The sequence below is a fragment of the Panicum virgatum genome, chromosome 4K, assembly GCF_016808335.1.
Source record: "Panicum virgatum strain AP13 chromosome 4K, P.virgatum_v5, whole genome shotgun sequence".
Classification (NCBI taxonomy): Eukaryota; Viridiplantae; Streptophyta; class Magnoliopsida; order Poales; family Poaceae; genus Panicum; species Panicum virgatum.
Genome location: NC_053139.1, coordinates 4,425,610 through 4,490,347, shown reverse-complemented (window position 1 = coordinate 4,490,347; position 64,738 = coordinate 4,425,610). Strand labels below are relative to the sequence as shown.

Below are 64,738 nucleotides of genomic sequence, written 5' to 3'. Positions count from 1 at the left end.
CAAAAAATCAGGAAGACTTGTGTTGTGGAGGGGGAGTGGAGTCCATGAATCTTGTGATGGAAAAAAATAATAAATAATTTTATGTATAGAAACTATTATTACATATTTTGCATTGTTAAATATAATTTCTTGTGATTGAGTCTTTGAAGCTTAAGACTCAACCAGTAGAGTCTGCATTGGAACTACCCACCCACCCTGAATAGCGATGGAACTAGCGCTAACTCCACTGTCAAGTCTCCGACGATCAGAATCTCAACGCAAACCGACACAGCCTTCTGACCTTCTCCGTTCTTAAAAAAAAAGGAGAGTCGATGTGTGCCTAGGTAACGGGCCGGGAGCAAGAAGCGTCGCGTTGGGCACGTCGGTGTTTCGGCCGGAGGTTTCAAGTCGTAATCAAATGCTCAGGAATCCAACTTCTACAGGACTCTTCTTCTTTATCAATACAATAGGCAGCTTTTCTGCTTGTTCGTTTCAAAAAAAAAACTGCTACAAGGCTACAGTTAGCAGCAATACGCCCAAAACGAACCCCCAGCAGAGGTCTTGATTGAGCGTGATTCCGACCGATTGGTGTAACCGACAGCGGTCTGCGCAGCTGGTACTCGGCTAATCAAGCCTTTTCTTTTGTACTGCGTGCACTTGTTGTTCAGATCATCAGCTGGAAGTTATTGTTGCCTCCAATCATGGCGACAGCGACGCAACCGCCATGTCCAAATCAGATCAGAAAACGGATTGGGGAGCTTTAAAATTCGAAGATACTTGCACGAGAGCAGTCATGGGACAGTAGGATTAGGAAGCGATCGCCAGTTCGATGTACACGGAGTGACAGGCCAGCATGAGCTAGTTAGTACGCGTGATTAAAAAGGATACATGAATGAATACATACTGACTGCCGTATGAATCATAGGCAATCTTCGCCCAATAAAAAAGGTGCAAATTGAAAATCGGTGGCAGTATGTGGCGGTTGAGTACAAGATTCTCAAATAATAATGTGACGGTTGAGGAGACTAGGCTGGGTACAGATTTTGTCGGCCATCTTTTCTTTTCAAGTAGCTGCCGGCTGTGGTTGACTGTCCCTTAATTGTCAGTGTTTATCGTAGAGCTGCGTTCTTGTTAGGCCGTAGCTTTGCCTTCTTTTTTGAGGGGAACTATTTAATCACACACAAGTGAGCAAGCCTAGTGAAGCCTGTAGCCAGATAACTTGTTGGGCCGACGGCCCATATGGCAAAATGCTGCTCCCTATTCTATACGTACGGGGAAAAGAATCTATTTTCCTCCCTCAAGTATCAAAAAAGTCTGATTTTCATCTCTTAATTATAAAACTGGGTATTTGTCTTCCCCAAGTATCAAAATCATTTGTTTTACCTCTCTCAGTGGTTTCACAATCGAATTTCATAATTTTTCCACATATTTTCTTTCTTACTCCTCTTTAGCCACTCAATTGAGGTAGCTTTTGATGACCAAAATTAACATGACTGGGCGTACCGGTCTGACCGGTATGCATAGATCGGTCAGATCGGTCAAGGTGACTTTGCCAAAATTCAGGTTTGACTTCACCATTGCGTAGCTCTCGTCGAGACGATCAAAATGCATATATGAAACGTCCAATTTGGACTTCGGATGAGAGAGTTATTGCTTCGGGAAGAATTGATTCAGACCGGTTGACAGGGGCGGTCAGACCGGTCCGGACAGCCCAGTCCGAGTTAGGAATTGTATTTTGACACGAAATTAATTAGGATTTCGACTCCTAATGGGATAAGACCATCACTCCCTATAAATATAAAGGGTTACGGCCGATTGAGGGTATCCAATCGCATCTATCAAACACATTTTATCTTTTTACCTTTTCTTTACCCTAATCTTTTCCCCATGTTGTTCTTTCTACGTCTCCATGGCGTTTGAAGACGCCCTAGCCGGCCTGCCGAGCCTAGGGCAACCCAAGGTGCGCTTGCCCTGACGGGGTCTCTCCCGGACGAGCGTTTGTTGGATCTTCGTCGGGCTCCCCGGCGAACCGGTCTGACCGGCCACCAAACCGGTCTGACCGGATCTCGCGGAGGTGCTGCAAGGAGCGTCGCAGCGTGCTACACGTTCGAGTGCAATCGTGTCTTGGCCCCGAATCGGTGTCAACAGTAGCAAATGTGGATAAAAAATTATGAAATCGGTATAGTGGTAGAGAAGAGTATAGAGAACCCAATTTCACAACTTTTTAAGTTGAAACTCAAAAAAACTTGAAATTTGAAATTTTGAAGAAAGAAAGATTTCAAGTTTCATTGAATTTTGAAAGCATCAAGATGAGCTCCATCTTTGACAAAAATTTAAACTGTGTGATACATATTAGAGGTGTATCATTATAGAATTTTCGGGTGTTCAGATCCTATAGCAAAATTATAAATTTATTAGGAAGGGTCAAATTTGAGCCAAATTTGATTCTTTTTTATTTATTTTATAGGATTTAAAATCTACTCAAGCATTTGAATATTTTGATTTATAAATATGCAAATTCTTGAGTAGATTTTAAATTGTATAAAAATAAATAAAAAAGATAAAAACTGGCTCAAATTTGAGCCTTCGTAATAAACTTAAAATTTTAATATAAAACTTATACTCACAAAAAATCTCTAACAATATACCTATAATATCTGTAACACGCTTAAATTTTTTTTAAAGATGAAGCTCATCTTAATGCCTTAAAAATTCAATGAAGTTTGAATTCTTTCTTTCCTTAAAATTTAAGTTTCAAATTGTTTAGATGTAAACTTCAAAAATCTAAAAATTGGATTCTCTGTATTCTCCTCTTTATACCAATTTTTATGATTTTTTTGGACCACGTTTGCTACTCAATTGAATGAAAAAAGAGAAAAGGGAGAAAATTTTATGGAAAAATAATGTAAAATCACTTGTAAAACTGCCGAGGGAGGTAATAAAACAAACCGTTCTAATAGTTGGGGGAGACTCTGGGCCTGTTTGTTTCCGCTTTTCTGGACTTCGCTTTTCTGAGAATCAGGATTCTGAGATAAGCGAGCTGTCTGGAGAATCGGCTGTCTGAATAAGCTGGGTGTTTAGCAATCCTGATTATTTTGAGCCGATTCTCTGAGCTGAGTGGTATAAAGTCTGAAATACCCTTGAGGCTGATGATATCTCATTTGTTTGCTAAATACGAGCAGAATTCAATAATTCTTATAATTTTTTACAAACTTGACTACATAATTATATTACTATTAGATCAAATAGATTAATATCACAATTAGCCCAAGAGATGTACCAGCACTAATTTCTAAACATTGAGTACATAAGTGATGGATACAACTAATTTATAAACTAAATCACGAAACCATAGCGGTAGCGATCGCATCACGAAATGCATTCATATCGACATCATCTCCAGTACCACCATATGTACAACCAACTACTGTCCAATCCACATGCTGTTTAGAAAGTAAACTAAGGCCATGCGATGCAGGCCGGATGTGGCTGTGGGGAGGCTGGGCACATCCTGAAACCAATCATCAGACCCTAAAAGTTGAAGAGTATGCAATCTACCACTATCACCAGCTCCTAACAATAAGTTTTTTGGCAAATGCAATCGCAACAAAGCAGTAGGTTCGTACAAGAACACGTATTAAAATTGTCATCCATCAATCAACCGGCTGACCGGAAAATCGAATCTTTCAGATAACGATGTGGAATTAGAAATTTAACAATACAGCCTGCTTTGCCATGCCATCTTGGTGACAAATGAAATGACATCAGAAATTTATGAACCAAACACTAGACGCATCATCGAACTAATAGTATACAAGCCACAAAGCCACTTGGCAGTACCCTTATTTGTTAGTTTTATCTGCCCAACAGGCTCAAGACCAAAAATCTAACAGCTATCCAGTCTTATGGACTCTTCACTGATCCTTGTTATTCATCTTATAAGTGCAAACTTATCCATTACGAATCGGAGGTTCATCATGAGATATAGCTGGGGAGCATTACAAAGAACAAGAGTAACCAAGGGTATTTGTAAGAAGTTGCAGCTTTGATTAATAGGTAAGCAGAAAGTATGTACAACTCCTCAAAAACTTTACAGCCTCTTGACGACCAGACCTAAGCCGCCTCCTAACAAAAGACTAAACAAAAACTGAGGCCGTATACCTCAATCACCTATATGTTAGCCATGCTGGTTAGAAAGTAAGCTAAGGCCATGTTAAATAACTGCATGGTTGCCTAATCAAAATTCCAACTAACAATTCATGTTCCTGAAGATATACCCATATTGCAGAAAATAACGAACATAACTGGAATCCCATACAAATCTTTGCATCTCATGCTACCCCAGAGGTCATAGAATGCCAGCATAAATAGCTCAAAAATAAACTATGCATGTGTCCAATCCACATTCCAGCAACAAGGGGCGGCAGCGTACCTTGGAGGCGGCGGTGGCGCACGGCAGGGGTGGCGGCGGCGCACTGCAGGGGTGGGCGGCGTAGATCCGGCGTCAGTCAGTGTCGCCGGCGCTACTCCAATCGTGGATTGAAAGGCCGTCAGTCATGGGCCGGCGGTGCTCCTCCAGGAGGGAAAACAAGTGCGGCGACGTACCTGGGCAGGGAGGGCCAGGGGCCAGGGGCGACGGAGGGGGAAGGCAGGAGCTGCGGCAGTTGCAGCGGGAGAGGCAAGGGCAGCGGCGGGAGACTGCAGGGCGGCGCGGGGGGAGGTCAGGGGCGGCGGCGCAGCTCCGATTGGGGGGAGGGCACAGACGGCGGCGCAGCAGCAGGGGAGGGTGGGCGGAGTCACGCCGGAGCCCGTGAAGGAGAGGGTCGGCGCGATTCCGGGCGTCGGCGGCGCGGATCTTGGAGGCAGCGGGCCGAGGAGCATTGCGCGGATCTGCGAGGCGGTGGGCGCAGATCAGGAGGAGTGCGCGGATCCGGGCTCAGGTCCCCGCGCGGGAGGCGCACCGTCTCCCGAGGGCGGCGAGCGGCGCAGGAGGGAGGGGGCGGCGGTAGAGGGGCGGCGGCGGTATCTCGGGGGAGGAGGGGTCGAACAGGGGAAGGGGTATCGGGAGACGGGGTGGAGGGGGGGCAGTCAGTGGAAATCCACTCGCTTTTCCCGTGCGCGAGTTCTGAGTCGCGGTGGGAGGAATCACGATTCACATTGTTTTGGCGCTTCCGTGGGAATCGGCGGCCGATAGAATCGAAAATTAAGCGCACCGTTTGGATGTGATGTTTGATTTTTTCCATCTAGAATCGGATTTTAAGCTGAAACAAACACGCCCTCTGTGGTGCATACGTGCATTGCATCCGCTGCTTAGTGCTTGATCGTCGAATTGTCCTTTTCCGGCTAGGACACGACCATTTTATGCCCATCCAAGAGATTGAATCTTCCACATGCAGATGCAGCGGCCAGTCCAGCAGATTCAGAGTACTACATGGCAGCAGCTACTATCTATTGATAATTCTATTTTGATAGCCTATTGCTCTTGATAAATCTAAACTTTAATTTTAAAGAGAACTTTGATTGCACATAGGGAGTAGTACGTGACTTTGGAGACTCTGGGCCCACATTGCCTGCTGTGGAGTGTGGACCCCACGCATCAGAAACATAGGATCCATGCATGCATACTGATTGGTCGTACACGTCTGGACAAAATCGGTTTTCCAGGCACAATGTTCTCCGAAATGGACAAATTCAGTTGAATGCACTTAGAACGTATGTAGCAGCTGCTGAAAACGGTAGTTGAATTCAGTTGCTGTTCCAGTGAAACAAGTTGTGTGATATTTTTCATTCTGTTTAGTTTTTTTTTACTTGAGAACTTGGCTTCATCTAAAATAATTACGTAGACTCGGTTGCCTTGCTTCGGTAACTCCAAACTTAAGCAAAATTCTAGCCTAAACATCTACATCCTCTCTACATAGATAGATAGAATAGGTATTTCAAACGCGTATCTCACTTATATGTGATGATACTTTGGTAGTTTGGTGCCTAAATACATGAACCTGGATAGGCATATCCCATGCATGTATGTGGAAAATCCAGGCTGTTCAACCACCAATGAGTTAGCTAAATCCAACTCGATATGTATTAAATCTAAAGCAGAAGATGCTCTTAGAATTATAAGCAGACTCTACATCATTCAGGTTTTCCAACCTTTGACCAAAAATAAAATGCATTTCGCTTCGATCCACTCATTGTATTACTATATATTCAATATTCATCCTACAGGGTCATTCCAAAAGTACAAGGCACGTATATATTTCATTAAGAGAAAGAGAAATTACGACGTAACCATTACGAAGCATACATATACGCTTAGGAGTGGTACGGTAATTGGCCATGGTCCTAGTGGTCTCTTTATAGTCCAACATGATTCTTAAATTTTTTAGCTCAAAATTATATAAAATTAGAGCACAACCCTATAGAGCCCGGACCTTAGATTTTTTAGCAAAATTTAGAGCCCTTTACCAATTACCACCCCTATATACGCTAGCATGCTCGCGAAATGGACTTTTCATTTCACACTAGGCGAAATTGTTAGAAATTAGCCCTCCGCGGCGGCGAGCCGCGCGCACGCTAATCTCCACGCAGCGGAACGACGATTGAATCTACCGAGACGAACTTGCAAGATCACAGACGACACCGGAGGCACGATCTTTGTTGACGAGGTTCGGCCAAAGCCTACATCCCCGGGGCATGACTACGGGCGCTCCTCTCCAATACCGCAACACCGGCCGCTTTAGGGTCCGACAGCATCGTGTCGCCTCCCTCCTGCGAGCCTGTCGCTATGTCGCCATGGTTACAACAGCAGCCCTCCTCATATTTATGAGGAGGTCCGGGTTACAGAGTTTGACACGAACTCTACCCTATACTGCTAAATGCAACTCAAGTCCCATCGTAACCGGACTCGTACAAATATTCGACACATATTCAACAAACTCCACCTTGACAAATATTCTGCCACCTTGAAGTCATGTGCGAACCTCCATGTACACCAGACTTGAGTTGTTGCCTTTGGCGCTCTATCAAGAGCTGCCCGAAGAAACATTGCTATCCCTGCAATTCCCAATTCCGTGACTCCACCTGCAGCAGTGCATCCTTCTCCTCTATCATCGCAATCTCTCTCAGGCAAAACTAGATTCTGCTACTAACTGAATCTAGCACCATGCTCTAACTGATTGCCTGATACGGAGAACCTCACTGTCGCTATCCGAGTCACATAAAAATTGCCGCATTAGCATTGCTCTTCCGTTTCCGCTGACATACTACGCTTGACGTCTTACACCGTAGTCTCCTGCAGCCCTGTCCAACCAGATTACTCCACTTGCAAGTACAGACATCTGTAGTCTATACTTCCTTCCAGTTCAGCCCTTGAAGCTTCTTCGCGCCCTTTGATCCATGCTTCAGAACCCCGCACGTGCAACTCAAATCGATCCGCGCTCTTGCTGATTTGGAAGCATGCAAACTCCTACCATGCAAACCTGCATACCGAGCTCGCACCACGTGTCACCACGCCACAGAGAATAACAACCCCATCAGCCGCCACGCTCCTATCTCGTCATCGCTGATCCTGTTGTTGTCTCTAACCACAGTCCAACTAGCCTGTTGCCACCAGTCTCTCTGCCACGCACCACGGTATGTTCACCCACAAAGTGAACTGCCCGCCAGCCATCCTGGACTGCCCGCTATGTGCCCCGCGAACTGTCCGGCCCAGTCTATCCATCACAGGTAGACCACCAGCGAGCGAGCTGCTCAACATCTCGACCGTGCCAGCTTGCCGCCTGACTCTGTCGTTCCCAAGTGCCCACTGAAAACCGTTGTTGAACCCCTATCAGTCGCCATGTGCACCACGACCGAACACCATCAACAGCTTCCGCTCGTCGCCAACGAGCCACAACACCAGCTTGAAGGTCTGGTCTGCCAAACGCTACCTCTCCTCCTTCGCCTGTTGCAATTTTTCATCAGCTTCCGCGACGTCCTACCGTATCATGTAGCTTTGTTGTGCGCACAACCCTGCCACATCTTCCATACGACACACCTCATCGCAGAATGTCTGTCCGGGTTTCTGTGACAGAACCACCAAGTTAAACGGCTTAATTAAGCGTAATGACTATCATTTGAACGCATCAGACACATTAACTTAATTAAGTGTAACCTTAGTTAATTAAGTGTAACCTGACAGTCTATTTCCAATCCACAGGCCGATCGAAACACACCAGAAGTCTCGCGCGACGGCGAGCACAGACGGTACCAGCATAATATAATTTCACAAAAATAGATAATAACATAAATATTTACAAAACAGATTTAAATTTAGAATTTACATAAAATAAATGACAGCAGCGGAAGAGAATATGACCTGGAAGAAGGAAATTTGATTGAGAACCAATAAAACAAAATGATAACTATGAACACGTGAGGACGTCACATCGAGCCCACTGATGCGAATCCTGGTTAGCTTCTGTACCTGAAACAGGGTAAACAACAAACCCTGAGTATACTAATACTCAGCAAGACTTACCCGACTATGGGTATACATAGCCCATTATCTAGACATGCAAGGCTTTCTGGCTGTGGATTATTTGCAGAACAGGTGGATCATTACTTTCAATATTTTAGCTCACATTCTATATAAATTAATATCCTCTAGGCATTTGCAGAACCCTTTCTAAAACAAACATAATAGAAGATCAATTAGTAATCTCAACATTCCCTTCAACATATACATTAATATTCCATCTCATTACTACGATGCGGTGCTGTGATAAAGGTGCTCATATCCGAGAGCGATTGTCGGCGAATCGATCCGATTTAACCTTGCAATGTGGACCTAACCAACACGGCATGTATTTGCCCCGTCGGACAATACAAACCAACCATTCCCCTCCCCGCCTCGAACTACAGAAACGCCCCACCTGCATATAGTCAACTGAGCCCTACGAGAGACCACCAAAAGTAAACATATGCATCCCAATTCTCCGCGGCCACTCGACTGCCCTAAGGGGTGGGTAGAAGTTCTGTACTTTCGAAACAAGGCAGTACTCGGCTTACCGGTTTCGACTACCTCCTACTCCCGGCATGCGGCTAGTACAATTCAAACTCGATCACAGGGCCAGACAACGAACGGTCCTTAACCGACACAGACGGGGCTAGCCTTTCCCTGCCCGGTCTCCATTTTCTTTTCCTTCTCCAACTTATTCCAATATTCCATATACTCAAAATAACGAGATATCCTATATCTCGCGAGTGGCCAGAAATCACTCGACTTCTACCGAGATCTTATTAAGCATAGCATTTCTATCATCCTATGCATACTAGTATAACTCCAGGGAACCTAGGGATCATGCAACTAGAGTTCCAAATAATTCCTAAACCTAATGCACAAGTAATAGAAACATATATAGGTGTCATAAATTTGAAATAATAGGATGTGCACCGGGGCTTGCCTGGGATTAACACTAAGTCAGTGTTAGTTAGATAATACTCGCTTGGCGAGCATCTTTCTTTGGTCATGCACATCAGGTTCCATCCATCCGTCTTCAGGATATGTCCACCAACATCGTCTTCGGGTTCGGCTCCAATAGCACGTCCTTCATATGGTTCATCTATCGTAACTAAATGAGATGCGACAATACATATGTATGAATGCATGGAAGTGTAACGCGCAAGGCATTCATAAAAGTACAACATACTAGCATAAGCACCTAGTGCTATTTAATTTAACCATCACTCAAGCCTCTCATAGAAGATAACAACCACATCAAGCATGCCACACAAATTAACTTAAATTAAACCACTGCAAGCATCCACCATTCAGGAAATTAGCCAAACCTTCTAACCAACAAAATTTAACATGATTCACCCAAAAACGACATACTTGATGTATCAAACCATGCAGAAAAGAATGGCTTAGCAATACTTTTGGAAAGTGAAAGATATAACTAGAAACTAAACAAATGCAAAAACTTAACTTGAGGACATGATCTAGCAACCAAAATTTACCAGCATGATGAGCTATTGATAAATCATGCAAAAATATTTTTCCAATATTTATTGACAACAGAAAATATTTAATTTAGCCCTAGCAAAACAAACAGAACAAAAATAGATTTACAAACATGCACATAGCTTCTGGTTCTGAAATTTTTACAGTGAACTAAACATGCAAATAGTAAGCTACTTCATAAATTTCATAAATTTTGAACATCCAAAACGGCAGATATTAAATAGACAAGCGTAAACATGCATTAACCATAATTAAATCAATACATCATGAAAACATTAAACAAACAGTAGGTTAAATATTTTTTCTAAGTTCTACATGCCAAATCAAAGCTAATCCAATTGGTTTTACATTTTTACCATTTTTCTACTATTTACTATGCATTTTCAAAGCTTGCAACCACTTAAACTATCATTTAAACTAGAGCAAAAAATATTTAGAAACTGAAGATCAACCTGTAAGGAAAGTTGTAGATCTTAGGACAAGAAATCCAACAAATTTTAGTTTGTATTTTTCTGATTTTTTTATAATTTACTATGATTTTTCAAAGTTTCAGCCAATTATTGCAAAACAACCATTCGCGGCACTATTCATTTGAGTCTATGGCTGTGCAGAAAACCCCCTGAACTTGTTTAAATTGCTGCACGAAGTCCCTAGTCGCGAGTTGAAGCAGAGCAGCAAGAGGAAACGACGATTCCGGCGATGGGGATGCTTCCCGGCGACGAGGGAGGGGTGGGGGAGTATGAGGGACACGAGAGATACCTCTGGGTGGTCTCAGTTGATGCCGAGGTGGCCGGAGGAGGGCCGGCGACGGGAGCAGCAGCACGAGCGGCAATGGCGGCAGCACCCTCGCCTGCGGCGAGACAGGTTGGTGATGGGGCGGCCATGGGAGGGTTCAGCAGGGCCGGGCGGAGTGGAGGCGCTCGGCGGCGCGGCACAGAGGCGCGTGCGCGCGGCTCGCGGCGAGCAACAGCATGCCGGCGGTGGCATGGCTCGGGAACGAGCGCGGAAACTCGCGGAACGCGCTGGAACGAGGAGAGCACGAGCATCAATGAGTCGAGGAAAGTCGATTTTAGCCTTTGGTTGTCGGAGATGATGACCGGAAGTGGGAGTTCACCGCCGAGCGGATCTCGGTGGCCATGGCAGGCTGCGGTGACGAGCTCAAGCGTGAGCAGGAAGGCTGGCGTGGTCTGAGGAGGAGAGGAGGGATGGGCACGTGCAGAAGGAGGAAGGGCAGCACAGCGTAGAGAAGAGGAGTGTCGCGGCGTCACGCACGGACGGTGCCGTGGCAAAGTTGGGCACGGGAGCGAGCTGGCCGGTTCGAGCGGCTTCGAGAGCGAGGATAGGCACGGGAGGAGGAAGAGGAGATGACAACTGGGACCACAACTAGGTAAAATATCTGGGTTCTTACAGTTTCTATCAGAACCCGCCTATCATCATCGAAGCACCACGTGTGAATCCATTTGCTCACGCCATTGTCTGCCCGACCTTCCATGCATGAATCGAGCACTTGTTCACGTCCAGTCATCTAGCATCTATGCTGCCCTCGGGAATCCTTTGATGAGTACCGATACTTGCTCTTCGATCCATGTAAGCGTATGATCGATCTGCTTTTCTCTACTCTTGGCTCCCCACCTTTTTTTATTATTTCCGTGCTTCTCCCATATCCAAAACTCAATCAATCAAGAAGCCTCACGTGCGTGTCCACTTCAAGAGTCCTGACCAAGTTGGAAAATAAAGCAATATGAACAAAATAAAAAACTAAAGGTAGCCTGTAATGCTTTCGGACTACACCACGTGAATCTCCTAGAGACCCTCTTTGACTCCATGCATGCTGGGCCTGCTCTGTTTCACAAGTGACTATGAATCCTTGACTTCCTCCATGCATACGCAGCCGCCGCCGCCGCCGCCGCCGCCTATAAACAAACAGAGCATGACCAATACAATTGGGATGACTTCCTGATCGGCCACGACACCACCAAGCTAGCGCCTCTGCACGAACCACCAACAGTCTCATGGCACCTGCCCGAGCTCCCGTGACGACCACCTCTTGTGTCCTCGATGATAATACTGAAGCGATCATGACGCTTCATCGACCTGCCGCAGCTGTACGCGGACAACCCCCGCGCTCCTACGGCCACAACCATGCTCCACCTTATGCCGTATCCGCTCTGTACCGACCGCACAAAGCACGACCCTTGTAGATGCATAATTCTCGAATCTCCATGTGATCTTCCACAAAATCTCTGGATCCAATCCAAACCATAGCTCTTGATATCAATTGTTAGAAATTAGCCCTCCGTGGCGACGAGCCGCACGTCAATCTCCACGCAGCGGAATGACGATTGAATCTACCGAGACGAACTTGCAAGATCACAGATGACACCAGAGGCACGATCTTTGTTGACGAGGTTCGGCCAAAACCTACATCCCCGGGGCATGACTACGGGTGCTCCTCCCCAATACCGCAACACCGGTCGCTTTTAGGGTCCGACAGCATCGTGCCGCCTCCCTCCTGCGAGCCTGTCGCTATATCGCCATGGTTACAACAGCAGTCCTCTCATATTTATGAGGAGGTCCGGGTTACAGAGTTTGACACGAACTCTACCCTATACTGCTAAATACAACTCAAGTCCCATCGTAACCGGACTCGTGCAAATATTCGACACATATTCAACAGAAATAAAACTCACGCTGCTACTTGGATGTTTTAGGATCGGGTCGTGGCTCAACACATTTGTCTTGTTTCGAAAAAAAACACATTTATGTCTTGGTGAAGAGCTGGCCCGTGAAAATTTTTATTTCCAAAAAAACAAACTTGAATGGAAGATTACACGAGTTCCGATCAAGGTTAACAATTTCGTTTTTACTGTTCGGAATTTCGTTTGTTTGACCAAAATTTGACTTTTATATTTTTGAATTTGGAATTCAAATATACAATTTTCCGGACCGAAATTTATGACCCGGTGAGTAGCGAAAACGGAAAAAATGACCGAAATTTCGGTAATTCCGACCGAAATTGTTAACCCTGGTTCCGATACGCATGTGCGAGCAGAGGCTATAGCCTCCTCTTTGTTTGTTCTGCCATAAACCCGCCCATACCCCGCGGCCACGTCGCGCGTGTGATGGTACAAATGCACAATGCCACTGGCGGCTCGCTAGACGCCAGCGCTCCCACTTACTGCCGCGGCATGGTTCCTTCCGGCGCCGTCGCGTTCCGCGGCGACCCACCCGGCCCAGCGGCGGGCCGCCGGGACGACGGCGGCTACGAGAACCGGGTCCTCATCCCGCTGTTCCTCGCCTCCGCCCTGCTCTTCTTCGTGACCTACCAGCTCTTCGGCCTCGCCGCGGCCGGCGGCGTCTTGGCGCTCTTCGTCGGCCTCGCGCTCGCCGCCCACCGCGTCAGGCTCTCCCGCGGCTTCCCCTTCCTGCACCTGTCCTGGGACGTGGTCCCCGGCGGCGGCGGCGGCGGCGGAAGCCTGCTGTTCCGCCCTCGCGCGGCCGCCGGGATGGACGCGGCGGCGATCTCGGCGCTCCCGGCGGCGTTCGGGTACAAGCGGGACGAGCACGCCGCGGCGACGGGGTGGGCGCAGTGCGCGATATGCCTGGACCTGGTGCGCGCCGGCGAGGCCGTGCGGCGGCTGCCGGCGTGCGGGCACCTGTTCCACGCCGGGTGCGTCGACAAGTGGCTGCGCGCGCACGCGACGTGCCCGCTGTGCCGCACCGCCGTCGCGGCGCAGGAGCTGCCCATCTAGCGCCGGCGTGGTGTTTCTTGGGAGGATTCTCTTCATTAGTGCTGAGCTTATCAGAATTCTGACGACAATGAATCATGAAACCATTTCCGTGTGTAGTGAAATACTATTATTAGCTGAGTTATATTAATCCGAGACATGGTGCGCGAAATGTGCGTGGAAATTGTTCGAGAACATTATTGGGGGCGGGGGCTGATGACCCTGATCATAGTTAGAGGTGGTAATGGGTCATGTCATGACTCTAGTGGGCCTCTTCATATCCCAACAATGTCATTAAATTATTTAGTTCAAAATTATATAAGATTAGAGCCCGATTCTTTTAGGATCCGACTCTTAGATTTTCTAGTTCAAAATTTTAGACTTTTTACCACCCTTAATCATAGTTAGCTATCCGAATGCTGGCACGTCGCGGTACCAAACTACCAATCACATCAATCTGTGCGGTTGTCCGCGCCTCCACGGGACTGGGACACGCTGGAGTCACTTCAAAGTCCGCGAACTGATCGTAGCCACAGACCTTCACGAGCAACATCGTAGCCAAAGGTGTCGTTTGGAACGGAGAAGATACGGCGGTAGAGCATCTCCTTCTCGACTGAAAAGGGAGAAAAGTATACTATGTTGTTTCGTCGTCGTCGCTAGTCTAGTGGTTGTGGATGTAGTACTAGAGAACACAGCATTGCAACCGTTAAGGAAGCACGGTACAAACCGTTAATCGACCAAGTGGATTTCTCAGCCCTTGTGTGCGATTGAAAATTTAACCTTTTCATTTGACGATGCCACTCTAGATAACTGTTGATTTCCATTTCCATGATGCTATTCTGTCGAAGACTGTTAGCTATAACTTCCGTTAGATATTATCGTGCTGTCGCTTTTCTTACGAAATGGTCAAGGTCTTTCAAGAAATGGAGGAAAAAGAAGAAGAAAAAGCCCGTATTGCTGGCTCCTCTGCTCACGCCAGACTGTCGCTACGAGTCCGTCCAGTCTTTGCATGCACCCGCTGGCCAGCTGCCGCAACCCGCAAGCGATTCTCACCACGCGTGTCCTCCAGCCATTCCTTGGCGCAAGTACTGCTGCGCCTCGCCTCAGCCTTTTCTCGACTGATCATAACCGTTAAGGCATGGAATGTGCACATCCTAAAAAAAATGGGTACTTGTACAAAAGCACAGTTTCCGTGCCAAATATAGGAGTTTTAATATACCACCGGCGGCCGGCAACATGGAAAAAAAGGGAGTGAATTTCCGTATTTACAGTGTCTGCGACATCAACAGCCACATTTTTTGTAGGCAGAAGTCTGCCTGGACCTAAAAGAATCCAATTTCTTTCCCCCAAAGAAACAAAAGAAGAGATAAAATTAGCCAAGCTCTGGCTTTAAACCTGCAGATTTACCCCACTATTCACAACAACCACGACCAGTTCTTCAAGGCTGGACGTGTTCCCAATCTAATCCTGTGTTTTATGTGGCAAAAGGATCTCTAGGGACAAAACACACACAACTGAAAGAATAAATAAAGGGAGTGAAAGAGACTACCAGCAAATGCTACCGCCAAGCTAAGCCCGGAGAATTTGCCCTAGCACGGGCGTCCACCAACGAAAGAGCCATGGCCAGCATCATCTGTTCCTCAAAGCTATCGGGAACACTGCTAGGTGCAATGATAGATCCAACTGAGGTGGCTGAATTGGCAGCAACAGCCTCCACTGTAACATCAGATCCAGCATGACTAGTACCAGCCTCAGTGATCTCAGACCACCGATCATTAGAACACTCCGTACCCGATATTGTCCGGTGTGTTCTGCTGCTTGATGGTTCCTCGACCCTGGAGTCTGAAGAACTGCTTCCAACTATGCTCAGATCCTCCATAGAGGATCTGTCTGATCTGCTGAGGACATCAAACCTTGTTGTCTGGCAAGTGGGTGTGCTAGAAGACTCTCCGTGCATATGCTGTTTTTCAGCTAAAGCTGCGACTGCACAAGCCAATCCGCCGGAAGAAGCTGCTTCAGCCATCGTTGTCATAGAAGCATCATAAGGCCTTGAAGGAATTGATGGTGGAGCAGCGCCGGCACATCCTGGATTTCCCAAAGCTTCCTGATCCTGTTGAAAGAAACACAAAATGTGTAAGTGGCCAAATAATATTGACTAGATGACTAACCCTGTTTTTACCTATTCACACAGCAGTAACTACGAAATTTACATAAACGGAAGTGTGTGTGCTACAAGAAAATAGGTGCCAATGCAGGTTTAAGTAAGATGTAAGAAACCAAGTTCACGTAGAACATGCCTAAAAAGGAAATAGCATCATTTGGTATTAATATAGCATGAAGGGGCACCGATCAAAAAATGAAACAGGGATATCATACAAATGAAGATCGCAGAAGTACCATTGTTAGAAAAAGCTCATTACCGTCATATTATGGCAAAAACAATGTGACCCATTCGGAGCATAATAACTTTAAATTAATGGGTGAGTTTTTGTTCCAACATACTTGTATAGAGAGCCAAATCGCTTCCATAAGCATAACTTCTTCAAGATCCATATCAAAGTTATTGCCCCTGCATTCAAGGAATTTATTAGTAAAAAGGAACTCGGTTAATATGCGAGGAAAGGGGGCAGTTGCATTTGGCAAGTTTGTATTGACTACTTTGTCTTCTATGGTATGATGCTATACGCAAGTACACAACTGGGCCTCCTACTCTGCTCCAAACGTCACAGAGCTGATGTAGACTACAGAAACGGTCAAACACACAATCTTCTGTACCCAACAACTGACTTCATATTATAAGCCTTTGCTGTGGCCAGAAGCTTTTAACTGTACATGTTTACCAGTCAAACATCCTTATCTAATAGGTTTGATTGAAAAGGTGGACAAATAAATAATTCTTCCTTTTAAGCCATATCTATATTCTATATAACCCTTAAACAACTGCATTCCTACTCGAAATCCCTTCACTGGAAAAGCCTCCACACCAATATAAGGTACCCAACTATCAGATTGTATATGGAACGACACTTTATTAGTTGCATAATAATGGAGTGAATACATGGGCTGCAACTCTCTGCATTATCTTAATGCAACTGAATAGAAGGTCATCTCAAAAAGTCAAGCATTTGGTGCATCAAATTGATCATTCAACAACCATTTATCCCAAAAATTTTGAGCAGCAACATCAAGGTTTCAAGGGAATCTCCAACATGTTTGGTTAACAGACAGATAAGAGACAAACAAAAATCTTAAATCTACATCTAGTATATTCAGCACGGTACAGCCACAACCATGACAACATGTAGTTAATTATTTGATATGGCGGCACATTGCCATGCTGCCGTACATGACAGCATGGGACAATATAAATCCAACTACAAACTACTAGAAAGTACATTCTAAGTTATCAAATGGGTATTTACCAAGAGGGGCAAGTAAGGATTAGTTATTTTGCCTACAGAACTGCCGATCCCCAATGCATCGATGCAACAGAAATCACATTGCTTCAACAAAATTGAATCTAGAAAGACCAAACAATGCTTCAATCTAATGCATAGAAACATAACTGTATCTACTAGAAATGCATGAAGAAGTTAATCAGTACAGACCGCATCTGTTTGAAGGCTTCTGAATTCCTCAATAGCAACTCCGAGTGCTGCACTTGGGACGACAGAGCATCACTACCATTGCCTTGCACACTGCTTGCAACTATCAACAGAACAAACAGGGTCAGCAATTGAACAACGACAAACAACAGAATGGATGAAAAGCAACACACGGAAAATCTACAGTTATACGCACCTGGTGTCGTTGTGCCGTCAGTAACACAACATTCAACTTGTGCAGTTGGTACTGCGTCAGCGGATGTGGCGGTCTGCTTGTTCTTCATCCGCTCTGCATCTTCCTGGAGCTCCTGCTGCCGCATCCTGATCTGCGCCTCGATCACCCTCTGCTCCTCCTACCCACAATTTCCAGTCCCAACCAATTGGCAAACACAAACCAAAGCACCCAACTGTGAACAAAAACACGGTTTCGACGGGCACTCACAAGCTGCTCTATGCCCTTCTCCTCCTTGGTCTTCATGCCGCGGTACTCTACTGCATAATTCAGTGTTTTGCAGTACGGGCATCTAACAAGCTAAGTTAAGGGGCAACGAGGTAAGTGAACCGTAAGCGGGACAATTCACAAACACCAGACTGGAATCAAAATGAAGTGAATTGGGCCAGGATACTGTGTCGGCCGGCACGAGGTGGGCGACTTCATCTGAAGGAAGCACTCTGCACGCAGGAGAACAGGTCAAAACACAAACCAAACCACAGAAGAACACAGCACCCTCGAGTCCGAGTGCTCACCCGTGCAAATCCCCTTGGCGCAACACTTGGAGCGGTTGAGGCTGGGGTAGAACTGCAAGCCCCGTCAAAATTGACAGGAGGAAAGCAAACGAACGGCATCAGAAACAAAAATCTCTCGGCGCGTCCGCCGACGGAACCGAGACGGCGGGGGGAGGAGGAGCCAGAGGACGGGGGGTCGCTGTACCAGGAAGCAGATGGGGCACTCGTCGAGGTCGGCGCGCGGGTCGTCGGCGCCCGGGTGGCAGGGCGCGAGCTTGGCCTCGAGGATGAGGCGGCGCAGCTTCCGCAGGTCGATGTCCGGGTGTGGATACAGCCCCTGCGGCCGCGTGTAGCGCTCCTCCACCGCCGGCCGCCGCCGCCTCCCGCCGACCCGGTTCCCCATCCCCGCGCCGGCACCGCAGCGCACTGACCAGGTCTCCCCTCCCCTCCTCCAACCCGCGGCCGCCGCCTTCCCCTCTACTCTCCTCTACTAAACCTCAACCACCGCCGCAACCACCCGGGCGAGCCGCGCAGGTGAGGAGGGGAGTCGGCGGCGCGTCGCGGCGAGCCAGAGAGAGCCACAGCCAGCGACGGAGGCAGGCAGGCGCAGGCGACGGGGGGCAACCCGACACGGGAGAAGTCAGTGGAAGATTTCCTGCCCCCCCTCGGGCGAGCCGAGCAGAGACGAGACGAAATGGAAACTTGGAAAGAAAAAAAAAATCTATCACGCTCGATTTTGTTCGGAAGAAGTCCATTTTACGCTCTTCAACTATCGCCGAAGTCCGAATTTTCCCTCTCAACTCCAAAACCGGACATATCCAACCCCAAACTATCAAAAACCGTGCAAAATACCCCCCTCGGCAGGAAGGACGGCGGTTTTGACTGACGTGACATATGGGCCCTACTTGTTAGGGTGACGCGTCATCCTCTCCTCTGTCCTCTCTCCCTCCCTCTCCTCCGTCGAGCTCCCGGGGCAGGGCGGCGCTCGCCGGGGAGGGGCTTCCTAGGGGCGCCGGGCACGGGGAAGGGGGCTCTGGGGGCGCCGCTACACGGCGAGCTCGGGGCTGGGGTCGGCCGGGGCAAGGTCTCACCGGAGATGGGTGGGCGGCGGTGGCTCCACGGAGCTAAAGGCCACGCGAAGAGCCTCCGCATGAGCGCGTCGAGGTTCCGGCGCTGCGATGGCGGGCGCGGGGCCTCCAGCAGGGACGATGCTCGCCACCCGTCGAGGATGGAGAGGAAGGGGGCGAGGCGCCGCCGGCCATCCGCGCCGCTCGCCACTCGTGCGGCCCGCCATGGCCACCCGTGCCCCCCGCCGAGCTCGAGGCCGAGCCCGAGGCCGCGCGCCGGCCGAGCTCAAGGCCGTCGGAGGCCCGGGTCGCCGCGGCGGACCCGTCTGCACCGGTACAGGCAGGGCCCCATGCCCTTTGGCAGGAGGGGCTCGCGGCGGCGAGGTTCCCGAAGCAGAGGAGGGCTGGCGCCTGCCCAAGTCGCCGCCGCGACACCAGAGCAGAGGAGGCATCGAGCAGGCCGCGCCGCGTGCCGGGTCGCGCCGCCGGAGCCGCTGCTCTTCACCGGTGCAGATCGAGGCCGGGCTCGCGCAGATGGCGGAGATGGAGGTGCCGCCGGGGGGAAGTAGAGTGGAGAGGGAGAGAGAGAGAGGGACAGGGAGGGCGCGAGGGCGGCGAGGGGAGAAGAGGACAGAGAGGGAAAAAGAAAAAAATGACATGTCACCCTGACAAGTGGGCCCCACATGCCACGTCAGTCGAAACCGCCGTCCTTCCCGCCGAGGGGGGTATTTTGCACGGTTTTTGATAGTTCGGGGTTGGATATGTGTGGTTTTAGAGTTGAGAGGAGAAATTCGGATTTTTGCGATAGTTGGAAGGTGGAAAATGAACTTCTTCCTCCGGCCTCCGCCCGCGCGTGTCGCCGTCGCAGCCAGAGCCCGCCCCCGCGCGCATATGCACGCGGGCCAAAAGCAGATTCTTACACGCCCCCGCTTCGACCCTCACCTCCTCCCCTGCTGCTGTCCTCGTCTGCTAATCGCCCCCGAGCTCGCTTAATTTAATCTCTCCGTCCGTCTCCGCACCTTCTCTGTTACTACCACTTCCAGTATCTCTCTACTCTCTGTCGCTGTTTGCTCGTCTTGCGAGACTCCGCCGCTGCCAGCGCCGCGGCGGTTGTCTCTGCCGTCCGGGCACGCGCCACCCCGGGGGCCCGCCCCGCGGTCGCTGCCGGGTGGGGCCGGGGACGGCGACGCTCTGGGATCGTGTGATGTGACGGGCGAGGGTGTGGCGGTAGCCGGTGGCACGCCGGTTGGGTCTGCTTGCAAGCGACGGGATCACGGGAAGGGGGAGCCTGACAAGCAACCGGCTGGACTTGTTGGAGCGCGCGGCGGTTGGGTTGATCTTGGTTAAGACTCGGGACGGTTGATTAGTTCTGAGGAGGAGGTTACCGTGCGGAACGGGAATGCGTGCGACCCAAGGCTTGCTTCTTCCAACGTCTTCCTTTTCCCCTGCGCGCGCGGTGGTTCAGAATCAGACGTGTAGGTGGGGTTCTTGGTTCTCCCTTCTCCGGCCTCATTGTGCAGGCAGTGTAGAAATGACATTGCTTTTCCCTTAATCCTTGACAATTGCGCTGAAATGGTCATTTTTTGGTGAGCGGGGTGCCTATACATCGACGAGGCGTATGCTAAGAGTCTGTACCGACTATAGTCTATATATGTGGTACAAGCAAGCCATCGGCGAATGAAGCACGAGGTCTTTGTTAAAAAAAAAGGTGACGTGAAAAGATATGTTTTGAGGCTAAGATATTGATATATTTGCTCGTACCAAGACAGAGAACGAGTTTATGGTTAGGATAGGGGAAGAAGAGGGGTTGTGTGGTGGGGAGATGCTCCATAGAGCATCCCAACCCTCCATGTTGGATGGTTTCTATAGCATTAAATATGCTGCCACATAGAATTTTTAACATATGAGGCACCATAATAAATGAGAGGGAGTGAAAAGAGAAAGAAACTGTGTTTCATGCAAGACCCAGTGTTGACACGAGAATATATGCATTAGACACTATTAAATTATGCATCGGAAGTGAGGTGGTGTCTTCATAATAAATGAAGAACAAATATGATAGGTGAACAAGAGTGAATGAGTTTCATAGAAAATCACACTAAGACATCAAGGGTTGTACAATGTAGTTTCATATGCTAAGCCCACTATCCCCGTGGAGGGTTTCATGCTGATGTTTCTAAGATAGCCATGCAAGCAAGAAGACTATAAAACGATGTTTAAAACTATCTCTCCCAAGGCATAATTTCATGGGCTCTTATGTTGCATTTAATTTCAAGACTCATAGAGTGTTGGTATTCGTGTAGATAGAGTTTCATCTAGACGAAACTGGTTTCTTCTTTTTCTTTTTAAATTCTATGCCATGCCATCATATAATCCTACATGACATGCTAATTAATGTGCATGAAACTTTCATTGGGAGTAGCCTTAGGGAAAAGGAAGTGGAATTCTTCAATATTACAATGATAGGTGTTGCGATGATTGTTTTTTGAAACTGTGTTGTGATGAATTGGCTAGGCAGCAAGTGGTTTAAATTGATTCTCACGACCCTGAAACATTTTTTCTTTCGAATGGTGAATGTATTTTTGTTTCTGTTCTAACAACAGTATTGTTGAAAATAAATATAAAAAATGAGGTCCAACACGTTACATTATATATATTTTTTATTTATGGAAAAATCAATATTTGTGCTGTACAACTTTAATATTTTGAGTACAGATGTTGACATGTTATATATAATGCTTCAATATGTGCATAAATTATTGAATATTTTATCTAAAATGTTGCATCAATTTTTTTGAAGGAATGTTGCATCAAATTTGAATAGAGGCTCAATCTTGTATATACTTTATAATGTAGACTGATTTTTAGTAAAAGTAACGGGCAGACCGCCTCCCGCTGCGTTTGTGGGCTTCTCCTGCTTCGTTTGTGGCCTTTCTCCTGGGCCTTCTCCTCTCTCGCCCCCTTTCTCTCTCTCTCTCTCTCTCTCTCTCTCACTCTCACGCTAAGTCGCTAGCTCGCTCGCTTGGCCGCCTTCTTTCCAAGCGGCGACGACAGGGGAGTGGCGCCGCCCTTGCCAGTTCTTCGTCGGGCGTTTCGCCAGCCGACAAGGTATGTCCGCCCTTTCCCTTCCCTTCCTTTCATGCTGTGCGAAATCGAACAACCCAAACCCCCTAACGCGTGCTATTTGTAGTCGGATCTGACCACGGATTTCACCTACTAACTTCGATTTTTTGCAAAAAATTATTACACCCATGTTCTATACTGGGTCCGCCCCTGCTTCAGCGCAGCACCAATTGACCCGAGGCGCAGGGGGCCCGGGGCAGTTTAGTTTGCGAACCTCTTTGGTTATTGTGTGCGGGGAATGTGAGCGTAGGGAGTTTCCATGACCATGGAATTTGGCAAATTGCACAGCAGCTGCTGTGGCATCTGGGGGGATTCGAAGTAGGATTCTGTCAGCGACGTTGAATGTTTTGTTCTGGATAGCTATTATTTGCGCCATCTGCTGCATATTAAGTGGCGATGAACTGCCAGTTATAACTTTCCCAGTTTGTTTGATCTTGTGTCAACAGTTTATAGTGACATGCTCCCACTGTCTGCACATCATATTTGAACAATCTGGCTCTTTCTTCCATGTAGTTCCTTTTTTTTTGTTCTGCGGATACTATTAGTGAAATTTCTATTTCACAGGTAGGCAGGCAGGTGGCAGGACATGCTTCGGGTTTCGCCTTGTACTTTCAAGGCAGGACTGGTGGTGATTTTATAAAGCAGCAGCCTTGTCTTGTACACTGAACATGTGGACCAACATTTTCAAAATAGTAAGCCCGATGCAATGCTCCTGTGCCCCCCCCCCCCCCCGCCCCCTTCTGTTCTGTTCAATATCCTTTTACACAACACCAAAACTTGTTAGTTTGTTCCCTGTTTCATCATGCTGTGAAAATGCTTACGTTCCGGTGTTTGTTGCTGCAACTGCTAACAGATTCACTTAATATGGTTAGAAATTCGTACCACTTAGCCAGCTGTGCTTAGTCTCTCTCTCTTTCTTTTTTTTTGATTTTTTTGAGCAACATAAATAATTCTTAATATCTAGTTTTGCTATATGGGAATTATGTACACTCACCATTTGGAATACTTGCATGATTCCGTACTTCCTTTAAGTTATACAAATATGCTGGGACAAAAAGTAATAACCACATCTTGAGACCTTGAAAAGTAGGAAATGCCATGAGTTTCTGACAAGAGTATTCTACAACTCAGACCAACATACACTGTCATCAACCCCAAAAGTTGCAACCCAAATAGTTTTCTTTTCTTTTTTCTTGTTGGTCATTTGTAATAAAAAAATTTAACCAACCATGCTTTCATACCGTGAATGACATGCTTATGCTTTATTCTTGTTTTTATGTTTTGTCCTAACAGGGCGAGCTCCAAACAGTTTCATGGTTTCAGTTTCTTCCTATTGAACCGGATGCAAGCACAACTAAAGAGAGAAGGTGCTCTAATATACCCCTGTTATGGCCTTTTGTGTTGTATCTTAATCGTTTCTGGGCACTTGTTATTTATGTTTTGAATTATTTGCTCCTTTTGTGAATCACTTGTTCCCCTTTCAGTTCAAAGGCTGAGCAGAAAGATGCTCTTAATAACATTGTGCTGTCGGCATATCTTCACTTACAAAGTGAAGGTTTGCTAAGTACCTGGACGAATTCCTTTGTTGGTCCATGGGATCCATCTCAAGGAGAGCATAACCCTGGTAACAATTATATGTGGTGCCTGTTAAATGTGTATATATTTTCCTTTTCCTTTCCCCTTAAGTTTTGGCTAAGATGGTGCATACCACACAACTTTGTTATACTTACAGACGAGAAGATCAAGCTCTGGTTGTTTCTTCCTGGCCGCCACTCAGTGGTACCTGAAATGGCCCAAACTGCTGTAAACAAACTAAGAGGTTGATTCTGGCTGATGTTTCTTTTTATTGTGGTGTCTTAGTGCAATGTTCCAGTGCTTATGAATTTGCCTCTTCCTGCTGCTTATTTTGATCTGCAGTTGCGTCAAATGGTTTATGGGTAGCCCCAGGCAACTCAGAAGAAGTAGCAGCTGCACTGTCTCAGGCCTTAAGAAATTCTTTAGAAAGGTATTCTTGTATTTAGTTATTGTTGTATCCAGAAATTACAGGTTGTCTGTGCTTTGGACTATGATATTCCCATTGGATCTTTTTTTTGGTTATAGATCACTAAGAGGGCTTTCCTATGCAAGATTTGGCGATGTTTTTACAAAATACAACCCCCCTACAAGAAATCAAAACAGCTTTAGGTTTGTTATCCAAGGTTCCTATACTTTTATTTGCTTATTCCTTTTTTGCTCACTGATCACAGGATGATAAGTTGTCAATTAGAGTTCCATGCATTATTTGTTGGTGTTTGGGAGATATGCTGCCATGCTGGCACCTTTTATCATAACAACAACAACAACAACAACATAGCCTTTTTTCCCAAGCAAGTTGGGGTAGGCTAGAGATGAAACCCGAAAGAAATAAGTTCAAGGTTCAGGCACATTGATAGCTAGTCTCCAAGCGCTCCTATCCAAAGCTATCTCTTTAGAGATATTCCAATCCTTAAGGTCTCTTTTAACCAACTCCTCCCACGTCAGTTTAGGTCTACCTCTACCCCTCTTTACATTATCGACCCGCTCAAGAACCCCATTACGCACCGGCGCCTCAGGAGGCCTTCGTTGGACATGTCCAAACCATCTCAGCCGATGCTGAGTAAGATTCTCCTCAATTGGTGCCACCCCGACCCTATCCCGAATAACTTCGTTCCGGACTCTATCTCTCCTTGTGTGCCTGCAAAACCACCGCAACATCCGCATCTCTGCTACACTCAGTTGCTGCACATGTCGCCTTTTTGTAGGCCAACATTCAGCACCGTATAACATCGCCGGACGAATTGCTGTCCTATAGAATTTGCCTTTTAGCTTTTGTGGCACCCTCTTGTCACAAAGGATGCCAGAGGCTTGCCGCCATTTCAACCAGCCAGCTGAAATTCTATGCCTAACATCTTCATCAATGTCGCCATCCTTTTGTAGCACCGATCCTAAATACCGAAAAGTATCCTTCTGGACCACCACTTGCCCATCTAGACTAACGTCTCCCCCCTCATGCCTAGTCGCGCTGAAATCGCACATCATGTACTCGGTCTTGGTCCTACTAAGTCTGAATCCTTTCGACTTTAACGTGCGTCTCCACAGCTCTAACTTCCTATTAACCCCTGCCCTACTCTCGTCAACTAGCACCACATCATCAGCAAAGAGCATACACCAAGGCACCTTTTATCATAAATGTCAGCAAAAGTCTTTCGTTGGAATAATAGTATAAATAGTAATGGAGTCTGCTACTCGATTAGGCTTCATTTGCACTTTGTTTGAGCAGTCCTTATTGGATCAACAGCCAACTTGACTTTTATAGTCAGCTGTTTTCCTTTCACTGTAGTTTTTGCCAATTATTTTGTGCCATTTTGTTAACTTTAATTGGAGAATGTATTGGAGTGATTGTTTGATTACCTTATCCTGTGTAAATGCATGTTGCTTCATCTGGTAGTATTCAAGGACTCTTTTCCTGATTTCTTTGTTCTCATTATCATTGCTTTAGGCGAGCACAGCCTACAGTAGAGTTTGTCTTTGCTGCCACCGAGGAAGCAATATTTGTGCACGTGGTAATATCTGCCAGGTTAGTACTCAATGCCCATGACTTTCTAGTATAGTGCTGATCTTCTTTACTTTATATATGTACTGATGACCCTTACAAAAAATATGTTCTACAAGGTACGTGCGGAACCTTTGTAGTGATGACATAGAGAAAGTTCTCACTCATTCTCCTCGCTCTGTTGGTGAAGGTCTTCCAGGTACTGTTCTATTCTATTCTCTTAAGTACATTTTATTCTCTTGCTTCTTTCATATCATTGCAGTGCTTTGAAAGGCTTTCTTTTTTTGGGGCATTTGTGTTCTTACCCCTACTTTTTAGTGTAATTGTGCTCTCATTTTTTTAACTTTGTGATTTTTTCCCTTTAATATTCACAAGTCAACGTGATTTTACCCCTAGTCAACGGTTAGAACAGGGGCAAATACGCAAAAACCAAGGGCGAAATCGCAATGAGTTGTGAAAAATAAAGGACAAAATCACAAAATTAAAAAAATGAGGGCAAAACTACAATTGCACTTCAAAGCAGGCAAGAACACCAAAAAACCTTATTTTTTGGGGTAAAACAGAAGTTCTTTAGTTTCCATTTATATGTTTATCGTTTGACAATTAAGCTGAAAAAAGCAAAAAATTGAATTTCCCTTATAATATGGATTATAGAACATTGGATTCCTCAGAAATTATATTGCTCAAAACCCTACTCGCAAAATGAATCATGGTGAATGGATGACTCATTTAGTTTGGATTTATAATTTTTTTCCTTTACACTTGGAAACTGTAACAGGTGGTAACCAAGAAGCTTACAGCGTAGATGTACCTCCCTCATTCTAATATGTGTCATGAGCAGTTGGCTGTGCCAAAACTAGACCTTTAGGGCCTCCATTAGGGTTAGAGTTAGAGATAGAATTAGATATATTGCTTGAGGGTCAAGTAGGCCGTTCTATATAAAGCGAGATGTATCAATTAGAGGAATCAAGTGAGAATTATCAGGAGAGATCCCCATCTAACTCCAGGCCTTGGGATTGGGTGCAGCCGCCGCCGGCGTGCCCGATCTCAAGTGTCCGGTTCAGCGTCTGTTTATCCCTTGCAATCCCCCAATTCCCCTAGTTCTGCACGGCTCCCTGATTAGGGCCGTGACATATGTAACAGGTGGTAACCAAGAAGCTTACAGCGTACATGTATTCCCTCATTCTAATATGTATTGTCATTTCTTGCACTGATATTAAGAAAATCTATAGCATGTACTCCCTACTATAGTCTGGTGTCTTAAATTAACCTCTCATCAACCACCTATGGTGACCGATGGACAAATGAATTGGGTATTGAAAAATGTAGCGAACACTTAATAAGGTAAGTATATATAGGTTTGTCTCTTCTTGAAATCCTATAACAGCAAACAAAAAAGAACATTTTTGGCAAGCTAAAACAACAACCGGAAAAGGACAGAGATAGTTATCCAATGTACCCACCGCTAAACTTACAAGGATATATCCCTTTGTGTTCATACTATCGCGATCGGAGAATTTGTCATTGGAAATCTTGGTTGTCTAAGCAGGACTAGGTATCTTCAGTTTTGTGTCTTCATAATTCTAAATAGTTCTTTAGAGTATAGATGGTTTTACTAGATTTTCTGCCTGCTCAACTTATCAAGAGATTTGAAAATTTGGTTGATGTGTAACTTCACTTTTGTCAGTTGTTTTCATCATTTATGGTTGAATGTTGCAGTTGTTGTTGCTCCTAGTGGAATGCTGGGTAGGCTTGTTGGCTGTTGTCCGAGTGATCTTGTGAGACAAGTATATCCAAGGTATTTTAGAGGAAATCTATTTTTTTTATCATGTTAAGATGCATTCTGTATCCTACATGTGCCACAATATTCTCATGAAAATGAAATATTTAAATCCCTATTTGTTTTGGTGTGCCTTTTGGATGGTTGTAATTTTATCTACAAACAAGCACTTGTATAAGTTTTGTTAGATGTTCCTATGAAGGGTATTTCGTTATGATTGTTCTTTGAAGACACCATGTCAACAGACAGTTCATTTTGACCCTGTTATCTCACGTTAAGTTTCTTTGACAATTTCAGCAAATCCTCAGCAGCTAGTTTGCCAGGTTTTACTCAACCTACTGTATGTCAGCTGAGAGGCCAAAGTTACTATGTTGAAGTTGCACTTGGCTTTCCTGCTGCTTCAGCTGACAAAGTTTCTGAATCAGAACATATTCAGATTAAAAAAGAAATGGATTCAGTGAAGGACTCTCAGTTGGGTGTTGATGGACAGAGAAAAGTAGAATCACCTGATAGCCTTCCAGTTCTTGAGAGGACATTCATTTACCCACCTGAGGCTGTTTTGGTACCTATGGTCCATCAAGCATTCGTGCGTTTTTCGAGCAAAAGGTACAAGGCTTACTCTAATTTTCTTGCTATAACTGTAGAAGGGATGACTTATATCCTGTTCTTTGCAGAATGTGTTTACAGGGCTTGCTGGGAGGTTCATTATGGGAGGCATGGCCATTCTGGAATTTTTCTCCATCTTCTTACTTTCAGAACAGGTAAGAATTATTTATCTCTTTGGGTTCTCTTTGATATTAAAGCGAGAATTAATTATTGGTTGTGACTTGTGTGCATGTTTGTCCATTCATGATGTTATCAATAAGTTGAAGAGCTTTATGAAAATCAAGAACTTACAAAGAAAATTTATTGCACTTGCACCCTAATCATTGGTTGTACACATTCCAGATCCTCTTTAAACAAATTTTTGTTAACCATAGCATTTTATCTGGAGCCCAATCACAAACTTGCATTTTGATCTTGTTCAATACTTCTATTTCTTCATTTGTTGTATATTTTTGGAGAAGCTACTGATGATCCTTTGCTAACCTTTACCCTCTCTTTCTAACTGTCTTTTGCTTTGTGCTGCTGATTCAAAAAGAATCTAAACTAGGGATAATCGAGTCAGCATTAGCATTAGGATCACCGCATATTTTTCTGTTTTTTTCCTGTAAGTTGAGCTATCAGCTAGAAGATGACCCACCTTGGTCTATATTCTCCCCAGATCCTGGAACAGTCAGCGTTTAATTTAGTTTTTGGTGAAAACTCAATAAAAGATGAAAATGTGCAATGTAAACACAATGTTCTTATTAAGTTTTGCACGGGCAGGGTGTGAACTTGTTATTATATTTACAGTATCCTTTGTGCACGGATCATCAGTTACCAATTACATCCGAGATCGCTTTACCGCTGTATATACGTTTTGCCAATAGAACATGGTTTATATACCCTAATGTTTTTGCAAAAAAGAATATAATTCTATAATTTGAATTTATTTTTTTCCATTGATCATCATACCCAAGAAACAGTTCAGCTGTTCTATATGACATCTCCTTTGTTTCTTTTAGTATTAGTATATTCCGGTTGTAACCTCTGTTCCGTCCATGATTTCTCCTACTTTAATTGGTGTGCTCTGTTAACAGCTCTTTCCTCGGATCTTCTCGTGGACTTGGAGTGAATTCTAATTTTCTTAGACTAAGAAGAAAAAAGAACAAGTGCAACGGCACAGCTAGTAGTATTAGTAGTGTGAGTAGCACTTCTGATGGAAGTGAACGTGCAGTTGCTACTGAAGGCGATCTTTTAGCTGATGCTGACTCTATGGCATGCCGTCAGTCTGATATGCCTTCCAACAATGACAATGCTGGTAGCAAGATGGTACTGTATTCAATTCCTTCTTCGCTTACATATTTTAGTATACTGAGATGACATTTTTTCTGTTTTATTTTGCTAGCGAACTGGTGTTGGTTTTCATTTTTTATTTCTTTATTGATTTATTGATAAGTTATAGTATTGAGATTTTTTTTAGCTACATACTTGTTGACAGAAGACTATCCAAGGCTCCAAGCAAACTGTCACTATTTGTCAGCTATCTTGAATGAAGCACAAATGCATAAGATAGAACATGTCAACAGTTTTTCAACTTCTTGTAGATACATAATTCTTTAACTAATAAATAGTTAGTGTGAGTACACATTCTTCTTTTTATTTCTGGCGAACTATTTACTCCATTGCATGATTTTTTTTTCTGAAGTAATCTTTAACTGTGCACAAGAATGCGAAAAATATGTGACCTACTTAATATATTCATAATTTTGTTTTGAAAGTGCATGACCTTTGAGTAATATATGATCTAATATTCTAAATATTAGTGGCAGTTAAAACGAAACACAAAGCAGGATAGTAACAGATAAATGAAGTCCTTTTACATATTTTATATTTCACAACATGACAGAATGCAGTTCATAGAAGCCTACACATAGAATCTTGCATTTTTTTTTCCTCTAAAAAAGAGCCAGAACCATCTAAGAGCAGCTTGGCCACTTTGTAATTAGAAAAGATAGGCACCCAAATTTGAGCTGAAGATGACTTGAATTTGGATGATGATGTTGTATACCCACTTCCCAGACTTAACTACGCCAGATTCCTGCATATAAATGTTTTGTGTCACTATAATTTGCATGCAACTATAGATTTGCCTGGACCTCTGTTTAGATAAAACATTGACTCCCCCCATTTATTTGTTCCATTGATATGAAACACTCAGAATGTCTGTTATTTCTTACCTAAATGGAGCTAGCTGTGCACAGAGTTCTGTTCGTGTGAACAAATCTTCATTTTGCATGTTGCACTATTGACACTGTTGATATCTTAACCTTTTCTTAATACTGGCCTTATAAGCAGTAACACAATCATAGAGTACTCTGTACATGGATGTAAGGACATCATAGTAATCGTGATCCTTTGTGTAACCAGGTATCCAAACGGCCCCGTTCTGAAATAATGGAAGTTTCTTCTCATGCTGGCAAAGATGTCAGTGAAAATGTACAAGGCGCAAATGGTCAAGTTGGGCGCCCTTGGGGCTGGGATGATGAGGGTGTTGTGATGGACATCAATATACTTCTCTCAGAGTTTGGAGATTTTAGTGACTTCTTTCAAGAAGAGGAGTTAGATTTTGGTGAGGTAGGCATTCTATATTCTTCTTGTAGTATGTTTGATTCTACACAACGTTTCAGATGCCCAATCCATTTTAATTCTGGTAAATATGTTATTAATCGCAATCTGCTAACTGCAATAAACTGTATTGGCTCCTGCATTTGCATTTTATGCTGCCGTGTTGGTGCACTAATTTTATAAAGGAAGTTTACTATTGCTACCTTGTCTAGATTGTAACCAACAACTTCACTACTGCTTTTATAAGTCTGTGGGTTATACCAAAGGGCCTCTGTTGAAGTTGTAACCAATGGGTTATAAGTGTGTGGATCATAACTTAGATGTGTTGAAGTTGAAGCATTTAGTTGTCATGTCACCAAAAGCCTATGAAAGAAATGCAATCCCATCCCCTTTTACCTTGTATACTTTGGCTAGTCTTGAAATGCTATTGAAATTATCTGCTTGTTGGAGCTGAATCATTTGGTGCATATCACATAAGTTTTCTATAAGGATTTAGCATGTTACCTGTGGTGATGGGGAAATACGCTTTGTGAGTGCCCTATGATGACATTTATGGCTGTTTAGATTACCATATTTCTGATTGACCTGCAAAAAGGCATTGACCCATTTAACTAAAGTTCCATTTCATATAGCCTCCAGGTACTGCTGAATCACATGCTCTAGTAATTCCTGCTTCCGATGGTGGAGATGTCACATTCACAGATAGTCCATCCACAGCAATGGATATCCCTGAACAAAGACTTTCTCCTGTTGGTTTCACGTCTTTGGATGCATTTGACCACCAAATTATGGCCCCTGCTCAGGATGTTGTTTCTAAAGTTCAAGAACCTCAGAAAGATATTGCAACACCTGCACAATCCCAGTCGTTAGTTTTACCGTCTGGAAGATTTGATTATCTTACCAAGGCTGAAGCAATGCTCACATTTGCTCCAGAATATGCAGCTGTTGAAGTTTCTGTTGCTCAGATGCCAGCATCCTTTTTTACAAATCCGTACTTGCCCAGATCAAAGAAACCAGGCAGTTCTAGTTTTAGTTCAAGAGTTTATTCATATGATGTTACACAAAGTTCTCAAATTGAGTCCGCAGGAGACAAACCTGAGAAGCCTTCTAAACTAACATCTGGCAATCCTTTACGTGACGTTGATTCATCAAACTTATACACACTTGTCCAAGGTAGGAAGAAAGAGAGTGAGAAGAGCTTAAGCAGTACTGACATACAGCCAAGTAAGGGAGAAACATCACCACCTATTTCTGGTGTGACTTCATTTAGTTCTTCTCTTGTTTCACAAAGGAAGAGTGACAGCATGTTTAATGCCGGGTATTTTCTGCTATCTATTAAGACTGCTCTTGCAACTGAAATTGAATGCATCACCTTCCAGGCTGCCTTGTGCAGAATTAGGCATACCCTATTGTCTTTGAGAAGCAAGGCGTCTGCTGAGTTTAACAGCGCAATGTCTAGTTTTATGCAGACAGATGTCAGCAATAAATCAGACCTCACCCCCAAGTATGACATAAGAAAGAAAGAAACGATGCCCATAAGGTTGTCCAGTGATGTTGAGCATGAAACTCATGACAGATCCTTAATGGAAAGTGTGGGAGTTTGGAGGCCGGTTGTTACTCCTAAAGGGTCAAACTCCCTTGACGCTTTGTCTGCTAAAACATTAGCTGGTGCAAGCCCAAGTCTGTCTATGCAAAGGCAGCCTGTTGTGGATCTTCTCTTTGCCATGGCGCTGCTCGTTCAACAATCTACTTCATTTGTTGATATTTCACTTGATATGGATGATGGGGATGGTTCTTTTTTCTGGCTTTCCCTGGATGAGCAAAAGAGACGTGGGTTTTCTTGTGATCCTTCAATGGTTCATGCTGGCTGTGGTGGTCTATTAGGAACATGCCATTCGAAGGATTGTGCTGGTGTTGATTTAGTTGATCCACTTTGTGCTGAGGTAAAATCTTGTACTCACCCATTTCTTTTTATAATTTCTGATAGTTGTGCTGTACATTGTTTCTCCATGTTCCAATATTAATGTTCAATCTCATTCTGGTACAGGTTTCAGAGTCATCCATGTTTAGCTTGTTGCAGTCAGATATAAGGACAGCTCTCAAAGTTGCCTTTGTAAACATGGATGGCCCATTATCAGTGATTGATTGGTGCAGGGGTCGAAGCAATCCAGCTGAGTCAGCAGCTTCGGGAGATGCATACTCCTTTCAGTACTCCATTGGTGATATCCGGGAGCCGTCAAGCACTATGTCCATTGGTGGAGATTCAATGAGCCCACCTCAGCCGACCAGTAGCAACCGAGGTATGCCTGCTGTGACTTGTTCTATGAACTTGATAATTCTGTTCAAAAATAATATTGCCATAAGGGGAAGAGACCATGATTTCACAGGAGATTGTGTGTCAATGCAGGCACTTCAGAGCTTGACCACCAAAAGGGATATCACCGTGTCAGACCAACCATCGCTGTCCTCCCTTCACCTTCTGTGCTTGTCGGGTAGTGTACTTTTTCTTCCATGAATTTTTTTCTCTGATATAAGCATGTATATATCTGCATGAGTTCCTGATGCAAGTGTTGAAACTGCAGTTACCAGGATGATTGGTTGAAGGCCTCAGTGAATGGTCTTAAGACTTGGGAGAAGGCTCCTTTTGAACCTTATGCCTCGCCCAAGCCTGTAAGATTCGTTTGTGTTGTTCTGCCACCCCCTTCCCTCCCTCCCTCCACTCCCCTTCATGCTACTTTTGGGGAAACAGAAGCGTCTGCTAATAAGGCCTAGCTACTTGAAAAAAACATCATTTTAACACTGTTTCTGAGCCCATAGCATAGCCAGATTGGTAAATATTTTTGTATCAGCAAAGGTACCATAGTGCAAGTGGCACAACATGGCAACATGCCAACATTACATTCCCCGATTACAGTTAGTGGCTCTAGATTATTATATTTGCCCATTGTTTTGGTGGCTCATAAATTTCTCATTTGTTCTCTCGTATAGGTTACTTACTATGCACTGTGCCCCGACATTGATATGCTTACTTCAGCAGCCACTGATTTTTTCTTGCAGCTTGGAACAGGCAAGTGCCATTTTTCTTCTTGCTTCCGAATTTCATTAGTTATGGTTCAAGAATATATTGCTGATAGAAGCTACTTTGAGTCCATTCCTAAAGTGTTGTCACTTAGGAATATATGCACCCTAAAAGTAAAATTTTGAGCAACATAGAGTGTGTATGCTTTTTACATGAAAACTCAAAGAGGGCACTCATTTTAACTGATTCTTTTGTATGCACATAAGATTATCGTTAGCATAAAAAACAGATGCCATCACGAACACGAAATGCTCATCCCTTCCTCTTTGACAACACAACTGATGTAAAGAGATAATTTTGTCACTCCAGCAGATTCTCATTTTAAGCAATTTTTTAATCTCCAAACCTGCATTCAATTTCATTATGACGCGACGTGCTTTTGATTGTGGATTATATTAATTTTGTGTTGTTGTAGTTTATGAAGTTTGCAAACTGGGAACTCATTCACCACAAAACAGTGGAGGTCAAATGGAACTGTCCCCTGGAAAATATTTGCCTTCAGGACTTGTTCTAGTTGAGTGTCCTGATCAGTTGAAGAAGGTTGGCAACAACTACTTAAGTCCCATCAGTTCGATAAGTGACTATCTTCAAGCTTTTTCGAAACATTGGAGTGTGAAAAGCTTTGTAACATCTGTGTCGAGGATACTCAGGGATATAAAACTCACTTCAAGCATCTCTACAAATCAAAAAGACAGCAGTAGTGGACCTTGCACTGTAAGTTCCTTTTACCATTTCGTTCCTTTTCCATCGATTTCATTCACATTCTTATGTGCGTGTCTTCTTTTTGCTCCATCTTGACTAATTGGCTAATGTTTTGCAACTTTGCACTGACTTTGCCCTTTTCCTTTTTCAAAATAATTTAAAGTCAGGAATTTGCCAAAAGGAAAAGAGAAGTAGCTATATTAAGTTTAAGTGTTCCTTTAATCAGATATAATAGGTTTCAGTTGTCTTTGTTTGGTAATATTAGTGTTCTTTTGGATGCACTATAATGATTTTCATCTGTACTACTAGGTATAAATATTTTTGAGATGTTTTTATTTTATGTTACAATATACTCCTCAAATTGACTCTGTAGATTTTTGTTACTTTAATCTGTGTAAACATAACTTCTCTACCATGACCAGGGCAGGGCTCCTCCGGTCTAATGTATAAGTGCCAGTGTTCAAATATTCACTCCCTAGAAATTAGGCAGTGCACAATATGTTATGCATCTATTGTTAATAATTCACTTAACGCAGATAGAAACTCTAGTTTTCTAGAGAAATATGCTTGTGCAATCTTTGGTAAGAGTTGGCACAAACGGAGTAAAGTCGGTTAGGAAAGTTAGATTAAGAATGAGGATTCCAGCTATCTAGAAAAGAGGAGCGGAATTAAGTTAAAGTTTAGTCCAATTAAGTTAAGCTGAGTTAAGAAAATTCAGAGGGCCAAGTTAGTGTGATTTCAGTGTGAGGACTTAGTAATCTAAAGTCATATAGGAGTTGTCTATGTAATAAATTAGATCAAACAAGAAAGAAAGCAACTTCTCCTTTTGAACTGCCATTCCCCAACTCATCTTTGTTTTTCTCATCTATTCTTACTACCCTCGCCTAATTACGGGCCAAGGCACCTAGGTGTTGGACAGTGGAGTCCATGCTTGCTGGTTCAACATGCCTACATTCTTCGACTCTTTGTAGCAAATCAGACCAACAACATATTCCTCGCGATATGTTGACAGGCAATGTAAATTTGAACCTAATTGTCATGTTTTTCCTGGACATGGAAATGATTCAACTCTTTATTTTGCTTTCAACATCCTACTTTTTTTGTTTGTAACTAAATTTTTATTTTATACATGCTTGTAATTATTTAACATCATGTTCTATGTATGATGATATTCAATTCTTGCATAGAACATGATGTTAAATAATTCCTAGTTGATTTGATTTCCACTTGGATAGATGGGATCCTTTTCCATCTGAGACCATCCAAACAAGGTGCCGGCATTGCAGTTAATATCGTCTTGTTAGGTCATATATTCATGTCTTGTATTTCTGCATTCCTAGTTGTGCAAGGGGTTTTTGTGTATATTTCACACAGTATGCATTTGGTTCTAGAGCCCTCATAATGGATGCAATTCTATTCTTACATGGTAATTATTCACCTTATTTTTTGACAATAGCAATCATTTATCCGTGCAGGTAATTTATGTGGTCTGCCCATTTCCAGATCCCTGTGCAATTCTACAGACACTAGTAGAATCTTCTGTTGCTCTTGGATATGTTATTTCGTCCCCAGAGAGGGAAAGGAAGTCACTATATTTCCAGGTTGCCAAAGCACAAAACAGCAGTGCTTCTGCAGATGAAGCATCGGCATCAAATGTTGTAATGCTATCTGGGTTCAGTATACCTAAGCTCGTCTTGCAGATTGTTACTATTGAAACCGTACTGAGAATTGATAAGCCAAGCAATGAGCTTGCTGTTTTGAAGGACATAGCATTCACGGTGTACAACAAGGCGCGACGAATCCCACGAGCTGTTTCCACAAATGACATGTTTCAGTCACCTACTTATTTGGGTAGATCTCAGTCTACGATGATGCATGTTACATCGCCTGCACCTACACTTTGGAAAGAATGTTTAGTTCCTCGGATGTCTGGACCAACTCTCTCGAGAGAGACAGATTTTGATGCACCCATGAGGTCGGCTACATGGGATAACTCATGGCAGCCTGCTCGTGCTGGAGGACTGCTGGACCCTAGTAAGATCCCAGATTTATGTGCTCAAGATGATAGGAAGTATGCTTTTGAGCCACTTTTCATACTAGCAGACCCTGGGTCTGTTGATCCTAATGCTTCAATGGAATCATCAAAATCTGGAGCAGATGCTGGTGGCAGCGGGGTTTATGGATCAATCTCAGGAAGCACCTCTGATAGTGGTGTGAGCCCTCTACTCGATGGATCTGAGAGTGACAGAGCAGCAAGTCTCCATTGCTGCTATGGTTGGACTGAGGACTGGCGATGGTTAGTATGCATCTGGACAGATTCTAGAGGAGAGTTATTGGATAGCCTAATATTTCCTTTTGGTGGTATTAGTAGCCGCCAAGACACTAAAGTTCTCCAAAGTCTTTTCATTCAAATTCTGCAGCAGGGTTGTCAAATAATGTCGTCTTCACCTGAGGCTAGCAATATGCGACCAAGAGATGTCATAATAACTCGTACCGGAGGTTTTCTTGAACTTGAAATTCAAGGTACTTACTGTTTTTGTCATAAACTCATTTTTTAAGAAAACAACGTGTGATTATCTAATATATTTGTTTGCAGAATGGCAAAAGGCAATATATTCTTTTGGTGGTAATGAAGTCAAGAAGTGGCCCGTGCAGTTACGGCGATCCATACCTGAGGGTATTTCATCTAATTCCAATGGTCCTACACTCCAGCAGCAAGACATGACGTTGATTCAAGATAGAAACATGCCTTCCTCACCAAATCCTTTGTACAGTCCTCATTCAAAAGCAAGTTACATGAAAGGTGGACTTGGACAATCAGGCAACAAAAAGCAGATCCTAGTGGAACAAACTGGGATGGACAGTTCAAGGGGTTCACTGCACTTAGTTCGGAGCATCAGTTTGGTTGCAGTTTCCCAAGATCATTCATTGCATCTCACATGTCAAGCAGATCTGTTGACCCGGCCTGCTTCTGGTAAGCATCACCTGTGTATATAGTATATACCTTCATATATGAATATACAAGATAACACTTTGCGCCTATTTGATGTGGGGAATTTATTCAAAGAGGCATTTTCTTTCAACACTGAATAATTACTAGTAACTTATTGACCATATCTTGTCCATAAACATCACTTTTTTAAGATTAGTTGCTTAAAATTACTACATGGTATAAATTAATTAGCAAACTCCTGTGTCTGTAAGGAAATCAATAATAAAGGAGAAAATCATATTTATTAAGCTTGTCAAATTATGGCATCTTTTATAGGTGAAGGCAATCAAGGTGGCAGTGGTCCTTCAAGTTACTTGGAAGGCTTCACTCCAGTGAAGTCCATTGGGTCGATGCCAGCAACACATTCATATCTCCTAGTTCCTTCTCCAAGTATGAGATACCTTTCTCCAGCAACATTACAGCTCCCAACATGCCTGACATCAGAATCTCCACCGCTTGCCCATCTATTGCACAGCAAAGGGACTGCAATTCCCTTGGCAATGGGCTACGTCATCTCCAAAGCCATCCCACCCATAAGAAGGGACTCTGCACAGGTTACCAGGGAGGATCGGCCCTCTGTTCTCTCGATTAGCATCATTGATCACTATGGGGGCAGCATTGGCACAGTTCAAGAAAAGATGAGTCGAGGCCCTGGTGGCAGCAACATGAGCAAGCAGGCAAGGAACTTCACTCAGGAGACATCGACTAGAGACTATGAGATGGAGATGCATAATGTGCTGGAAACCGTGGCCGCCGAGCTTCACTCCCTTTCCTGGTTGACAGTAAGCCCGGTATACACGGAAAGGCGCACCACTCTGCCCTTCCACTGTGACATGGTCCTAAGGTTGAGGCGGCTTCTGCACTATGCTGATCGGCATCTAACTCAAACCGGCAGAGGAGAGACGGCTTAGAGGGGTGACTAATTGGGGGTGTAGATGTCACACAGGAAAATTAGGGCTAGATGATGCTCAGATCCAAGTGTCTGCGTGTATGTATCTAGGTAGGTAGGCAGGTGAGGGCACACCGACGAGCTCTCTGGCCCGATTTTGCGTTGATAGTGGGTGATAACTCTAATTTGTTGGGTTGAGGATGTAATTACGTGCGTGGAACAGACTAATACCTCTCCCTTGATTAAATGTAATATTGTTGTAACGTTTTTTTGTTTGATAGATTGTGCCCTTGGTTGCGGAGCTATTAGTTTGTGAATCTTCATCTCTTGTTTACGTTTGCTGCTGTCTTTTCTTTCTCTTAATTTCCCTGATATTTTGCCAGACGGGTTGCCATGCAAAAGGCGCGTTCAATTTTGAGTTCAATTTCGAGGGGAAATCGATTCGAGGGGGAATCAATCTAGTAAGAAGTCCCTTTTCATTTCGCATTTAATAGCTCGTTTTCTTCTCTTCACATTTATACACATCGGTTTGTCCTGTTATAGATCGTGCTATTAAATTCTTGTTCCTTACCATTTGTTCCTTGTGGGACCAAGAATTGGCGGATGCAAGTTCATGGTTCTTTGATTCGGACATAGACTTCTTCAAAGTATCATTTAATATAAATTATTTGTAAGAAAAGGAAAATATTGATAACACTACATTTTAAGACAAAAACCGCTCTTAACATATCTAAATTTAGCACATAAAAAGTAACTAGTAACTAAAGCTTAGAATGACATGCACGCAGCACACCCACTAGATAAACCTGCAAGTTCGATATTTGCTGCGGTTGTAGTCAATTTTGGCCACTTCTAGCCATCTCATATGAAAACTAATGGGAAAATTTATAACATTTTTTAAATATTCATTGTGATGTCCACGTTACCCTGCAAAATTTAAAATTAAAATTTAACTTGTATATGGAGAAATAAAAAAGATAAATTATATTATAGAGTAAAATGAACTAAACGACATAATTTATGGGGTAAATTGAACCAAGTTATAGTTTAGGAGGTTATCCAGACTTTGGCTATAGTTGAGGGGAGTAAATTGAACTTTTTTCAAAGAAGTTTGACTTGGGGCAAAATTAAAACATTTTGCAATTTTTACCTCTTGCAGTTTTTAGTGTTTCTCACTTAATTTCATCGAATATATTTTTGATCGCCCAGTTCCTGCATGATTATGCGTCGTATTTTCGAGAGCCATTGTACCTGATGTCTTGCCATGTTGCCTAGCGGCCCCCGTCCGGTATTAGCTAGCAAAAGGCTCGAGTCCTCGTAGCATGCCATCCATTTCCTCCACCGGCGTGGAGGCTCCACGAGAGGAGGACACAGGCCGGCAACTCGGCTAGGCGAAGCAGGCCAAGAGAAAAGAAAAAAAATAAAAAAAGAACTGCTACTAAAAAAGAGGGAGGCCTCGAAAGCGACCAAATCTCGCAGCAACGAATTCCCATTTCGCCCACCTCCGCCCCACTTTCCCTTCCGCCCCCTTCCTCGGCGCGATCCAAATCCGGCCATGGACGGCGGGGCGCAGCCGCCGGACACGGAGATGACGGACGCCGGCGCGTGCGGCGGCGGGCAGCCGCCGCAGCAGCCGGCGGGCGGGGGAGGCGGGATGATGGATAACATCCAGGCGACGCTGAGCCACGGCGGGCGCTTCATCCAGTACAACATCTTCGGCAACGTGTTCGAGGTCACCGCCAAGTACAAGCCCCCCATCCTCCCCATCGGCAAGGGCGCCTACGGCATCGTCTGGTCCGCCCTCCCCCTCCCACCCCACCTCCTCGTCCGATTCGCCTTGTCTGATTCGTGTGCCGCCGCGCGAGCGGGTTACTGATTTGCGATTTAATGGGCAGCTCGGCGCTCAACTCCGAGACGGGGGAGCAGGTGGCCATCAAGAAGATCGCCAACGCCTTCGACAACAAGATCGACGCCAAGCGCACGCTCCGCGAGATCAAGCTGCTCCGCCACATGGACCACGAGAATGTCAGTTGCCCGAGCCACCCTCGATCCGTCCAGCTCTCCTCCCGAACGATCCCCAGAATTTCTTCTTTTACTTTATTCTCCGCGGGAAGCACATAGTAGGAGATTCTTGTTTAATGCTTGTTTGCTGGTCGCATTAAAGTTGGGGGAGGTTGGGGTTAGTTACTTTAAATGATTAAGTTCACGACAGCTCGCCTAGCCTAAGAAACTTTTCCTTCCTCGTGGCGGGGAGTAGTAGTTCAGGAACAGCAATTGTAGCCATGCCTTTAAGGGAGCCAACCACCTTTTGAGATGTTATTCATTGTGTTCTTGAAGAACATGAGGGCAGAAAATGATGTGAAGCAACCTGGAGCAGCAGTGCATGTTGCTCTTGCCTGCTGATGTCAAAAGTGTCATTTCAGGACCAACCTAGTGCTGGCCTTTTTGCTAGATCATCCCAATCTGATGAGAATCCTGTGGAATTGAATGCCTCCCAGTCGGTAGGGGACTAGGAGCTTCTGCTACTAGTATTGGAAAGACTTCTGTATACTTTCTGTATTGATGTCTACTTGGACATTTAATTTGAAAGACTGAGAAACAGGATACCAAGTTTTACTGGATCTGGACAGAAGCAGAACGCCGTTGAAGAATCATTTTAGTTTTGCCAGAACAGACAAATTTCATGATGCGAAAGACAGTTACGGGAATGACCTGCAGTTACAGCTTGAAACCTGTTGTGCGTTCAGAAGTGAGCTGCATTAAGTTAGATGACGTAACTGCTAGAGCATTATCCTGGTAAATTAAGTAACATGACATAAGCCGTATGCATGAATGTTGTGCCTTCCTGTTCCTTTCTGTTATTCAGCAGTTATGCATGTAGCAGCATATCTTCAGTTAGGCAAGGTTCGGTCAGTGACTAAGTATTGTCTTGATTTAGACCGTGTGCATTCTTGGTCGACTACTTGTACCTCGACTTTCCAACGGTAGCTTAACCATATTATTTGTACTCTTCTGCATGTAGTCCTCTGGAATAGCATTACGTGGCATGTGGGGGAATATGCTACCTAGGTTGCAAATTTACTACGAAGGGCCAAAGAGTATAATGATAGTACAAAGCATGCTAAAACTACATAAAAATGGAAAGTTGCAGATTTTTCTCTGCTTTCCATATGGTAACGTACGGCACTACAGGCTAAGAATTAATCATAGAAGGCACTGGTTTATACTGGATACAAGCTTTTACCATGTCGCAGATATGTCCACTTGGTTTAGCTGTAAGCCTTTAACTGTCCTACAGGATTGCTTAATAAAATATGTGCTTTTAATTTTTGCTCTGAGCTGTTGATTTATTTCAAGTAACTCGAGCTGAGATTTGTTTGGACCACTCAACAAAGTTTCATGTCTCTTAAAGCATTTCTTGTGCTTCAGCTTTATTCTGCACTGAAGTTAAACCATTAGAATTGTTGCCTCTTATTACAATAGTTAAAGTTGTTGGAGCAGTTTTGAGTATAGCTTCCAGCTATAAGTTAGTATTTCTGATGCAAGTTCATTCTTTTTGTGCAGATTGTTGCAATAAGGGATATCATACCTCCTCCACAGAGGGAGGCATTCAATGATGTTTATATTGCGTATGAATTGATGGATACTGATCTGCATCAAATTATTCGTTCAAATCAAGCTTTATCAGAGGAGCACTGCCAGGTGCTTGTTTATTTCAATCTAAGAAATGCATACTTCCTATTATTTCTCTTGGTGTTTCTTTAGCTATTGTTTGATATTAGCTCAAAATCTATTATTTTCTTCTGTTTCTGGTTGGTTGTGTTTCTGTGACTTCCTTATTTACCTAGGACTGTTTTAAAATTAAATTTATCCCGAAATTTGAGTATATTCAGTATTGACTTAGAAGCGATGACTGTTGATACATAGAGTTATGTTGAGAATTTGTTTTATACAAATCAGATCTAATGTATTCGGTGGAGTCTCTCCTATTGGTCAGTGTTGAGTGCTTTGAAAATACCACAAGTAGGCATCAATGTTAGAGCCCAGATATTCAAGATACCGAGGATTATTTTATGTGCGATATCAAGAGAATCTTTTATAGCCAATTGGCAAAATGGCATAACGTGCAACATAATTATACAATTAACCTTGTGATCTCATGCAAATAGAACTGTTAAACAAGTGTGTTAAAGCTAATAATTTTTGGAAGATGGTCTAGCCATCTCTTTCTCATGCTTTTAAGCTACAGATGCATTGGCGCTACTAAATATGACAAGTTTATTTCTGATATCAAAGTCGTATCTGGCATCACAAGTTTATATCGACTCCTGTTTCAAACCACACAAACTCTTTCTTATTTTGGTGAAAGTTTCAGTGAAGATAAGCATGGTTTCCTGCTAAACATATTCGTGTGAATTTCTTGCTTAGAAAGTTGATTCTGGATCATGCTCGAGAAGAGAAGTCATGCTGTAGCCTTCTTCCAGGCTTTTATTATCCGTTTTAACTGATAGATTTCCATAGTATGAGTGGATTTGTAGCATACTAATCTATTCCTTTTTGCCCAAGCTACCAGATCAGAGGTCACCTGCTCTTTTTGCTAACTTTTATTGTGTTCTGAGAAATTATACATATTTGTGTGACTGTTCTGTTTTTCTCTTGTGCAGTATTTTCTTTACCAAATTCTTCGTGGTTTGAAGTATATACATTCAGCAAATGTCCTTCACCGTGACTTGAAGCCTAGCAATCTTCTTTTGAATGCAAACTGTGACCTCAAGATTTGTGATTTTGGGCTTGCTCGCACCACCTCAGAAACTGATTTTATGACTGAATATGTTGTCACAAGATGGTATAGAGCACCAGAGCTTTTGTTGAATTCTTCTGAATATACTGCAGCCATTGATGTGTGGTCTGTGGGCTGTATATTTATGGAACTGATGGACCGGAAGCCCTTGTTTCCCGGAAGGGATCATGTCCATCAGCTACGGTTACTAATGGAGGTTAGAACTTTCAACTTCTTTCACATTGAATTGATGATATTTTATTACCTTGTCTTTCTTTGGCGTTATCACAGCTTTCTGTTGGTATTTACCAAGTATATGGTGTAGTGAACTGTTAATAGGCTTAGATTGTTGTGGATACTGGATACACCAATTCACCCACCCATCCGTTAACTTATATGAAGGCCTGCTACCTGCAAATACAGTAAGGGGTGGGTTTTCAAATGCTGATATTGGCCAGAGAGAGAAAAATGAACCATAGAAGTGATCCCATTAATGATGATCTGATTAGTGAGTAGAAGTTACACTGTTATGTACATATATCAGTCAATAAAAGATCATTAGTGCTCTATTTTAAGCATGAAACGATTTAGGCAATAGTCTAGCCTGGGGAGTGACAACGCCTAATCTCTTCATCTTAGTGTTGCATGGCTGGCTACAAGTTATACTGTGAACATATATCTTGGTTGTTTTGAGTTATTTTAGTTTTTTAAAAAATATCATAGACATTATCTTGCAATAGACCATTTACATGAACGTAGGAAGATGCATAGAAAAAGTAAACAAAATACAACTCAATAGAAACTGGCCATTTTCTGTCTGCTAGATGGGGTTCAGAAAATCAAGTCCCTGTGCGAATTCATATCATATGTGATGCTTCATATCTATGGCTCAATAGGGGATGTAATCACTTTTTACTTGTGCATTCTGTTTCATGCTTAATGTCCGCATCGTATTTCTTCCATGCAGCTCATTGGGACACCAAATGAGTCCGATCTTGACTTTGTAAATGAAAATGCAAGAAGATATATCCGCCAACTTCCCCGTCATGCTAGGCAATCTTTTCCTGAAAAATTTCCGCATGTTCAACCTTTAGCAATTGACCTGGTGGAAAAGATGCTGACTTTTGATCCTAGGCAGAGAATAACAGGTAAGTTTTACACTTGAACAATATATGTCCCTCTTCTGCTTGTATAGATGTTTTTAATTAAATAATATGCCCATCTTCTGTTTGTATAGATGTTTTTAACTTCTTTTACTTAAGCAATATGTTGCTTTTACTTATAGCACCATGGCTTGACATAGGAATGGTAGAAGAGCAGTTATAGGCAGCATGTGACGAGTGGGTTTAGATGTATGCACACCTACTTATCATGATTGCTGCATAGCATTGGTCTGAACTTTGAAGTAGGCGGCAGAGTTGTTGTCAGATGGTGTTTCTAGTGTTAAAAATATGTGTGCTATTTGAATAATTATTCTGCCTGATTCATTGACTTGTCTAGTTCCATGTTCCTAAATGTTGTCTTTTGTTTTTTTCCTTTTCTTTTTCCAGTTGAAGGCGCACTGGCACACCCTTACTTGGCTTCACTTCATGACATAAGTGATGAGCCTGTCTGCTCAATGCCTTTCAGCTTTGACTTCGAGCAGCATGCATTGTCCGAAGAACAAATGAAGGATCTGATCTACCAGGAGGGTCTTGCATTCAACCCTGATTATCAGTAGCTGGAGACTTAAATTTCAGCCACCGATTCGCTTCATTGAGATGGAAATTTTTTACCCGTCCTGGTGTCACCACAGAAAAGTCTTACCACCGCCAGTTAGCTGTAAATAATTGCCTCACGTGAAGGATCCTATTTGATTAAAGCTGGAGGTGCTGTCGTTCAACGGTAGAAAAGGGCGAGCTTGTGGAGGTCAAATTTCTGCGTAGCAATGGATTCTTGTGCTTACAATATGTTGTTGTTTTATCAGACTTCCCTTTCTTTTTCTTCTTAAAACATTTCGATGTTGTCTGTAAGAAGAGGTAGTTCATGAACGATGGCTGCCTGAATTCAATGGCTGTCATCAAAGTTTCCGTTTCAGGTCGATTTAAGAATTTGTTGTCGGTCAAAACCCACCGGCGAGTAGTGACAGGCAACACGAGGCGCCGGGAGGCTGCCGGGGCACTGGCTGGCACCGGTCCCTCGGTCAACGGCCCAAATCCTGGCACACGGTGTCGCTTCCGAAGATGCAGAGCGTGCCACTTGATCTATATCCGATCAGGAGGGTGCGAACGTGCCTTTGACGATTTGCCTACAAGCATAGACACATGTAAACATTAGTTCGAGCCGTGGTCGGCTTTCCGGGATGACTCTTGCATCGGCTTTAAAGAGCCGATCGAGTCTCGGTGTCAGATTGGATCTGCATATCCAGATGGTAATGGATAAAACAAATAACTGCAAAAACTGCTTTAATTAAATCTAGCTAATCTAATCCACAACGGTAAAAGCTTCACTACTAGATCGGAACATCCTACACGTAGTTAGGTCTAACGAGTGTAAAAGATAATCGAACCTTGACCAGAAAAAAGGCCTAAGAACAAGCGAAATCAGATTCCCGGATCAATCCCTATTAAGATGAAGGCAAAGCATCTAATACGTCGTTGGATCGTCCAACCCGTTTGCAAGGCCTAAACTAGCAGATATTACGCCAATTCTTAACTATAAGAACTAACCATAACAGATTAGATCTACTAGATAAAAAATGAGTAAAGTGTCATCTCTACGCGACTAATTCCATGCAACGAGAATTAGTATAAGATTAAAACATGATTGTGTAGAGATGACATGATGTTCGTAGATGACAAGCAACAAAAGCACGATGAATCTACTAAAAATCATGCTACGAAAATCAGGATAACTAGCACTACTCGCCATAAAAAACGGTTCAGTACGAGTAATACCAAGGTAAAAGTAAAAACAACGCTGCCCTGATCGCTTCTTGCAATCAGGGCAGCATGACGCTTACTTGGACGAAACCCTAGAATTAGGGGTGGCGGTGCGCCGAGAGTTGTTTGCAAACGTGATGACGTTCTCCCTTGACAAATGTCATAGAGTACATATTTATAGTCCGGAGACTTGGACAATAATCTAAACTAACGTGTCCATATCGGACTCTATCTCTAACTCAAACTGAACTAAATCTAAAGATACATGGCCCACATGGCCCAAACGCTCACGCAGGAGCCGATTCGTAAACCTCCTTTAATTTCTTCATTAAGCCCAACTCACTCGCAGCCCATTAATTAATCTATTAATTTATGGCGATAACACATGCCCCCTGGTTTTGGCAATGATAATTCCAGAACCACTTCGTCGCTTCATCTTCCCGTTGATGCTCATTAAAACGCACTATAACCACCATGGAAGACGCAACGTCTCTACAACTGGCTCCTCGTGGAATGTATAAGTGCCGATTCATCTTTCATTTTTTTCCTTATTTAATCTCACCCTGAACCGACTCCTTTCGCCACAAATTCATCTTCCTCCCTCAGCTAACAACGCAGAAAACCCCAACTTCATGTAGCCATGGCGATCTCCTCCTCCTCTGGCTCCAACTCAATCGGCTCTCCTCTCTCCCCCTCTTCCTCGAGTTCCTCTGCCTCTTCCCTCGACCCCATCTCCAAGAGCCGGGAACCGACGCCGGAGTATGATCCGACGGCGGCGCACAAGGCACTCGCTCCTCTGCATTGGGACGCAGAGGAGTTCGACTTCGAAGTCGTCTCCGAGGACGACGAAGACCTCCGGCTCCTGTTCCAGGAAGAGCCGGAGGAGAATAGCGACGATTGCTTCTCCTGGGACGGAGCCGACTCCACCTCGGAAGAAGAAATAGACTCCTCCTCTATTGAGGAGGACCCGATGGCCGAAAGGGTCTTCTGGTTCCTTGGCTCCTCCGAGGAGGAAAGCAAGGAAAATAGTGATGGCAGCGGCGGCGGCGGCTAGAGCGGCGACGACGAAGCCAGCAACGGCAGCAGCGCCGACGAAAGCAGCGGCAGCGACGACGACGGTGACGACAGCAGTGGCGGAGACGTGCCGGCGCGAAGCCCCAACCGCTGTAGGCATTAGGCACTTACGGGTGGTAGGAAGTACTGTAGGAGTAGTACTGTAGCATAGATTGAGCCGAAGGATTCGTTCCTTTGTCAAATCGGCTCTTTCCCTTGTAAAGACTTTACCTTTAATGAATAAAGTCCCTCATCTCTTAGTCTATTGCTTGGACAACCCTCCAAAAGCCGATGGCACCGCATCGAGCTTTAGCAATAACCAAGAGCCGACGGAATTCAAAATTGTAAGCAACCAATATAAGAACAGAACATCACCTCCACTTTGAACCCAACTCGAAACAGATATTCCAAATCCGAGCGCAATTCGAGAATCCCGCTTCATAAGTTTGAACGAAAACTCACAGCATCCAAAACTTGAACCAGAGCCCGCAAAACAACCAAATCCTAAGTTAGTAGATCTGAACCATGGCGGACTCTGAAGCTCAAACAGCGAGATCTCCAAACGTCGATACGGCAATCTTCGGCCTGAAGGTAATATTCAGCCCATCCTTTCAACTTTTTTCAGCTCATCAATCCTCCGAAATAAATTAAGCTCTGAAATATAATACCATATACAAATTTTTGAATTTTTGAAACTCCAGGCTTCAGACATCCTTTTGCCGCATCCTTCCAATCTCGACTCCTTTTGTCTTGGTCCACGAGCTTATGAAAATCCCACAGATCTGATCTCCTGTGAAGCGAATAGAATCCCTTTCATGAGTCAAGACATCAATTTAAATTCCTGGGTCGACTGCTTAAGAGCATGGACTAATCCACCTGAAAGTTGGATTACATGGTATAGCAGAGTAGCAAAAACCTATATGCCCTTGTGGCAAGAACAGAACATAGCTGATGCACTCAGCCTATCATTATCCCCCTAGATAAAGATGAAAACCTTCTGAAGACCATCGGCTATTTCTGGTCCGACGCTCTGAACTGTTTCCTCTTTGGTCATGGACCCATGACCCCTACTCTGCTAGATGTTACCATGATTACTGGCCTAGACATTAGGTCCCCTGATCCTGCAGCTCACAGATTGGTAGAAGTCCCCTTCAAACTTTCATCTAAAACAGACTGCACAAACTGGAGCACTTACATGAACCAGCACATGAAAACGAAAGGTGCAGTAGGTAAAAAGGAACACACAACCTTTCTAAATCTTTGGTTAGAACATTTTATCTTCTCTGGTCCTTCCTTAGCCCCAACCAAGAATTATCTTCCTTTGGCTTACCATCTGGCCCATGGCAACCACACCAGCCTAGGCAAGCTTTTCCTTGGAGAAACATACAGATCTCTCCATTTGATGACAACTAGCTTGCTCAGCCAAAGGAAACTCAGAACTGGATGTCCTTGGTGGTTCATTCAGTTATGGGCACAACTCTACTTCCTGCACCAGATTCCAAACTTTCAAAGCCTAGCCAAGAATTCCTTCCCTGACGAGAATGGCAAGCCAATTAGATGCACCAGCTATGGCCAAGCCCTATTCAGCCTCCCTGGCAGTAAACTGAACTCAACAGATGCAGCAAAATGGTTTAGAGTTTTCTACAAAGACCTAGAGAATCCCCTCTACTTTCCAGTCACTGAATCTGAAGCCTTTGAGAACCCAACTACCTTCAGGCTGGATAGCTTTGCCGGTGACAACAGCACTCGTCATCTATATTCTCTAATGATCCAACCTGGCTTCCTTCCTGTCGGCATAGCACTTCCAACAGAATCATCAAACCAGGTTATGAAACCTATCAACCAGTCATAGCAGCTCGGCAATTCGGCCTAGGACAAGTCCCTCCCCACTTCCATATTCACCACTTGGTGGAGAGTAGAGCCGATCTACCTGATGGTCTTACCAGTTCAAGATGCTACAGCATGTTTGACAATCTCCACATTCTAATACCAGCCGATCTATCCTTTACTCCATCGTCAACCGACTTTAACACATGGTGGGGAATGTGGAAAACTCATGTATTCAGAAGAGCTTTAGGCCCTCTACTGCAACAAATTGATCCTGAATATACAATCCCCGAGGCAGAGGTACTGGATCCATGCACCTATTCTTTCTAAGCCTTATATTGCTTTACTTGGCTAACCTTGCTCACCTTGTTTACAGCAACAAGATGGTCCAGAACCCATGACCAGTAACGGGGAGCCATTCCACTTTCTCCCAACCGCCCCTGATGTTCTTTTTTGCAAGGGATCACCACCAATGAACAAAGTGATAATGACTGTTCAGCCAGACTCACCCCAGTCGGCCTCTAAGCGGAGACAAATCTCTAAAAGTGCATGCCCCCCCCCCGAGTCCCAACTAAGAAAAGAAAGATCTTCACACGGCGAATCATCAAGAAGACAGCACAGCCTCCCTCAGATCGATCAGAATCCAATACCAACCAGGTAATTCACTCTCCGAAATTTTTTTCTGAAAAATTCCTTTCTTATGCACATGTACTCTGGTTGATTGTAATCTTTCCTCCAGGACACAGCTGAAGACATCCTTAGCACTGGAAGCCCATCACAACAGAGAACCGCCGCTCATGAAGTCGATACTGGAACAACTAAAGTCCAAGAACAGCGAGAACCACCCATCATCCCAACAGAAATTCGCAGTGAAGAAACTGCAACAGCCGATGTCGCTATTGTTGCCCCAACTGAGCCGATCACACTCGGACCGACCATCGCTTCTTCCTCACAACAGGTAACACCGCATGAGCCGATTCTAAATCAGCCGATAACTCTGTTGATATACCTTGCTCCCAAAACTAACTCTGATATCTCCACAGGGCTTCAATATTTCGGATTTGCTCTCCTTTGACCCGGCATCAATGGGTCTGATCGCCCCCGGAGCGAAGGTACCACCACCACAGCAGCCGATTGACCTCGCGGATCAGCTTCAACACATCAAAAATCTGCTATCTGCTCCAATCAGTACCCTGGTCGATGACTCCAGCGAAATATAGAAAGTCCTCGAGCAGATAGAATCCCAACTCCCAGAATCACTTCGGGTCAAGCTTTGGCCAGCCGGCCATCTTCCCTTCTTTCGGGCAGAGGTGAAAGTAGCGTAACAGAGGATAGAACTAAGGCATTCTCAAATTCCTCTGAAAGCCGACATTGCTGAAAAGTGCAAGATGCTAAACCAGAAGAAGGCAACTCTAGATGCCAAAGCCGATATCTCAGCGAGTACAAGGCGACTCAGCCTCCTGGAGAAAGAACTGGCAGAACTCGAAGAAAAAGTCCGCACCACACAGAGACTGATCCAAGAAGAGAAAGCCTCGATTGCAAACTACAAGCAAGAAGCCCAAGAAATAACCGAGAAAATACGGGCAGAGTTTGCAGAAATCAACACCTTGAGTCAACAGATAGTAACGGGCGATGACAAAGACGATGAAGCAGTTATAGCAAGAGCCGACGCCATACGCGCAGAAGCCATCCATGCCATAGAAGGATTCCTGAACTTGTAGAATAATTCAGAAAACATTTAATGTTGCCTGTTAAATTGAAACTCGACTCTATTAAAAACATCTTAAGTCGATGGTTACACATCGGCTGCCTTGCTTCTCATATAATTTTTACTTGCTGGCCAACTCAACGAGTTGGCCTCTCACTTTTGCTTTTTTTTTACTGGCCAACTCAACGTGTTGGCCTATCTCATTTTTGCTTTTTTTTACTGGCCAACTCAATGTGTTGGCCTTTTATAATGCAGCCAGATGGATCTCATCGGCTCTTGTTAGTCGCCTTCCCACATGCTCGGAAAATATTTCTTGAGGTGTTGGCCATTGACGGCTACAGGAAACTTGACACCATCTAATTTTTCAAGCATGTACGCATTTCCAGGCAGGACCTAATCAACCTTGTACGGTCCATGCCAAGTAGGAGACCACTTACCATACTTCATGTCTTTAGTTCCCAATGGTAGCACTGCCTCCCAAACTAGGTCTCCAACTTGGAATTCTTTCGGCTTGACCTTTTTGTTGTATGCACAAGCAACTTTAGCCTTGTTTTCCTTGATCTTCTCCAGTGATCAAAGTCTTAGCTCTGTAAGATCCTCCACATTATCGCTCATCAAGGCTGCATACTCTTCAGCCGATAGATCATTCTGAAACTCAACACGCCTTAATCCGGCCGTGATCTCCCATGACAACACAGCGTCTTGACCGTAGACCAGATGGTATGGTGACGTCTTGATGGATCCGTGACACGAAATACGATATGCCCACAAAGCCTATGACAACACCTCATGCCAGCGCCTAGGATATTCATCGATCTTCCTTTTGATCAGCTTGATAAGTCTCTGGTTGGATGCTTCAGCCTGTCCATTAGCCTGGGCATAATATGGGGATGATATGATCAGCTTGAACCCCGTGTCATCGGCAAACTTTCTAAATTCCTCCGATATAAAGACCGATCCTCCATCGGTCGTAATGGTCTGAGGAATCTCAAACCTATGAATGATGTGCTCTTTAACGAAACTGATCACATCTTTCGATGCCACCGACCTCATGGGTACCGCCTCCACCCATTTTGTGAAATAATCCGTGACATCTAACACCCATTGGTGACCTTTGCTAGATGGCGGGTTAATCTGGCCAATCATATCCGTGGCCCAACCCCTGAACGGCCATGGCTTAATGATAGGATTCATTACTGATGCCGGCACCATCTGAATCTTGCCGAATCTCTGACATGCCTGACATCCCTTGTAATATTTAAAGCAATCCTCAAGTATGGTAGGCCAGTAATATCCCGATCGTCTAATTATCCATTTCATCTTATGAGCCGATTGATGAGTACCGCAGGCTCTTTCATGAACCTCATGCAAGAGCCGATTCAACTCCGAAGGCCCCAAACATTTAAGCAGTAGTCCTTCCAAAGTCCTGTAGATCATGCTGTCCCCTATCAGAACATACTTCATAGCTTTGAGTCTTATCCTTCTGGGTGCCCCCCAAGCCGAATCCTTCAAATAATTGAAGATATCGGCTCTCCAGTCTCCAGGTTCTAGAAACTGAACCTCTACATCGACCCCATCGGCTGTTTTCTTGTATACGGAAGCCATCTGTGCCAAGTCATTGGCTTCACTGTTCAAAGTCCTTTGTATCCAGTGGAAATTAATGTACCTGAATTGTGACATCAACTCACGGCACTGCATCCATATCGGAAAAAGAGGCTCGCTCTCATATTTATATTCTTCCGTGAGCTGAGAAATCACCAGTTTTGAATCCCCAAATATTTCCACTGCTTCTGCACCAGCTTCCAGGAGTAATTCCACCCCCTTGCGAACGGCCTCATACTCTACTAAATTATTGGTGCATGGAGTAGCCATCCTGATGGAAAAAGAATAAGTCGCCCCACGAGGCGATACCAAAAGAATTCCTACGCTGCACCCATCATCACAAGCCGATCCGTCGAAAAACATGGCCTAGGAACGTACAAAAAGTGCAGACACGTCAGTGTTGACCCTGTCTGCAATGAGATCCGCCAGTGCCTGTCCCTTGACCGCCTTTGCAGGTTGATATCGGATATCGAATTCTGACAACGCAAACATCCATTTTCCTAGTCGGCCTTTTAGAATAGGAGCCGACAGCATATGCTTGATGACATCCGATTTACATATGACGATCGTTTCCGCCGATAGCAAAATATGTCGAAGCTTTGTACATGTAAAGAATAAACAAAGGCAAAGCTTTTCAATCTCAGGATACCTGGTCTCGGCGTCCAACATGCGCCTGCTGAGGTAGAAGACAACCCTCTCCTGATCGTCATGTTTTTGAATCAGAACCGAGGCGATGGAAGTGTCACCCACGGACAGGTACACATAGAAAGGCCTGTCCTGTTGAGGCGGAACCAATACTGGAGGCTTCGACAAATATTCCTTGATTTCATCAAGAGCCTGCTGCTGTTCTGCCCCCAGTGAAACTCATCCTCGGACTTGATCTTCACCAGACCCATGAACGGCTCGATACGCCCAGACATATTGGAGATAAATCGTCTGACAAAGTTGATTTTGCCGATGAGCTTCTATAACTCCTTCTTCGTAGTAAGCGATTTCATTGTCTTTACCGCTTCTTGACTCTTCAAGCCGATCTCGATTCCTCGCTCATGTACCAGGAATCCTAAGAACTGACCGGCCGATACGCCAAAGGCACATTTCTTCGGGTTCATTTTGAGCCCAAACTTCCGAGTCCGCTCCAAAACCTTACACAAATCTTCCAGATGCCCCCAGCCGATTTGGACTTCACCACGACATCCTCAATGTAGATTTCTACCAGCTTGCCGATGAGATCATGAAAAATGTAATTCATGGCGCGTTGATACATTGCGCCGGCATTTTTCAATCCAAAGGTCATAACCAAGTACTCGAACAAGCCGACCGCGCCTGTTACTCTGAACGCGGTCTTGCTTATATCCTCTAGGGCCATGAAGATCTGGTTGTAGCCGGCGTTACCATCCATAAAGCTCAGCATTTTGTGACCGGCAGCGGCGTTGATCAATGTTTCTGCGACGGGCATCGGATATTCTTCCTTTGGCGTCGCTCTGTTGAGGTCTTTGAAATCCACGCAAACTCTCCATCGTCCATCCTTCTTCTGTACAGGGACCACACTGGAGATCCATTCTACATACCTACATGGCCTGATGAACCCTGCGTCCAACATCTTTCGCACCTCTTTCTTGACCTCCTCCAGGACTTCAGCCTTCATCTGCCTTACTCGTTATTGAAATGGCCGAAATCTTTTCTTACGCGGGAGCCGATGTTCGACGATGCTTCTATCCAGACCAGGTATTTCAGTATAATCCCACGCGAAACAATCCCGGTATTCCCTCAACAGTGCTATCATCGGCTCACGCAGGCTCGGGTCTAGCTTCTTGCTGATAAATGTTGGTCGCGGCTTATCCTCGGGACCGATATCAACTTCCTCCAAATCGTCAGCTGATGTAAACCCGTACCCCAACTTGCCGTCACCTGTAAAATCGACTGTGGACGCAGGCGACTCGTCATCATCTGCCACGTCCACAGCAAACATGGGGATATGACAAAAGAAAATTTTCGGCCGACCGCACGGGCCGGCCGTCTCTATATTACCCCTCGAAACCGATTGCTCATTAACTAACCAACTGCCAGAGCAGGCTAAAGTCTGTCCTCAATGTAACAGTTTCGACTCTAAACAAGAATTGTCTATTTTTTGGGGCCGGTCGCTAGGACCGGCTTCCCGAAACCTGCTAGGCTCCGTAGCGTGCCAGGATGTATTTATTCTGTGAGGCCAGTGGATAAGACCTACCTCAATCCGTTTTTTGTCGCTTCTATCTGATCACAGTCTTCCAGCGCGATCCTTGAGATCGGCTCTTGCCCTTCCGCGTCCCAGGCGTTAATGTCTGCGAGCGAAACCTCGCTGGAGTTATCTGCACGGACCACCTCCACTTCATCGCCATCCCATTGGACCAAACACTAGTGCATCGTGGAAGGAACACAACAATTGGCGTGAATCCAATCCCTCCAAAGCAGCACTATGTACGTACTCTTACTGTTGATGATGAAGAACGAGGTTGGGACGGTCTTGCGGCCAACTGTCAACTCCACATTGAGGACGCCCTGTGCCTCCGATGGCTGGCCGTTGAAATCATTGAGCATCACGTTGGTCTTGATAAGATCAGTAGCAGAACAACCCAATCGGCGCAGTACTGAGTACGGCATTAGATTGACCGCGGCGCCAGTGTCGACCAACATCCTATTCACATTCTTGCCATCGATGAGGCCCTTGAGATATAATCCCTTCAGGTGCTTGTAGCTTTTCTCCTTGGGCTTCTCGAAGATGATCGGCTATGGGCCAAGATCCAGCCGCGCGACGGCCAATTCCTCCGGTTGGGGCGCCCGAAACTCCGACGGGAGCACGAACACCATATTCACATCAGCCGATGGCTTTTCATCGGCTCTTGGCTGCTTGGGGCGCCACTCCCTCCTTGGAGGGCGCATTTCCACCCTTCGCGGGTGCCTGACTTGCTCCGCGACATCCGGACGTGCTTTCCTCAACACGTCGAGGTACCTTGCTTCTGCCTCCTCGAGATTGCGCAAGCGCTGCACTCTGCGCTTCTGTGAGCGGCTGAGCCCGTCAGGACACCATCATGGACGATGATACTTATCTTCCCCTTCTAGCTCAAGATCATCCCTGGATGGCCGCTCAATATGGTCGTCGTGACGTGCTTTGGGCCCCAAGCGCTGGAACACCGACGTCTCGCCTGGCTGGCGTCCCCGAGGCCTGCACTCCAAGCAATCATCGATAGTAGGCAATCGGCTCATGCCGGAATTCCAACAGTACCTGAAGAACGGGCAATGCCAGTGATCGCGTATAGCCTGGTGCCTCCCCAGCGTCCTCCCTGTGCGGTGCTCATACTCCTCCTCTTCCGATTCATATCGGCGGCGCAACTTGTACTGATACTGGTTATTTTTCAGAAGTCGATTGTAAGCTGGGAGTTGATTGCGGATGTGACGCACTTGTTCTTCAGTAACATGTTGCTGCTCCGGCTCATCTTTATCCTGGGGCCGTTTGCCAGAAGCGGCCTCTTTCCTCTGCTCATCACGGCGGCGCATGGGTCCCGCCATGTTAATCTGGAACGCCAAGTTCTGGCCCTCAGGTCTAAAATCCGACAGCTTCACCACGTTAGCTTGTGGGAATGGTTGACTTTCCACCTTCATCGTGTGTTGGGCCAGAATTAATCGGCCTTGCTCGATAGCCGATTGGATCTGCCGACGCAGCTCCTTGCAGTCATTCGTGGCATGGGTGAACGAGTGGTGCCACTTGCAGTATAGCCTCCCCTGCAGCTCTTGCGTCGTTGGCAGCTTGTGATTCTCTGAGAGCCTCAACTGCTTTTCCTTGAGCAGTAAGTCAAATATCTGCTCTGCCTTGGCCACGTTAAAATCAAAGCCCTTCACAAGCCCCTTTTGTTTGACCCACTTGCACGGGACGGGGTTTGCCCCCCGGGTCCACTCTGCCACAGCCACTTCTTGTTCCCCGCTAGAATCATCAGAATCATCTGCTTGGGCCATATTCACATGGTGCTTGAATTTTTCCTGGTACAGCTCAGGGTGATAGTGTTCATACGTCGTGAGCTTCTGTACCATGTGCGCCAGAGAGGTGAATTCCAACTGAAAAGCCAGATCCTTGATCGGCTTAGCGAGCCCCAGAACTACCAAATCGACTGCCTCCTTTTCTGTGATGTGCGATGAGTAGCATCGATTCTTAACCTCTCTGAAGCGCTGCACGTACTCCGACACACTTTCCCCTCGCTTCTGCTTGACTTGGGCGAGGTCGGCAATCCCGGCTTCAGCAGCCTCTGAGTAATACTAGGTGTGGAACTGATCTTCCAGCTGCCTCCAAGTGCGGATCGAATCTGGGGCCAATGATGTGTACCATCCAAAGGCTGAGCCCGTGAGAGACTGACAGAAGAACAGGACCCTCAGAGGATCCGATACCGAAATCATCCCGAGCTGAGTTAGGTATCGGCTCACATGCTCAATGGAGCTGGCCCCTTCTGACCCGCTGAACTTGGTGAACTCCGGGAGCCGATACTTAGGTGGTAACGGGATCAAGTCGTATTCGCTTGGGTACGGCTTGGAATAGCCGATCGCCTTTCTCTTGGGCAGAATGCCGAACTGATCCCTTAGTATTGCGCTGATCTGATCCACACTAAGAACTCCTGGGGCCGAGGGCTCAGCACTCGGCCCGGTAGCGTACTTCGCTAGCCATGCCTGTTTCTCCGCATCTACCCCTGAAGCTCCTGTACCCACCAGATGTCCCGCGCGCGTTGGACTGATGCTGTCAGGTATGTACACGCACGTGTAGCCGTGCGGGATCTCCTTAGGCGGCTCGTTCAGGAACTGGCCCTCCTCGGGATCACCGCCGATCTTGTAGACGATGTAGATCGGCGAAGCCTGCGGACCTGGGTTTGTGAACGAATATGATATTGGCGGCCTAGACTGAAGTGAGACCACTCCCCTGTGACTCCCCAGGATTGGTCCAGATGGGGAGTACTTGTTCTTGATCACCTCCTGGACGACACGATGTGCCACACGCTCAAGCTCATTCACCAGGCTTTCTGAGTGCCCATGAAGCGTGTGAGCCACCATGTAGTTCATCTCCTGGCGCAGGGCTCTGGTGCGCTCCTCTGATGGTACGAACAAGTCAACGTTGTCGAGAGCGCCTTCGGGTGAGAACCCCTTCCACCTGATGCCGTGGTTGCGGGTCCTCTCGAAAGAGCCGATGAGATCGGCTTCGAACTGAGCTTTGACCTCATCATATTTCTGCTTGTGCTCGGGGGTCAGCTCTTCATACGTGACAGGGCTGGTGATCGGCGCTTGGCTCTGAGGTCCAGTCATTCCAGCGGTGGACGTTGTTGCTGATGAATGTCCCACCGGGCGTGCCAGAATGTGTTGTCGGTCAAAACCCACCGGCGAGTTGTGATAGGCAACACGAGGAGCCGGGAGGCTGCCGGGGCGCTGGCTGGCACCAGTCCCTCGGTCAACGGCCCAGATCCTGGCACACGCCGTCGCTTCCGGAGATGCAGGGCGTGCCACCTGATCTATACCCGATCAGGAGGGTGCGAACGTGCCTTTGACGATTTGCCTACAAGCACAGACACGTGTAAACATTAGTCCGAGCCGTGGTCGGCTCCCCGGGACGACTCTTGCATCGGCTTTAAAGAGCCGATCGAGTTCCGGTGTCAGATTGGATCTGCATATCCAGATGGTAATGGATAAAACAAATAACTGCAAAAACTGCTTCAATTAAATCTAGCTAATCTAATCCACGACGGTAAAAGTTTCACTGCTAGATCGGAACATCCTACACGTAGTTAGGCCTAACGAGCGTAAAAGTTAACCGAACCTTGACCAGAAAAAAGGCCTAAGAACAAGCGAAAGCCGATTCCCGGATCAATCCCTATTAAGATCTAGGCAAAGCATCTAATACGTCGCCGGATCGTCCAACCCGTTTGCAAGGCCTAAACTGGCAGATATTACGCCAATTCTTAAGTATAAGAACTAACCATAACAGATTAGATCTACTAGATAAAAAAGGAGCAGAGTGTCATCTCTACGCGACTAATTCCATGCAACGAGAATTAGTATAAGATTAAAACATGATCGTGCAGAGATGACATGATGTTCGTAGATGACAAGCAACAAAAGCACGATGAATCTACTAAAAATCATGCTACGAAAATAAGGATAACTAGCACTACTCGCCATAAAAAACGCTTCAGTACGAGTAATACCATGGTAAAAGTAAGAACAACGCTGCCCTGATCGCAAGAAGCGATCAGGGCAGCATGGCGCTTACTTGGACGAAACCCTAGAATTAGGGGTGGCGGTGCGCCGAGAGTTGTTTGCAAACGCGATGACGTTCTCCCTTGACAAATGTCATAGAGTACATATTTATAGTCCAGAGACTTGGACAACAATCTAAACTAACGTGTCCATATCGGACTCTATCTCTAACTCAAACTGAATTAAATCTAAAGATACATGGCCCACATGGCTCAAACGCTCACGCAGGAACCGATTCGTAAGCCTCCTTTAATTTCTTCATTAAGCCCAACTCACTCGCAGCCCATTAATTAACCTATTAATTTATGGTGATAACAGAATTCTTGTACATCTACCTATTGTTTCATGAGACTGTAATTCCCATGTTGCCTGCGAGAGTGATGGCTAACTGACCCTGTGGCGGGCTGGTGGCTGCCAAACCTGAGAGCCAGGAATTAGATCTCTCTTCCTTCCAGGAATTTCAGAACGAACTCACTGGCTACCCCACCAGTTGCTCACGGTGATTTTCCCTTCCGCTCGATGCTCTTGTTTAAATGAAATAGCCCGCAATCTAGAACACTGTACGAGACATCATATGAAATTTTGGTTTATCACGTATCGACCCTGAAAGCATCACTGTTTCACGAGGACCTGCTGCTACACCACTGGCGTGTGCAAAACATATGAACACACGGCAAAACACTGATGCCCAAATATCAAATATCTCGCTGCTCAGTGAATAGAAAGCTGGCCGTGGGTTGACTAGTCACAGAAAATGCCAGCAAATAGGATGCTAAAATGCTAACGCTATAGATTCGCAGGAAGACATGGCCGTGACTCCTGCTGCTTGATACTGTCTGCGACGTGTGCGATAACACCAGCACCAGCGTTGTGAAGCCACTCGTTCTTGACCTGCATCACAGCATGAATTTGGATGCTGTTCGTTTAGAGAGAAAAAGGAATCTGGAAAAAAAAAACTGGAGAGAAAATATCACTCCTGAAGAAAGCATTCACAAAAGAACTGCGCCCCCATACATGTATGTTGTTGTGAGCAAGGTAAGGCCAGAACGATGAATGGAAGCTGACGTCCACCTTCTTCCAACCAACCTTCTGCAACCCATGGGTCATCTCCTCTGTTTCAAGAATCAGTGTCCACAATTCATCCAAGAAACGGGAAACTTCAGCGCACCGCACATACGTGTGCAGTGCGAAATTCATACTTACCCTCCATCATTTGGTGGTATTCCTCGGTATTTTCTGTGTTTGGAGTTTGTTGTGCAGCTTGTTTAGCCCTGGCAGCCTTGGAAGGAAAATGGGGTCCCTCTGGTGATACGGGCGAACAGTACTCAACATTCACAATGTGCTTATAGCCATCCAGTGAACGATGGGAGGGCTGCAAATAGAGGAACAGTATGATCTATTCAGATGCCATTCATTTAGTGCGACATGTAAGTTACCAAGGATCAATTGTGTAAGTACTGCAACCTTTACAAGATCCTTTTCTCTCCTTATTGAAGATGTTCGCCAGCCGACCATGTCTGGGATAAGCATAAGCTAACGAAAACAAAGAACAGGAATAAAGGCAGAAATAGGTTGGGGGATATGAGCATTATTGGATAGCATTCTGCAGATCAAGTTCAAGAAATGATTTTTTTTAACACAGTTGAAGTTCAAGAAATGACTTGACAAGGAAGGATACGGTCATATGAAACATTAGCATACAGAACGCGGTTCTTAAAAGCTGCTAATGCTAGTCTGTTAGGCAATGAAAAAGGCATTATTTTTCAACAAGAACAACTTAGCGTCTAAATAATTCCTGTCATTAACTTACATGAACTTTTTGTCCTCACAGTCAGATGCCATTTGTAACAGAAGAGGTGGCTTGCTAGGATCACCATCAGTGAGAAAGAGTTGAGCACCAGTGCGCCCAACAATTAAAGGAGCCAAAGGTGCAGCAAGTTTTTCTAGAATCGATAGCCCTTGAAGAAACGGAAGCTGGTAATTAGGAAAAACATATAAGCATGTAGTAAAGGTATTGCTCACCATAAATTTACCATTTATCTGAAGTTTAGATACTAGTTGGCTTTGACCCCTCCAGTGATGATACCAGCTCATAAAACTCATGCTATGCAATCTCAAAATCTAAATAAAGTTTCTTATTTGAACAAACTAGAGAGTTTGGTTCCCTGAAGCCCAACTTTTACTGGAAACAAACTGTATCTTTTGCAAAAATTTAACACATTTTGATGACCCACCTGATTTCTCCCTCTAACCCCAAGATGTGGGGTAGCCAAGGTAATAAAATTTATTGGCTCTAGTCCAGCAACTGCACCTAATCCTGAAGTGCATCGTGATTTTGCAGATCCTCTTGCTGCAGGAACAATTTGTGCACTACTCTGTCCTTCATTCTTTGCTTCCAGTGAATAGAGTAGTGCAATAGCATATCTAGCAAAGAGACCACCCAATGAATGTGCTAGGAAGGAAATCTTTCTCAAGCTGGACATCTTCTTAACCACATCCAAGACCTGTTTCCATAGGCACAATTATCAGAGCTTCTAAGCGGTTCATTAGGATCCACAAACAAGATATAGAAAGTCCCCAACAAGGTGAATGCTTGAATTCTCTCTCAAAAAAGGTGAATGCTTGAAACCTTTTTCTAGGACAAACTTTTAAGAACGTACTTCATCTGCTAACCTTCTTCCAGCTATATCAATCCCATCAAACGTTTTGGTGTAGACGTTCGATGAACTAGCTGCAGAGAAAGAATGTTTGCACATTTATGGCTCATTGCAATTAACAAACTATTCTCAACTGTAAACCTATGTAGCTAAGTAGTAATGTGTACGCCCATATTCACCTTGTAGGTGCAGCATTTATTACATGCTTTTAGTTCGTAAATTGGTATTGACAGAAAGCTAGTAGAATCCTAGTTCATAAGGCCAGTCTCAGTGGGAGTTTCATGGGCACAGTTACCTAAATTAAGAACTAGGTAACTATGCCAGATGGGTTTTATGGGGATGAAACTCTCCTCACATCCCTTGAAACTCCATCTTTATCTCTTCTTGCCATGTCAGCAAAATTGATGATATTTATTGTCATGAAACCCCATTGAGACTAGCCTAAGGTGATAAGTAGTCTAGCATGCCTTACCATAGATGAAAAAATTATCACCCAGCCGTCTCTTCAGCACTGCTTCCCCATATGTCCAGTCTTTGGGGCTGCAACCAAGGTAGAATGAAGTAAATTTGTCAGTAACAACAAATAGAGAATGCAGACAGGTACAGCTTGGGTTAAGAAAACAAAGTAATATCTGCCATACTAATATGTCTACACATTACGCCTCTTGCAAATCTATATTCACAACATACTACGGGAGAACTAGGATCTACAGCGGTTACCTTGCCATGATACCATGGACAAGAACAAGGAGATGATCTGGACCTTGCTTGCTTTTGGATGTATCCATTAATGAACATGAAACAGGGCTTCCCCTTGATACTGTACGCAAATATAGGTTTCTGGCAGATTTCAATCCTGAAAAAATCGTTTAGTGATGAGTTCCAATATACACTTAAATAAAGCATGTGAAAAATATTTAAACAAGGGAATGCGACTTCATTTAAATTTGGACAGTAAACTGTTCAAAAAATCAGATAGAATCATAGAAATGAAGCCACCTTCTTGTTTTAAGCTAAGACCAATTTGATGTGTGATCCGATTCAAATTCATAAATTGGACTTTACTTCCCTGATCGATTAAGGATGCATTTTGCTTGGATGCCAAATGGTTCGAGAACCACCAGAATTATCACGCACTGTAACTGGTGCGTGCCTATTGCGATGCCAGTCGATCCAGTAGCTTAGATGAAAGACTGAAACCTCCCGATCTCGGTGCTTAACTGGAACTGCCTGACCGAATATTTATTCGTATGCCGAACTACCCAATCAGACCGAACAAACCACCTGACATCTGAATTGACTTAGCACAAGTATCAAATTGCAGTACCACTACGAAATTATCTGTCACTTCGATTCCCTGGAGCGACCCACAGCTCCAGCGCCCCCAATCTATCACGGAAGCAAATTTCTCAGGAACGGGGAAGCGGTCGAGAAGGAACCTGACGGGGTGCCGCTTCCACTGGAAGAAGAGCAGGCGGGGCCGACGGGCGAGAAACGGAGGGAGCGGCTGCTATATGGGCCGCGGGGCGAGTGGCCGTGGGGAAGAGAGCAAGCCGTGGACGCCATCCCTCCGCGCGGTGTGGAGCGGCGCCGGCGGCACGGGACAAGGCGTGGTGCTGATTGACGGCGGGGTCGAGGAGCGCGGCGGACGAGGCAAAGCCGACGCGCGCCGCGCAGGCGTGGCGGCATGGGCGGACGGAGTGGGCGGGTTGGCGGGTGAGGTTGGCCGTCGGCGTCGGCGTCACGGCAGCCAGCCCTTGGATTCGGCGGGGGATGGCCCGATCGGGAGGTTGCAGGGCTTGACCAAATGCTTAGCTATGCCATACCTAGCTAAAACTAGGACACACTCAAAAAAAAAGAAGCTAAAACTAGGATTATAGGATAGTAGTATCAAAACTGTATAACTGCAGCAGATGGTTACGGCTATGGTTCAAAAAAAAAATTCGAGTATTCGTTACATCGAATCTTTGAACATGTGCATGTAGCAAATGCATTTGAAAAAATAACTAATTACACAATATAACTGTTTCATACAAGATAAATCTTTTAAATCTAATTAGTCCATAATTGAATATTAATTGTCAAATAACAATGCATTGTGCTACGGTACCAAACCCCAAACTTTTTCGTTAAAAATTGAATAACTTACTGATTTCAGAATCGGAATTCAGCTAGATTCTGAATTCTCGATTCGAAAAGTCATATGATTTTTGAACATTTTTAAATCGTGCCTTCAGAATCACTCAAAGCTTCAAACAAAACCTATATCAAATATATATTTATTAAATGTATCACAAATTGTTTTTTTAATTTATGAGTATTATAAGTCTGATAACCGTAAATACAAACTATATTAAATGTAGCCACCCAAAATATAACATGTCATGTAGAGACCAAATATCCAGGTCTACTTGAGCGCTCTCTCCCTACAATCATAGCAATATATAGGGAACAACAATAAGATGGAGAACGAACTCGATTGTCAAGGTCGAAAAAACTGTAGCATCATATACTCTTCATAAAAAATGATGGAGGAGGTAAAGTGATCCCTAGACCATAGGAGAAGAGGGGGCTTGAGCCTCCTTGCTTAAAGAGAAGAATGTACGAAGAGAAAGAGAGAGAGAGAGGAAGAAAATGCTTTATTATTGAATAAAGATCCATATAATAGATTACAATCGATAATAACATACATGCATATAGCACTTTCTAGAAGTAGTGCTAGTTAAAAGATCCTCTTAATTAGTATATGTGATAGATGTTTTTTTAGCTGGGCACATATTAATCACATTAAATGGACATATTAATCCTCTTATCGCTCACCTAGTATTAGATTAGAAGAAAAGGCTTATATTTGATAAATAGCCAATTAAATGGGCACAAAGGTGATATACGAAAGATATATAGATTGGACATAAACGAAAATGGAGTCGATTTGTACGGGTATGGTTAAGGGTTCGTTTGGTACCCATCTATATATACTCCTTTACAAATATTTCATATCCAAGTTCCTCATTTGAAATGTTTCTCCTATCATTTATTAGAAATTTTTTTACTATTAATAATTTTGGTGGTTCAGATTCTTCCTAAAATAAACTACTATCTCCGTTGCAAATTATATATCATTAATTTAAAAAGTCGAAACGACCCACAATTTGAAATGGGTAGAGTAAGGGGTTGTTTGGATCCATCCAAATGATAATGTCCAAAAGTGTTAAACTTCAGCATTAACCCAACCAAACATGAGTGTTAATGGGGTGGGCTCAACTTAGTTTAGTCAAGACTTAAAAACTTTAGTAGAGATATGAGTGCTGATTAATACTGTCGGTGCCTTGGCCCGGTGGTCCGGACCCAACCAGTGATAATGCTGCGTGTTCCTCGTCCCAGATGTTAACGCAAGAGGCAATACAGTAACGCACGGGTTTATCCTAGTTCCGGCCGTGGGGGCCGTACGTCTAGCAAAGGGGTGTGCGAG

General features: G+C 44.7%; 5 protein-coding genes and 1 long non-coding RNA gene across 10 annotated transcripts; 3 read left to right on the top strand and 3 right to left on the bottom strand.

Annotated features, from left to right (window-relative positions):
- Positions 1-9,351: 9,351 nt before the first annotated feature.
- LOC120702665 lies at positions 9,352-11,300 on the bottom strand. The gene is made up of 2 exons (XR_005686493.1): positions 10,742-11,300; positions 9,352-9,590 (listed from the first exon to the last, which is right to left on the bottom strand). It is a non-coding gene; the product is annotated as an uncharacterized LOC120702665 (long non-coding RNA).
- A 1,723-nt stretch (positions 11,301-13,023) lies between these two features.
- LOC120705005 (RING-H2 finger protein ATL66-like) lies at positions 13,024-14,009 on the top strand. The gene has a single exon (XM_039989553.1). The coding sequence runs from the start codon at positions 13,105-13,107 to the stop codon at positions 13,732-13,734; it is 630 nt and encodes a 209-aa protein (XP_039845487.1). The 5' UTR covers positions 13,024-13,104; the 3' UTR covers positions 13,735-14,009.
- Positions 14,010-14,896: 887 nt separating this feature from the next.
- Positions 14,897-18,746, bottom strand: LOC120702664 (E3 ubiquitin-protein ligase GW2-like). The gene is made up of 8 exons (XM_039986547.1): positions 18,247-18,746; positions 18,063-18,114; positions 17,942-17,987; positions 17,758-17,839; positions 17,512-17,668; positions 17,319-17,418; positions 16,213-16,279; positions 14,897-15,820 (listed from the first exon to the last, which is right to left on the bottom strand). Exons 1-8 carry the CDS (start codon positions 18,442-18,444, stop codon positions 15,269-15,271), a joined length of 1,254 nt encoding a protein of 417 aa, XP_039842481.1. The 5' UTR covers positions 18,445-18,746; the 3' UTR covers positions 14,897-15,268.
- Positions 18,747-21,999: 3,253 nt separating this feature from the next.
- Positions 22,000-38,771, top strand: LOC120702661 (mediator of RNA polymerase II transcription subunit 13-like). 3 transcript variants are annotated; one of them, XM_039986540.1, is made up of 23 exons: positions 22,050-22,216; positions 22,796-22,923; positions 23,525-23,598; positions 23,716-23,855; positions 23,964-24,050; positions 24,149-24,236; positions 24,332-24,415; positions 25,749-25,826; positions 25,922-26,001; positions 27,522-27,600; positions 27,880-28,188; positions 28,257-28,343; positions 29,265-29,496; positions 30,595-30,801; positions 31,425-32,735; positions 32,840-33,092; positions 33,200-33,284; positions 33,375-33,462; positions 33,781-33,859; positions 34,287-34,585; positions 36,049-37,096; positions 37,170-37,547; positions 37,842-38,771. In XM_039986540.1, the coding sequence occupies exons 2-23, from the start codon at positions 22,900-22,902 to the stop codon at positions 38,474-38,476; spliced, it is 5,745 nt and encodes a 1,914-aa protein (XP_039842474.1). In that variant the 5' UTR covers positions 22,050-22,216; positions 22,796-22,899; the 3' UTR covers positions 38,477-38,771. The 3 variants fall into 3 exon arrangements, with proteins under 3 accessions (XP_039842475.1, XP_039842474.1, XP_039842473.1); XM_039986539.1 differs by having other exon boundaries at positions 22,076-22,224; XM_039986541.1 differs by lacking the exon at positions 22,796-22,923 and having other exon boundaries at positions 22,000-22,216.
- Positions 38,772-39,928: 1,157 nt separating this feature from the next.
- On the top strand, positions 39,929-45,324 carry LOC120702663 (mitogen-activated protein kinase 1). The gene is made up of 6 exons (XM_039986546.1): positions 39,929-40,248; positions 40,350-40,479; positions 42,019-42,156; positions 43,119-43,451; positions 44,202-44,382; positions 44,785-45,324. The coding sequence occupies exons 1-6, from the start codon at positions 40,010-40,012 to the stop codon at positions 44,952-44,954; spliced, it is 1,191 nt and encodes a 396-aa protein (XP_039842480.1). The 5' UTR covers positions 39,929-40,009; the 3' UTR covers positions 44,955-45,324.
- Positions 45,325-59,179: 13,855 nt separating this feature from the next.
- Positions 59,180-63,041, bottom strand: LOC120702662 (putative lipase YDL109C). 3 transcript variants are annotated; one of them, XM_039986542.1, is made up of 11 exons: positions 62,706-63,041; positions 61,987-62,122; positions 61,739-61,806; positions 61,270-61,340; positions 60,844-61,113; positions 60,420-60,583; positions 60,288-60,343; positions 60,074-60,126; positions 59,813-59,981; positions 59,624-59,721; positions 59,180-59,500 (listed from the first exon to the last, which is right to left on the bottom strand). In XM_039986542.1, exons 1-11 carry the CDS (start codon positions 62,953-62,955, stop codon positions 59,396-59,398), a joined length of 1,440 nt encoding a protein of 479 aa, XP_039842476.1. In that variant the 5' UTR covers positions 62,956-63,041; the 3' UTR covers positions 59,180-59,395. The 3 variants fall into 3 exon arrangements, with proteins under 3 accessions (XP_039842476.1, XP_039842478.1, XP_039842479.1); XM_039986544.1 differs by having other exon boundaries at positions 59,624-59,698; XM_039986545.1 differs by having other exon boundaries at positions 61,987-62,550; positions 62,706-63,011.
- Between the last annotated feature and the right edge of the window lie 1,697 nt (positions 63,042-64,738).

What these genes read in the sequence shown, in the direction of transcription:
- LOC120702664 (XM_039986547.1), bottom strand. Translation starts at nt 18,444, where the DNA reads ATGGGGAACCGGGTCGGCGGGAGGCGGCGGCGGCCGGCGGTGGAGGAG. An exon ending in CGCCAAGGGGATTTGCACGG is followed by an intron (nt 17,988 to 18,062) that starts GTGAGCACTCGG and finishes TCCTGCGTGCAG; the next exon opens with AGTGCTTCCTTCAGATGAAG. An exon ending in CGATTTGGCTCTCTATACAA is followed by an intron (nt 15,821 to 16,212) that starts GTATGTTGGAAC and finishes TTCTTTCAACAG; the next exon opens with GATCAGGAAGCTTTGGGAAA.
- LOC120702661 (XM_039986540.1), top strand. Translation starts at nt 22,900, where the DNA reads ATGTGGACCAACATTTTCAAAATA. An exon ending in TGCTGTAAACAAACTAAGAG is followed by an intron (nt 24,051 to 24,148) that starts GTTGATTCTGGC and finishes TTTGATCTGCAG; the next exon opens with TTGCGTCAAATGGTTTATGG. An exon ending in TTAAGAAATTCTTTAGAAAG is followed by an intron (nt 24,237 to 24,331) that starts GTATTCTTGTAT and finishes TTTTGGTTATAG; the next exon opens with ATCACTAAGAGGGCTTTCCT.
- LOC120702663 (XM_039986546.1), top strand. Translation starts at nt 40,010, where the DNA reads ATGGACGGCGGGGCGCAGCCGCCGGACACGGAGATGACGGACGCCGGC. An exon ending in GGCGCCTACGGCATCGTCTG is followed by an intron (nt 40,249 to 40,349) that starts GTCCGCCCTCCC and finishes TTTAATGGGCAG; the next exon opens with CTCGGCGCTCAACTCCGAGA. An exon ending in TCCTAGGCAGAGAATAACAG is followed by an intron (nt 44,383 to 44,784) that starts GTAAGTTTTACA and finishes TTCTTTTTCCAG; the next exon opens with TTGAAGGCGCACTGGCACAC.
- LOC120702662 (XM_039986542.1), bottom strand. Translation starts at nt 62,955, where the DNA reads ATGCCGCCACGCCTGCGCGGCGCGCGTCGGCTTTGCCTCGTCCGCCGC. An exon ending in GTCCATGGTATCATGGCAAG is followed by an intron (nt 61,807 to 61,986) that starts GTAACCGCTGTA and finishes CCTTGGTTGCAG; the next exon opens with CCCCAAAGACTGGACATATG. An exon ending in GAAGAAGGTTAGCAGATGAA is followed by an intron (nt 61,114 to 61,269) that starts GTACGTTCTTAA and finishes CTATGGAAACAG; the next exon opens with GTCTTGGATGTGGTTAAGAA.
- LOC120705005 (XM_039989553.1), top strand. Translation starts at nt 13,105, where the DNA reads ATGGTACAAATGCACAATGCCACTGGCGGCTCGCTAGACGCCAGCGCT.